This window comes from Mercenaria mercenaria, chromosome 8 (genome assembly GCF_021730395.1).
Source record: "Mercenaria mercenaria strain notata chromosome 8, MADL_Memer_1, whole genome shotgun sequence".
Classification (NCBI taxonomy): Eukaryota; Metazoa; Mollusca; class Bivalvia; order Venerida; family Veneridae; genus Mercenaria; species Mercenaria mercenaria.
This window is the reverse complement of record NC_069368.1, coordinates 79502422-79574510: the sequence shown is the minus strand read 5'-3', so window position 1 is coordinate 79574510 and position 72089 is coordinate 79502422.

Sequence of the window (72089 nt, the reverse complement as noted above, 5' to 3'; positions counted from 1 at the left end):
TACAGAAGTTTGAGTTGGATTTTGTTGAGCAGTCACTGAATCTGTTTGAGTACAGGCATCAATGCACTGTGTTGATTTGCTAGAGACAGATTTAGTTACTGATGAATAAGTTTGCGCGAGTGTTGGAGATGTAAATTTGGCATTGGCAATTGGTCTTGCTTCTGGAAATCCAATGCCCTGTGTGAATTTGACATGAAGAACCTCCTTTTCAATTTTCCATGTCTTGCAATCACGAGACTTGGCTGAATGTGGCTCGTTGCAGTTCACACAACGCAATCGACGACTACAAGTGTCGTGGTCATGAGAATGTCCATCCTGTCCGCATTTTGGTCAAGTGTAATCGCCTTTGCAGTTTTTCTCATTGTGCCCAAACTCAAAGCAATAATAGCATTGAAGAGGATTAGGAATATATGTTGTAACTTTTGTAATGAGGTATCCAACTTTTACGACTGAAGGAAGAAACGGAGTGCCAAATGTAAGAATAATAGTATTTGTGTGAATTTCTTTTCCTAATCGCTTGATTTTTATACTCCAGCAGCAGTGACATGTTGATCTGAAAGGCCTTGCACAATCTCCGTCTCCGAAACCCCTGCAAGGTCAGGACAACGAATGCCCCCCTTGAGATGTTCAAAGTACGGTGTGCAATGCACTTACATGGCCGGTTGTAAAATGAAGTTAGGAAAGTAAATTTCGTGAATGTGAGGCTTTCTCAACTTCAACAAGCAGATCATCAGTTCGCAGTTTTTTGACTGATTTTGGTACACCAGCAATACCTTCGATGGTTTTTTCAATTATAAATGGCGAGAGGCTTGACATTTTGAATGTTTCGTCTATTGACTGGATTAAAAGAAATCGTGGAAGTGTATGGTCGGTGAGGATTCTCACCTTCCGTGCCGTCAGAATGTGTTTCGGTATGCGGTCGTTTTTTATTTTGGTTTTCCATATTAAATGTTTAAAATTCGTCACTCGCAGCCCCCACCCGCCGCGGAGTCCAACAAGGGAACATGAAAACAGAGCGGATATCCAGCTCATACATGTTAGGGATACTGAAGTGATATACTCGGCCAGGTATTTTTCAATCTTGTTCATATCACCAGTTGTAATGCAGAAAAGCAAACATGGGAATCAAGGGATTATTACTCTACCCAACCGATTGGCCCTAAGCCGCCGCCTTCTAGGAAACATAGATTGAAGTACATATGAAAATATATTGTTAAATACATTTGTGTGAACGTAATATGAAGTTTATTGAGCGCAGTAAAATGTGACAATACAGCAGAGTAAAGACCGGTTTTGTGTAACGTATTTTGTTCCAAAGTTGTGTTTGTGAAAATATAAAAATTATCACATAAAGATGCAGTTTGAAATAAGCAATAGAAAATGTAAACGTAAAGGTGAGATTTCCTAGGTCTTGACATGACTAGCCGATTGATCGTATCGTGCCAATACGACCGCCAGAACGTCTACACCGAATTAGAGGCCAAAGATGTGTATTGGCACCCACATCCCGGGAAGAAGATGCGCACATGTAAACAAGTACGCATCATCTCCCCGGGATGCCATGGGGCACCTCAACATCCAGGACCCTCCTCTCCGGCTTACAGGCCGCCACCCACGGCAAACAGGTGACTCCATTTTCGGGGGTGTCGTACCCCTCTGCATGGAGATACAGCCAGCATTTTCTATCCCCAAGCCGGCAAGGGGCCCACATGTTGTATGGAACAACATAGTAACGACATTCAGAATTTTCTGACGATCTCAAACCTTGACTACTAGGAACATATTGTGTAAGCAATTCTGTAAAATACATAGGTGCTCTGCCAATTTGACAGCTATACACGAAACGCAATCCTTACTTTCTCCGGCAACCAATGTAAGTCATACAATGCTTGTTTGGAACTGTCAGATTTCCTCCTGTTAAGGACAAGTTTTGCACACATGTTTTGAAAATCCAGATGTGAAAGAACTAGAGACAAAACTAAAAAAGTTCTGTGGCTGCTTTTGTTAAATATTTTCGGATGTTCTTAATTCATAGGCAATTCAACATGGCAGTAAGACATTTCCAGTTTACTTGTAGCATGTGTAAATGTTGAGTTCTGCTCAATCCGGGGCTAGAGGTGTGGACGGTAGCATCAATTTTCACTACCGTCCATGAACAGGCTCAATCTAACCGAGCCTGCGAAATTTTCGTCTTGTTCGTGTTAGGCGACCTGTTGAGTTTCCACTTTTTCTATTTTACATGATCATAAAAGTTCAAGGTTTCGTCAAGACATGCACCAAGATATCTTATTGTGCTTTCACGTTTGATATCATCACCAGCAATGTTAATCGAATTTGTAAAACATTTATTCAATTGACTGCGCACCGTTCGAGGTCTCCGACCGCTTGTGACCCTACGGAAGCAGACTAATTATAAGTAGCTAGTAAGCAGACTAATTTACGATATGGCTTTATTACAGCTATGTTGTCTCATTTAGGGAGCACTGATAAAGGGCGAATAGGGAATGTCTTCGAAATATCTTCTTGTTGAAGTTTAGCATCTGTTCTGTCAAAGACATTGTGACTGTCGCCACCACGTCTTCATTATGAAATTGCATAGCTAACTAGCTTTGCTGATGTCGAAGTATGCCACCGCACGATCAAATACAATGATTTAAATATCGTTCGAAAAGTATATGAAATTTGTATATTAAGTGACCGGTGATTACTTTAATCAATAAAAAATACAGTTTGCAGAGAAGGAAGTTTGAAAACTTTTCTATGACTGACAGAGACATGTAAAATGATTACGTAATATAAATGATTTTTTAATTTTCAAACATAGTTATAAGAAAAACAAGAACATGAAAAGAAAGCATATTTTTTTTTAAAAACTATGGAAAGAATAAAGTGTCATAGGATCAATTGGTTTCTAAATGTATCTCTAACAATTAAATCTATAAAAAAAGATCAGAATGCAACCAAGCAAAATAATAGCAGACTCTGTTTGACTGAGTCTGATCATAATGGAGAGTACAACACCTTCACCTCACGCCCCCTAGCAATTCTATTAGAGATTAGTAATACTACAATGATATTTTTCACTTGAATATATGAAGGAATTTCAACTTAAGAGTTGCACAAGTTTTAAACTTACATAAATATATAAATTTGTAAGTTCAATTATCTGTATATTGTTAGCACATGTTCCATTTTAGATTAGTTTAAGTTATAAATAAACATTCTGCAATGCTTAAACTAAAATTGCAAAGTCGTCTTTTCGGATTATTATCCAAGCTTCTTCTGTTTGACTTTGAGTCTTTATATATCACTTCTGCAGCCGATCCTGTTTACCACATACATCACAGGCTATTGTGTCTGCGTACACATACTCAGGAATCAATTTTTCAAGAGTTGCGAGATTTTATTCTCTTGGTTTTAAAATGTACAAAGTCTATATGGCTGTATTGATGGAATACTAAATATTTATCTGGAAATTTTCTGAGAACAAATAATGAATATTTTGTTCACAAATTGTCCAAAACAAAATGGTTCACATTAAACGACTTTCTGAGTCTCACTATTATCGTTATCTTTTTATATAGCAAAACCGTATTTGTCAATACGTTTGCTCTGAACACAATACGGCCACCTCAGGTGTAAAACGAAGCTTGTCAAATTCTGATTGCACAACATTCCTTTTTTTTGTTGAGGTGCGCAGTTCTGAGTTGATAAATTTTACTTTTTTCGGTTATTTTCCTTACTATTTTAATGAGAAAAAAAAGCGAGTAAAACTTCTAAGAGAAATCCTGAACATGATTGACATCTGTATATATGTTTGTAGATAAACGTTTGAGATCATACGAGCGATGAATTTAACCGCTGTAAAGTGTGTCACTGCAGATCGGTTTTGAACATTCTCAAACCCTTATCAGTATTATTTGACGCTTACATATCAGTTTAACACTGCTTGTTCAATGGTTACTGCACTACGTTTTCTAATTTGATACGTAGTTCAATTAAAGTTGAACACCCCTCTCGTAACAGTATATATGTATACCGGTATTTGTGTGCGTAAACAGTACTCCATTGTCTATCCAAAATGTTACACATGTATAAGTTAACACAGAATGAATATTCTAACACACGGTCATTTATAGATATCATTTAATTGTGATATACAGCTCTACATAAAAAGATATTTTAAACATACAATCAAATCTATTTGATGAGGGTTTACTAGATTTATATCACTTTCTGATAATAAAATACTTATTTTAGAAAAAAAAATGGACATAGTATATTTTAAGTTTGGATTAATATCTTCGCACTAATTAATTTGAAAAAGGAAAAAAGGACATTAATTTTCAAAATCCCTCAATATACGACAAATAACTTTAAAAAACAACTTACACAAAATTTATTTTGGCTTATAAAAATGGACTAAATTTGATTTTATAGAAAGGAATTCCTACAAAAATGTTTTTACAACAATTCTTTTTCGTATATTTATATAATTACATTTTGTATAATGTACAGAATTGCGTTGATGTGACGTTTAACCCAAGTGTTTCCATTATGGTTTAATGTGAAAGTAATACCAAAACCTAAGACAATGTGATTTATTATTTGTTTATAAATCAAAGTTATCATAAACTTTTTTCATAAGTTAAACACGAATAGAAAAATAATATGAAATGAACAGTTTATTGTCTCAGACTGGTGGTTGACGAAAACTCAGAGTAATGTATAAGGATCATTTGCCACTTGGGGAGAACAAATCAGATTTGAAATATTTACCCTAAATTTAAGATACGATTAATTCTACTCTATAGCCAATGGAATTTTAAAGGTTCTTGGGAGACTCCTTTAGATGTCTGCAAACCTAAAATGATTTAACTACAAGATTTTATCGATTCTGGTTACATGACCCAGTGTTTCGTGTAGTACTACTATGATAAGTGAATAAAGGAATTTGAGAGAAAAATACGCATTCGATAAGACCTCGTTCTTTCACTAGGGACAAATAAACAAGTCTGAATATCTAAATTACTGGATTTCGTCCTTTTGAACTTTCGAATATCAATTTTTTTGCGTAGGTTTGATGATTTTTTTTTTCATTTGTTACGTTTGATCTTGCATCTCTACGGTTTGAGATTTGGAGAAAAAATGAAAATCGACATATCAAAAACTGTCTTTCTAAGTATAACAACCAAATATGATTTTAGATTTCTAAACCGTCGGTAACTTTTTAAACTGCCACTATTAATTACCGTTATGAAACTTCCAGGTTGTCTTCCATTATTTTATTACATTTAACAATTATATTAAAGGACGATTAACTGACCGCCGGAAAGTATTGCTTTTCATATAAATAAAGCACTATCAAAATGGTGAGAATAATAAAATCCGGAATTATAGCTCTAAAATTAATGTAAATCGTTTAAGGTATCCGATCCACAAATAGATAACATTTTGATGCCTGGTGACCTATATTTTTTGTATCATTTGAAAGAGTTGCGTCTGCTGAACAATAATTAGTAAATAAGATGACCATAAATAATATGCATGAATCACTACAGTCATTTTTTTACTGCAAGATGCTTAATCTTGCACTGTAATAACTGGATTTCTGTTGAAGTATCATCGAAAACTATAAAGTAACAAAATAAAAATTCTATATCATATTTGATCACGTAATTTATATTTTCGTTTTCAGCAGACAATACAATTTCAAATGATACCAAAATTATATGAGCTTTTACCATGCATCAATATTTGATATATTTTAATAGCATTGCTATATATAACTTGCTTATTTGTGGATCGGATACCTAGAGCTTAATTACAATAAAAGTTGAAGTAAGAAGCTAAACATAACTGTCCACGTCTTGCAGCTTAATCCGTTTAACACACTGTCTGTGAACCGACTTCCTTTCCCGAGGGCAGATGTATTTATTGTGCGTTTATTTGAAATATTTAACCCTTTGAACCCACAAGAATATATTTTTCAAATATTATTTCATATTTAAAAGAAATAATTTATTAATCACATTGGATATCATTTACTTTTTAATAAATGAGTTTGTGTTAAAACTACCGTAACATTTTACGGGGCCTCCGTGGCCGAGTGGTTAAAGGTAAAGGTAAATTTTATTCACCGTCGCTTTGTGAAACAATTAACATAAGCTCTGTACAGCTTTTTAGCGACCCTATTTTAAGAACAGTTAAAACCAGTTATACCTTACCCCAAGCAATTTGCTGGTACCCATTTACGGCTAGGTCGACTGAGGCAATCGCGATAAAAGTGCCTTGCCCAAGGACACACCGCAATGGGAGTAGCCAGGATTTGATCCAGGGTCCTTCACCTCCGTAGGAAAGCGTCTTAGCCCTCTCGACCACTGCGTCCACTAAGGTCGCTGACTTTAAATAACTTGCCCCTTATCGATGTGGGTTCGAGCTTCACTCGAAGCGTTAAATTTTTCATGTGAGGAAGCCATCTAGCTGGCTTACGGAAGGTCGATGGTTCTACCTAGGTGCCCGCTCGTGATAAAATAGTGCACGGAGGGGCACCTGAGGTCTTCCTCCATCATCACAGTTGGAAAGTCGCCATATGACCTATACTTGTGTCGGTGCGACGTTAAAAACAAAGTATTCAAGTTTGTATACGCTTTATAATTGAATTCATCCTATATCAATTTCAATATAAAACTTCAACTCAATTTGCTGTTTTTTTTTTCTTCATTTTTTACTGAAGTATATGTTCGACTGTAGCGTTTCGACTGGCAGGAATAACTTTTATTTACTCTGTCCCGTGACTTTGCAACATGTTGGGGTTGGGTGTGTGGGGTTGTAAGAGTAAGGATAGGCGCGCCATAACCGGTTTAAGCTCCCCAGTGGTGGTTTTGCCGCTGACCGTTCCAAGGCGGTGCCCCACTGTGTTCCTTTATCTGTTCGTTTTGTCCTAGTGTGTTTGCTTTGTGTGAGTGTTTTGGTCATGTGCACGTCCGCGTGCCGGGTTAATGTTTTGGAGGCTGCGGTTTTGTAACGTGGCTTTCCCTGTTGGATATTTATACTTGATTTTTTACCTTTTGGTGTGTTTTAAAATGTTGCACACTTGTACGAATTTCAGCCATCCCATGCTTTCGAAGTAAGATTAGAGCAGAATGTTAGTCGCTTATACATTGAAAATGTGTTTATCAAATACCATGTTGGTCTGTTATTTTTTAATAGTTTTTACTGGTGAAAAGTAGATATTAACCCAAATATCTTTTTAAGCGTTTAGATGTAGTACCTATATTTTTTTTGAAATTTCTGTAATATAATGTTATTAATCAAGCAATTTCATATTGGCCTTGTTATTTGTCCAAGGGTAGTCGTATTGGCCCGAGGCCGTAGGCCGAGGGCCAATAAAACTGCCCGAGGACAAATAACTAGGCCAATATGAAATCGCTTGATTAATGATAATATTATTATTCAACTTTCAACTGTTGGCGGTAACAGTATAAGAACTCTGTGAGTTACCTTATGACAGCTATGCACGTTCAGGTGAAAAATCGTGTCATTCTTTGACAAGTTGTTTACAGTTTAGACGTATTTTAGAAATCATGCTCATTTTCGCCAGTAAAACAGAATGAGTTGTATGTAGGTACTTGAGAATAATTTTGAAAGATACTTTTAATGCGACAAAATCAAGAGTAACTAGAACATACCTTATTTTTTGGAATTCCTATTTATTTTCTTTAGCGAGTACCATACCATTTGAACTGTGATAAAAGCTGCTTTAAAAGTCGTTTCCTTTTAGGCTGCAAGCAACGAGACACAAAATTATACACATATGTGTTGATCAAGATAATACAACCAATCAAGCACATATTATATAGTCCCATGCCTCGTTTAATTCTTATCCGAAATTGTTTGCAGTTCACAACTGACACTCTTGTTCGCCAATTTATTCATCCACTTTCCAGCACTTGAATCGCTATTTATCATTGCACAAATAGTCCACACTATCAAAATGTCTGTTAAAGATAAGTCTCATCCTTCTAATTAATCTGAGTTTCCATATTTTCTTATTATTTTCCTTGACAACTGCTAGAATTTCTGACAGGAAACACTTGCATTTTACACAATACCGAATAAGCGAAAGTACCGTTGTAATCTCCGAAGACGTACATCCCGCTCAGTCATACTTGGTTATTAAATGAACATGTTGGATGACTTTTTTTATCAAAATGTGAAAAAAAATGTAATCTATAACTCTGATGTAAAACAAAATGGCGTCATTTAAAAATCAAACGGAAGTGGCTTCTCCGTATTGGCCCTCTCTTTTGAACCAATCAAAATGCTTGAATTCCGTATTGGCCCTGTTTTTTCGTATTGGCCCTGTTTTTCTCATATTGGCTCAGTTATGTTTTGTATTAGCTCTGTCTGTTTCATATGATGTTTGCAATTGATCTAATACAGTGTGTAATATTGTAAAGTTGAATAATAATATTCTAGTCAACCTCGCTGTTACTTCGGTATACTTTATTTAATAAAATGTCCTGCCATACGATCCGGCACAATTTTCCAAACCGGATGGATATAATTCTTACATTTAGATGCTTTGACGAAGCGCGTGACTTAATTTACTGCTGTAAATTAACATGTATCCTAAAGTATTGAACTAAATGTTGACCTTAACAGGAATTGTTTTTAAAGAATGATATACACATTAGAATTGTAAATAATTTAATACAGTTTTAGCTTAACCATTTGTTCTGTTTCGTTTGATTTCAGTTTTATAGGATGATGCTGCGCTACCTAGCTATATTGCTAAAAAATTGATGGCCCTGTGGATTTTGCATTGTGAAACCCGTACCTGAAGTCGAGTCGGTTTCAGAATGCAATCCAAGTGTTTGTTTCGAACTGTGACTTCATTTAATTCAAGAATGGAATAAAATTTTAGACATGTCTGTGTAGTGGCAGGGGTGTTGTTAATTTGACCCTTTTATTGTGTAGGTTGTTACTATTTGTCGCAATGCAAGTTTTGTCTTTACCCAAATTGACGATTAATTAATATACCAAAATTATTTACAATGTCGCGCTATGTACATCCTGACACAAAACCCAATATATCAGTATATATATATGTATAAAATTGTTAAGTCGCATATGAGCAGCTGCGAATGTGAGACAGTCACTTAAACATTACACTTTTCCTTATCTAATGTGAAAGTGTAAAATTTTACGCGCGTTACAGTAACTTATTACCTATTTGCGTTTTAACATGGACGGTTTATGTTTATGGTTACTTCCATGCGTATCTAACAGGCTTTATTAATTATTTCAATTGTAAACACACGTTAAGGCAGGTGGTAAATAAATTTAAAATTATTGACTCACAGATTTTCCCTGTGAAACACAAATCTACAAATAGCAGCCGCTTTAATTATCAGAACACCATTGAATGTAGTGACTTAGTTTTTAAAACAATATTTTCTATTATATTCATAGTGATGACAAAGAAGTAACTATTCCTAACAGTACACCATTTGCTGCAAAATCCATGCTAATATGGCTGCGACGAAAAACTAAAACGCTTATTGACCACAATCATTTAAGACTTCGAAACTAAAAGTCCATGAAACTGGTAAAATTAGAAGGATACGCAACATATGTCTAGTTTTATTTGTTACATTATGTTACGTTTGTTTGTCCTATTGTTGTAAGACTTGTAGTCATAACGACACAATGTTGCACATAAAACAGCTTTCGTACACTAACGTACAGACACCTAAGTAGGAGTGCGCCGACCTCTCTTTAACCAGCTAGATGACATACATATAAATTGTGGGGTTTGTAACTCAAAATGAAGCCAGCAAACTAAAGTATCTTGCAACGGAGGACCATAGTGAATACAGCGTGTTAAGGTTATTATGTATCTTTTTCTGAAATATTTTTGATTGCCTTTATTTGTATTTAATGATTTTCATACTATGTATTTTGTAGTATTTGATAATTGCCACACAGGTTTGTGATTTCAAATTTAGCGAAATAACGGCTGAATGGAAATGCTATTTTATCACTTTGTATAATCATTGTTTTTTGTCATTCGTTTAATTGTTTAAGTGGTGAAACTATAGCTTTAAAAAAGTGCCGTGAATCTATCTTTATTGAACTTAAAACTCAAAATTAGATTACTCGTAACATGCAACAAGATCACATTGAATCAGTCTCATCACTGTTGTAGGCACATTTCGTGCCAGACATTCACTCATTTTATATTTGTAAGGTTACAGAACCTTAGGACGGTATCTTCTCATTCATCTCTATCCGCTGTGAAGAAATGTTCAAATGAAGCATGCATGATTTATTGGTCGCTTTCTAATTCAGTTCATTTTTCATTCATTTTTCAGCATTAGGCATCTTAGCCGAACAATGGCTCTCTCAAGATAAAGCGGTGTGATTCACACGCGTAGATTGTTACACGCGTTTGTTTGTTACACACTGTTGGTTTCTAGGATGATATATTACACGATGTGTAGTTTTAAGAGGATAACGGAAATAAACGTGAAAAACGTTCTAATTTATTGAACAACAAAATAATGTTTGCACCATGAACTATAAGACGTATTGGTCTGTAGATAATTGCTTTCTTTATAAATACTTTCCATTGGCCTTAAATAAAAGAAAGCTTACTTAATATAAAAGTACAATAATTGACTTTCTTTACGAACATATTTACATGTCTTTAAGTTTTACAAAATATGTTATACATAAATACCGAAAATTTGATAATCTATTCGCTTTTCATCGATTTACACATAATTTTGGGGAAAAAAACGAGGTATCATAAATCACGTTTTCTGTAAAATATTAATTGCTTTCAGCTATGTTCATATAGTGGGACATCGAGAAAGTCGTATACACAAGCAAATATAGTCTGTTTATAGATTGAAATTGTTGAGTGAACACCGTTAGTCAATCATAATCCTGTTCATGTTATATCAGTGAAATGGAAAAGTAAGCTATCTATGTTACCTACTATACATGATAATTCAGTAATGCATCTAACAGTCCTGAAATTGTTTTCTTTGATTTTCACGTATTTCTAGATATTTTCCCCATACTTTCCCCCATACTTCGATGAAAATATATTGGTACCAATGATTGTTCTCTTTCTAGCAATAGCTTTCTCATTTGTTATCTTGGGAAATTCTGTGGGTTTTAACTTTAAAAAAAACTCGTCTGTTTGTTGACAAAGTCGACTACAAAAAAAGGTCACACTTTCCCTAGGGCATAAAAAGGTTTGATCTTTACATATTTTCTTTACAAAGTGCTGACCCTTGCAGTAAATATGCATAATTTGTTTCATGCTAGAGGTAAAAAGTGCATGGTTTGCATGAGATACTATGACTGGTCAGCCCGGTGTCAGTTTAATGGGGATGGGTGGGGTATCATGTCGCGTGTCTACGGCGTGATATTCCAGTGAGGCAGCATTATAAAGTTGGGCATTGCACTTGACACCGTCGTTTATATGACCGAAAAATTGTTGAAAACCAGAACACACACACACACGCACGCGCGCGCACACACACAAAATAAATTCAGGTACGATTAAATAAATATTTTGAAATCTATCTGCTTAAAACAAGTTACTTTTTGCTTAAATAAATTGAATCTTTGTTCTGAATACTTTTTAGAAATATGTAAGCTTCTCACGAAAAATGTGATAAAATACTTGTCGTGTCGTTTTTTGTTACATTAACGTGTTAGTGCTTCCTAAATGCACAAACACGTCAAATTCACAGTTATCGTTTTGGCACCCACGTCTGAACGATACCGTCGGCGCACTGAATTATCTTTACCTTCAGACGCGCCGACATTGCAAAGAGTTTTGTCTTTCTCGCTACACGCTAACATGTCAGAATGACAAATATTCGTGAACTAGGCTACTTGCCTTTCTTCAAACTCGCAAACATGTTAGAAGAACAATTTCAAAACGCGCCAACAAACCAACTTGTCAAAACCAAAAGTACAGTTGTGGTACGACAAATAAGCACGCCGATACGATAAATAAAAGATAAAATGTAAGGGTAATATTGTCGCGCTAATTTGTTGAACAATAACTGTGCATTTGGCGTGTTGGCGCGTTTGAAAGAACGAAGTGTCTACAGGATGGTGTATTTTGTCATAGTATAATGTCGGTCACCAATTGTAACCCAAATACATAAATTTGCTGTAAAAATGCAGTACTCCTAACTATATAATGACTGACATTAAAAGTAAAGTTTACTCGCAAGTTCACATGCCGAGAAATGAAACGTTTAAGAAAACAGAATTCTCGGCAATAAAATACATGTTTATTGTCTTCGTGTAGATTGATCTGCTGTCTTGTAAACCAGCCTAATTACTGTAGTCATGCCAGGAGGGATAATTTCAAAACATGCTCTGTATTACAAACTTACATTGTTTTTAAAGCTGCATGGTACAGAGATTCTCTAAGCTCACTCATTAAGTTATTTAATTACGATATTATCATTTGATTGCTTGAATAATTGGCAACATTTACCGCTATCTTTTATATGTATGGATTTTATTGAAGACTAAAACTGGAACTTTATTGATTAATGTTTAAATATTTTGCTAGACAAATTATCATTTTTGTTAGTAAAGTACCTTCAGCAAGATCGTAAACACACATGCACCTACACACACGTATTTGGAATAATACTGTGGAGTTCTTAGTAGGAGAAGATATAAATGACAAGGTTCCTTGACCTTTGGTTAGAAAATGCTACCAAAAGTAATATCGCTTGTATTAGAGAAATCAAGCGCAGTGTTCAATAACATTATGTCTTGCAAAGTATTATGTGCATGCCCGTGGGGTGTTGCTTGCAATAATAAAGACACCAGGAAAGTCTAACCTAAGTACATCTTGGCTGACCATGATATATTTGTGGCTATGTACCGAGTTTTTTACATCTGTTCAGCGAAGTTTTGTTTTGCAATTTACTAATTATCGTTCACCTGGAGCTTTACAAAATGTCTCCCGTACATGGACTCAGTGTTATTATATTTTCTGGTCCTTTAAGATCATGGAATACATTGATGTTTACAATGATAGAATTCCGCTTAAGGTGGTGCAAGGGGGCGCGAGGGATGTTGCACATTTCATTATAATCTCTCATGAACAGACTCAGTCAAACCAAGTCTGCTATTATGTTACTTGGTTTTATTCTATGCTTCCAAAGAATCTTTACACAGATTTATTTAACGGTCTTTGATTTGCTTTTTACATACCGGATAACCCGACAGGAAATGTCAAAGTATACCCCTTATTAATAGGACAATATTAAATAGTATTTTTATTCTATGCCTAATATTCTCAGTGAAAAAGAAACAATTTGACGGCTTTTAAACATATACAAAGCAACGTCATTTCTCTTCAAAAGATCCTTTCTTGCATCGTAATTGTTGACCTAGATATTAAGTTATCATTTCAAGTAATAAGTAGCATATAAGCACAGAAAATTATTATCAGACTCGCACAAAAACCGGAATTTATATTCAATTGTAAACGACAAAAACTTAGCATATTGTCAGTCAAAAATGTGTTTTGTGCGAATTTTAGAGCAATAATTTTAATTTGACGGAGTTAAGCAATGGCGGAGAAGACGATACTTTCGCAAAAAATTAAATCAGTCTACGCTACAGTTTCGTCGGATTGAAAATAAAATCTGTGGGAAGTTTATTTTGAATCATAGAACGCAACCAAAGAACATGTCAGCAATTTGGGTTCGATTGAGCCTGATACTGATATGTAATGAAATTTACAACGCCCCACACGCATCCCCACCCCTCCCCTGAAAGGGAATTAGGAATTCATGCCAAGCGTTATAGAAATAGTTTGTATATTTGTATATCAACCATTTAATTCAGTTTATTTATTAGCGTTTCGTTTTCATTACTGTTATTATCAATATCTCCAATACCTGAAGTTCTGCTATTACAATCTTGTCAAGAAATGTTGTTTCTTTTTTAAAATAATTTATAAATCATTCTTTGGTATATCAGCCAGTGTAGTATGTGCTTCAAACCTATTTAATATTTATTGTTAATTATTGAAAGCAGAATCAAATATCATATTTTGTTTATACTTCGTACCTCATTACATGAATAATAGATGCATGAAATGATTTTTGCAACTATTGTTTAATAACCGATTATACAAGTATATTGAAAAATATACATGTCTGCGAAATGAAATGTACCTTAATTTAAGCACAGATACTAATATTGGTGTGGACGAGACTATTTATATACCAATTAACTAGATATTCCAATCATATCTGATAATATACGGGGGTTGTCCCAGAAAACCAAGATAGTGGCTTTGCGACCAGCATGGATCCAGACCAGCTTGCGCATCCGCGCAGTCTGGTCAGGATCCATGCTGTTCGCTTTCAAAGCCTATTGCAATTTGAGAAACCGTTAGCGAACAGCATGGATCCTGGCCAGACTGCACTATGTTGGTTTTCTCATGGCGCGGCTCACTTATTAAATGCGAAAAGATTAATTATTAATTTATGTAATATTTTTCACTGCAGCATCAACTTGAAAATGTTGATAAATCAGCACATTCTCTCTTCTTTTCATAACTGAAGTTAATACATGCATGCAGGTCACGATATATTACACCTGCTTCCTTTTATTTTCAATTGATTATGAAAAAGTTCTACAATTTATATTAATTCAATCACATATCGATACCTCATTCTTTGTGGTAGTCTTCTCCACGAGAGGAGAGGTCGAAGACATTTTCCTATTTTAATGTTGAGCGCCATTGGTATAATGTTTCATAGCCTTCCGTTACCAAAGCGGATATGGAGCTCTACCATTAAGCTACCAAGATGTCATTTATTCTGTCACCGATGTTGTATTGTATATTAACCAGTAAGAAACGTTATCATTTGTTAATCTCCCCATGCATATTTACCTGATCGCATGATTGCTTCCATATCAATCAACTGTGTTCACCTATTAAAATACGCTTGAAATTAGTAATGTCTCACAAAACATACTGTTTTTGGTTTACTCTTACGACATAGATGTAGTTCAGGGCACGATGTTATAAACCAGAGTGTTAAGAAATCAGTTCTAAAGCATAAATATTTTACTACAGTTTCTGGGTTCATCCTAAACAGGACAGCATTCGAATGTACCAATGGGGCAGGCATCGCTTTGGAACTGTCAGTGGCAAAACAAACACTGGGGAGCTTAAACCGGTTTACGAAGCAAACAAAATCTGCTATCATTTACTTTGTTGCACTCTATGCTTCCAAAGAGTATTTTAACAGATTTTATTAACTATCAAAACAGCAGTCACCATGTATTTCAGATTGTGACAAAACATAATTATCTCTTAAAAATGTCTTCGTGGTTTCATGTATCGATTACATTGTTGAATTAATTATTGAGGAGGAAAGAAAATTAATGAATAAACGATGTGAATAGTAGAAACCATCCGCTAATGTGCTGATTCACCATGCCAAGTATATAATTGATTAATGTATATTAAATGTCCTTTCATGTCATTATACTTAACGGATCAAAAACTACGTGGTAATAAGCACAATTTTACAGTTCATATTGTCAACGATTCGGCGCTTTGCCTTTTCCAAAATAAGAATGCATACCGGAAGTTACGTTACGTCAAAAAGACGTAACGTAAATTTGTGGAATCATCGATATGGTAAATACATATATTGTATTGTGAACAAAATAACTAAACGAAGATAAACAAAACCATAATGCCTGAACAGAAGTGATATAAAACCAGAATAATATAACTGGTAGGTAGTCATCAAAATTTATATTGTTATTATGATTATTCCCAAATGAAGATAATAAGGATATACTGTGAAAGCTATTCCTATAGATAACTGAAATGTTCTGCATTGCTAAACGTAATCGTGTGGTACTTGTGTATATTGTTTGGTTGATTTAGAAATATGCTTAAAAGCAATTTACTGAGTCTTTTCTTAAAACAAAACTGAACTATAAATGTACCATCCAAATCTGGTGACATAACGAATTCTGCTAAACTGCCATAGTATATGCTTACTCGGCTGACAATTTATGTTTTATAAGCTCGATGACCTCCTGGCTAATTATTCAAATGTGTTTTATATTTTCTGGCACTTTTTGGATTACAAAGTGTTTCAATCTATTAAAGTAATATAATTCTGAATTAGCTGGTGCCACAGGGCTAGAAGGATAAGGCTTTTATCATTACATTCAAGAAGTCATAATCAAGCAGAGATTGCTAATAATTTGCTTGGTTATGTGCTTATAGTTCTGAAAGATCTTCATGTAAATGTTGAGAATGATTGGGATGGTAGAATGATAATTACGGAACAAAATACTCCCCTACAGTGTGTACAATATGCATAATCTGTTAATACCGCCTGCTGTCTAAATATCAAGTTGTAATTACGCAAAATTTGAAATACGTTTCCAAAAACGACTGAACATCCAAATATCTTATTTACATCAAAACAATAAAATCTTTAGATAAAAAGTTAAAGCTCGCGACCTGAAATCAGGCGATCACAGGTTCAAACCACGGGAAATATATAAAAAGACTGACGACAAAACGTCTTAGGTCATCTTAGGACATTCTTCTCCAGCTCAATAGAGAGTGCGCAGATTTACATATCGTGCGGTCTCGAGCTCGATCCCAGGACTCGGCGTATGTTCTCCGTGACGATTTGATAAAAGACATTGTGTCTGAAATCATTCGTCCTCCACCACTCATTCAAACATGTGGGGAAGTTGGCAGTTATTTGCGGAGAACAGGTTTGGACTTGTACAGAATCCAGGAACACTGGTTAGGTTAACACTGCTGCCGTTATATAACTGCAATACTGTTGAGAAACGACGTTAAACCCAACTTCAGCCACTTCTAACAGTTACTTGCGGGAACAGAATAATACTCCTCTGGTTTAGAAATTTATGGACACTGGTAAACTTTTCACCATTTATCAGAATATCCAAATATCCTCAAACAATTTGCTGCGTTGTGCTAAGGGAATAGCCAGACTATAATTTATACGGTATACAAAAATTAATGTATTATCGCTTGGAAAAGCAATTTGATTTAGGATGTAATAATAATTATTTCGTTCATTTATGGCGTTTGAGTGCAATTGAAATCAGTGCCATAAAAGAAACACAATACAATATGTACGTAAGTCGGGAAAGGACTTCTTATTTCTTACTTCTTATTTGATGCTCTTTATTTCTTACTTTTCATTTCTATGTTGTCCCTGAATTTAAAATAAAAACAAAACAAAAACCAACCATTTGTGTATTTATTCAACGTGTTATTGACTACGATTTAGTCCTAATTATAGAGCTACAAAGCAATATGTATCATTGACAATTTTTTCTGACTTTACAAATAGAGAGATCCTTAAACTTAGTTGCAGGTTGGGTCTCAAAAAGTATAATAGACAGACAGTTAAAAAGAAGACATATTATTCAACAGAATCCATTCTTTCGCGTTTGCTGAAAGAATGAGTTTTCTGAAATAGCCAAAATCGATCCCTTGTAGAACTAACGCTAAACTAGGGCTCTGCTTATTACGGACTTATTGTGAACAGCATTGTTGACGTTAATTTTCTGTTATCCGGTAACACATCCGCTTGTGTGCTTATAAGAAGACCACAATGGTGGTTCATTCAAAACAAATATTAAAGAATTGAAAAGTAATCGCTTTCAAAAGCTTTAACTTAAATTGTTAGAACTTGCAAAATAAGCATGGATTTAAGATACGGGATAAAAAATTGTCACTGTTTAATTCAATATAAAATATAATCCTTATTATGCTATCGTTAGTTTGCAAGGTCAGAGCTCGCCCGGTAAGCACAGATCGTGGGGTTGTGATTTCGATCCACAGGCGGGACGTATGTTCTCCGTGACGATTTGATAAAAGATATTGTGTCTGATATCATTCGTCCTCCACCTCTGATTCATGTAGAGAAATTGGCAGTTTCTTGCGTAGAACAGTTTTGTACTGGTACAAAATCCAGGAACACTAGTCGGGTTTACTACCCGCCGTTACATAACTGAAATACTGTTGAAAAAACGAAGTTAAACCCAAAAACAAACAAACAAAGAAATGAGGTCAGAAAAGGCGATTCCCATTTCTTTTCCGTTCTTCTCTGATGAAACATGCATGTTTTATGAGTCCCGTTCTATTCCATTAAATTTTACATTCATATTCATGAGGCATTATAACCCCTTCACTGGCTCTCAAAAGATTAAGTGTCACGCAATGCCGGAAAACAATTAATTGGTTTGACACACGAAGATTGTCACGACTTGGTTTATTACACACAATTGGTTTTTAAGATGAAATATTACATGATGTGTAATTGTCAAAGAGAATAATGTAAAAATGTTCTAATTGATGAAGGACTATAAAACCAATATTTTCATGATTTATTTGTCCACAGAAAATTATGATTTTGTAATCAATTTCCAACGACACAAAGCTCACTTAACAACGAATCGACTATTATGTTTTTAGAAAAACAAAACAGATTCTTGAAATTTAGCAATATTGAATACATATTATTGCCTGTTTTCTCTTTCAAAAAATGGCATTTTCTTAAATGCTTTGTGGTCATATTCGTACTACAATATGTTCCGAATATATCTTTGGTACTGAATATTTCTAATAGAATTCAAATGTCTCTAATGCTTCTTCTGCTTTTTATCAACGCTTATTTGATAACTGTAGCATCAAACAAAAAATAAACTTAAAAAAATAACAAATCATAGTCTTATTGTACACATTTTTGTCACAATTCCTGTAAATATTACTGCAATTTCTACAATATCATAATTATGAGGACAAACTTTTGCAAAGGTGTTGGTAGCAATATCTTTAAGATTACAATATATATGACGTATTGCAGTCATACACCTACTATTCCAGTATGTGCGTTATTTGACAGAGGCAGTTACATTTATTTCTAACGAAATATAACGTTTTCGGAACACTTAAAACTGTTGCTAACAGAACAATTACTCACTTTTGCCTCTACTTAACGGACATAATGTTTTTTTACTATTATAGTTAAAAGAGCGGTTGGGCGAGGTTCCATTAGTTTCAAAATGGCGGAGAACGGTTAGGAATATTCATGGGCCTGTGGGGCTGTGGAATTATTTTGTTCAGTTTATTGGGTGTGCATGGATGTGACATGTTGATCGTCAAAAATTGTACATTCTGGTCCTTTGTGATAATAACATCAATTCAATTGTCTATTAAAATTTGTCTAAAGCCGATGAGGAGCATTGGACATTTCATAAAAGAAACTTTTTTGCATGATATGCTTTTTCAAAAACTCTTAACACAGATTATATTTTCAATCATCCGAACAGTGTTATTTTGTTTCGAAGGGACTTTCCGTTTTAATCTAAATTTTACTATGGCCAGAGGCTTGATTGGGCTTAGATAATTATTGTTTTATATGCGATAAGTTCTCGAAAGAACTTGTCATTAGCGAATTGAAAGATGACATAAAATAACTAAAATAAGTAAAAAAATCAATAATTTTCCAGTAAATGAATTATGCCTATATCATAAATCCCTCCTTTTGACAACTGTCATCATAACCTTTGTATTTCGCTTCATCATTCTGTATATCAAAGTTTGAAAAAAAAAACTATAAAAAGAAAGACATGTGGTTTAACCTGACCAATAATAAATATCCTGTAAATTGTTAGCAAGAACAGTCAATATTGTGTTATTTCTCAGCTAAAATAAACAGAAAATCTGACTTGTGGTTACTCGGTTGTAGTAAATCATATGAACCTTGACTAGAAGTAATTTATCATATTACTTAAGTGTTGCTCTGAATGCTCTGAGAGGCTAAAGCAGTTGTTTAGTGTAAATAACTTCCTTCTTTGAATGGGAAATTATACGACTCAATCTCAGTCAAGTAAAATCCACAGAAAGGTAAATGAGTGTAAAAACTTACTAGATTCAGAGGGTGAAGGACTTTACCCGTACATTATATCGGTCAACAAGATTAAATTTTATTGATTGGCGTATACCAATCACTCGCAACTTAGGAATGTTTGACATACAAACATGTGACACATAAAATGTAGTGTGAGATCACATGCCGAGAAATAAATACCTGTTAGAGATAGGAATCCTAGCAATAAAACATTTTATTGTATCCGTGTAGATTTACATCATCTGTTTGATTGACTATCGTAATTCCTGCTTTGTCATGCCGGAAACTTTAATAGCAAGAATCACAGTAATACTTTTGCAAACAAATATTGTAGACACGAGTATAGTACTACAGATCAACCAATGACACAAATGCCAATCCTACCTGGTATTTATGCACCTGTATGACAAAAGTTAGGAGGAACAGTGAATTAGTGTACGGTTGGAAACTTGGTGATAAGTGAAAAAATTATATCTAAATTTCAGCTTGAAAAGTGGATCTGAATTGATTTAACCATTTTCTGAAGTCATACAATATGCATGTATTTTACAGCTCTTTCAGTCAGTTAAGTATTTCCAGCTAAAATCAAGTTATAATTGGGAATAAAATATTTATCAGTGACTCCATACGTAACACTACTTGCAGGAGGGGCTACATGGAAATTTAAAAAAAAATATCGGACGGTCACAGTCACACATATCCTTTTTCATTCTTTGTTATTTATGATATATACTTAATGAGTGCGTCATGCTTTTGGTAACTAGTATGTGATAATTGTTTGTTTAATAATTATACTTCTCTGCGAAATATTATTATGAATTAACATATATGTATTATTTAGAGCTGTATTTAGTTTTCGATCAAAAAAGCCCGCAGTACCCTAACCCCTTTACTTTTGTCGTTGTTTGTGTAACTTAAGATCTTAGAGCTATTGATGTTAAAAGGTAATACAAACAGTATGTTCTGTCTTAACTGGTACAAAACATATATAACAGATAGAATTAATTAATGGCAGTATTAAGACAGATCCTTATATTGTGCGATACCTTGGTATTGTGATGACGTACGTTTAAAATCTGTAACACTGCTGGTACTCAGTATTGAACAAGGAATGTTTGCATTGCCCTCATCACCATCTGTAGATACCCGGAACATCTAAAAGATATGCTAATGATTTTGAGATGACCAAGTACAAGTTATTAGATATTATCATTAAAACATAAACTTCAGCAATGAGTACACGGTTCTGTACACATTTGTAAACAGCGAATGCATTAAAGACAACATTTTAAAACTATTCATTGACCACAAGTCAATCTGGTTGTGACGAAAAAACAAGGAAGGAAGAATTAACAAGTATATCATCAGAAAGGTAAATAATGATACAGTTTGTCTACTACCAGCTGTGTCGATTCGCCATAAAATCCAACTCATTCACTCACTTACTCACTACTACCAACTGATACCCGAGGATGGGAGTTGTGAACTGTTTGAGATGTTTTATTATTTAACATTAGTTGTTTCTGTTTTTAGTTTGTATTATTTCGCGTTTTTTCCCCGTTCTTTTTTTAGCCAACTGGCTATTATTACATACGATATATGAATTTTCAAGAGAAAACAGATGCCCGTCAGTTAATTAAAATACCTTATCGTCAGAATAAGTTCTTAATTGAAATATATAGCATTAATTATGCTCGTCACTCCTCTATACCTTCAACATCAAACATCATTAGAGAATATCTTGATAATGTTTTATCAGGCGTAACAGTAAGTGGTTTCAATAGAAACAAACAAAGATAAAGATTATTAGACGCACAGACATTGACTAATATCTGCGATTATAACAGACATGTACAAAGCATACGCGAGCCTAAATATTATTTTTCATATATGCGTTAACGTTTACAGTTTACCCATAGGCTAAACATGAAGACAGAAATCTAGAAAACAAAATTCAATTGAGTAAACTGATATAATGCAACTGACTTTGTAAAAGGCCTCAATGTTAATTACAGTTAATACCGTCACTGGATAATTTCAGAGAAGAACAAGTTGCTGTTTTTTTTTATTTTTTGTTTTTATTTTTTGTTTGTTTTGTTTTTCTAAAATTCTAATACATGCACTGTTTATATAAGCATAAAACAATAAGGATACTAGCGGAGCTTTCAATTTAAATTCTATACCACTTCCTCCTCAAAGCAATTAGTAGACAAGTGTTGTTATATTTTCTGGACCTTTGGGGTCATGGAGTTCATTCAATAGATGTGTAACAGAGTTCCGCTTAAGCCGGTGCTTGGGGACATGAGAGGTGTTGAACATTTCATTACCTCTCATGAACAGACTCGGTCAAACCGAGTCTGCTATTATTCTTCTTGGTTGCATTCTTTGCTTCTAATGGATCTTTTTACAGATTTTATTAACTATCACAACAGCAATCTTTAAGTCTCCCCGTACTTTGATTCAGTGTTGTTATATTTTCTGGTCCTTTGGGATGATGGAGTTCATTCAACAGATGTGTAATAGAGTTCCGCTTAAGCCGGTGCTAGCGGGGCGTGAGAGGTGTTGCACATTTCATTACCTCTCATGAACAGACTCAATCAAACCGAGTCTGCTATTATTCTTCTTGGTTGCATTCTTTGCTTCCAATGGATCTTTTTACAGATTTTATTAATTACATGCAATCATCTATGGATGTATTTCAGCAAAAACAAGTATACCGTTTACCTCCTTTACAAAAGTATTTGACTCAGTGTGAGACTTAAATGACATTAGATTTTCTATGTTGAACTTACCCTGAAATTAGTAAAGAGGCATACACTTTTATGGTTCTTCTAAATTACAGGTTTGAATCGAATTACTGCACAGTCAATCTGACTTTTAAAACTTATATCCGTACATGATATATTCATTTTGACAATACGTATTCTTAACAATGAACGTATTTTAGAAAGATTACTATTTACTAAGTTACCGTTATTACATAAAATCAATTTGTGTTTATAAAAGACATATGTTCACGCCATCATCAAATGATAACTTACTTTATTTCATAAAATGCTTTCTTCCATAAATATATAAATTATTGATTTACAAATACGAATGCTTGGCTATCTATTATGTAGACCATTTGAAAATTAAAAAAAATAATAAGTCGTTCTCTGTTATATTATTCAAAACGGTCTCCAATACGTAACACAGGCAATATTTTCATGGAAGGTAGACCGATGGCAAAATCTAGTATTTCTCAACAGTTTTCAATCTCCCACGAAAACAAGAAAAAAGCTAAAAGGGATGTCCTCACTCAAAGAACACAGGCCCCTTCGTGCAACACCCAACATTAGTGTATATATTGATCTACATAACTGTATATATGGATGTGAATATAACGAATATGTACCCGAAGTAAAAGAGCAAAACAAACACATGGAAGATGGCCTTGGACAGCGTAATGACAAACACATCACTTATGAGCTAAAATTGTTAATTTTTCTCTAAACCTCAATCTTATTCCCAAATATGGTGCCACAATTCTGATGAAAGTGTAAGTAAACATTGTCCCCGCCAGGTGAACCCCTGCATCAAAATTATGTTAAATCATAATTTGGAAGCACAGCACGTGGCCAACCAAACAAACACCCTTCAAGTCTCAAATAATGAGAAGCGTGTAATGAAATGCTGTTGAAGAAACATGTATACAGATGCATTTGTCGCTCGGAATTTTATATCTAAATAAGTGTCTGTAAATCTTTGTAGAAGCTGCGTAAAGACCCATGACATTAATATCGTTTCTTCTAATTCCCGTGAAGTTTTCAACAATCTTCTGAATTGCCATGTAAAGTAATTATTTTGAATGTTTTAAAGTTTTTGTAACGTTGAATTTTTGTTGACATTTTATTTTATTTTTATTACCATCATATTGTTCGTTTCTTTTTATTACCTTTTTCGTGATCGAACCGCTGGAGCAATGTCCTTTATGTATTCTTGGAAACTTCAAAGGAAATCGATACTTGAGAATGTATTAACATTCCTTATCGCTGTAGTAAATTCATTCATAATAAAAAAGGGAATAGTAACTCATCAATTTTTCATTAAATTATCCAATCATCATTTAGATGTCATCTGGTTTCGATGTTAACAGACATAACAGCAAATCCCCTAGGTACTAGACCTCTAGAATTAGAAACAGATATAAAAAAATCATCTGGAAGCATAGGCATTACAGCAACATACGAGTAGACCCAATAAAGCTTCGTATGTTGTCGTATATGTATGATGGATTAACTGATTAAAGTAGATATTTACATGTACATTTAAAATTACACTAATAATTGTGTAGATATTCATTTTTATCATAAAGCGGTACAAAGAAAAGAATATACGGTTTACGTACAGATCAATATAATCATATTGACAAACTCCATTTGCAATTAAAAGTAATTTCACACTGTCTTGCTTTTAGCCTCAGTTGTATAAAACGCTAGCAATAAAACCTCACAATTCACAAGTGTGTATGTACATATCTGTAAATGAAAGACACAAAGTCTAAGGCAAAGTAAAACAAATAGACAACAAATTACAGGACAGAAGAGGGCATCGGCTCGGACCTGACAGTGGTATAAGCAACTATAAAAAAACTAAAACCGGTAAATGGCACGTTAACTTTCACTCTTTATCCCCATCACGTTCCAACGTTACAAAACAATCTGTATACAATCTATCACTGTCAGTTGTATCCCCTACATACGGTAGGAAATAAATATATGTAACGTACTATTCTGTAAAACACAAAACTGCTCGCGTGAAGAATCTATTCCAGAAAACATATATAACCACATACGACATATACTTATGGCCTTTAAAACAAAACCCGATTCGAAATCAAATGCAAATGCGATAATATAGTTACACGTAATATTATACAAAACGTATAAATACAACCTATCATTCGATTGCACGTTTGTTTCATGTTATAATTGACAAAACGTGAAGTTTATTTCGCCTTTTTAATTTTAAAGGCATACACTGTTTGGTTAGGGCAGGCAGAGATACACTATGTACTTATTTAGCCTTAGAAAAAAGGAAATGAGTTTGTGTAGAAACAGCATTACAAATTCCCCTTTCTTATAAATCAGTCCATATTGTACGTAAAACCGATTGTCCGCAGGAAATTATTAGATACATGATTAGCACGTAACTACAAGTCAATCAAGTGTATGACTAGGCATCCATGGATTTGCCTCCGGGAAGAAATTTCGAATGCCAATAGCATTACTAGTGTGTAATGACATATATTTTTATCCAGCACTATGTATGTTTAGGATTCGAACGCTGATAAATCAAAGTTACTCGAAGAAAAAGGCCTATCTAGATAACCACAACAAAACTTCGACTTATTTTTAAAAATAGTTATTATCAATAACACTGATGCGGGTGATTCATTTATTAATAACTTAAACCATTCTTTTAAATGTTAACCAGTAAACAAATATAAACTTTACATCTGTGTAATATCATGTGATTTGGATCAGAAAACAGTATTAGCCAATATTTATGGTTAATAAAGATTATTTATGTGATAGTAATCACTTTTCAATTAGTGATGATTAAAACTTTAGCTAACATGGTCAGCTGCGTTAAACAATACATGGTTTGCACATGAGCTGTCTGACTTTTCGATCAGACCCAGACCTTTAAAGCAGATTGGTGCAAATTACAAAGTGAACATACTGATTTTGGTTAACCAGCTTAATATATGATTACGATATATTAAGGCAAGTTTTAGGCAATAATGTTGTCGTCCTTCGCTTGAATTTTATAAGTGAAAAATAAGATAAATATTTAATGTAAACCTAAACCCTCTATACAATTAAAATAAGCATGCGTTATCGCTTAAGACAACTATTGATCTGAAAATATACGAATGGTACGGCATTTATTATTCATGATCGACAATTTACTCAATGTAAAATAAACTCACACCATTGTATGGGAATGTCATGTAGTTTAAACAAAATTAGAAATCCCCTGAAACTGTATTCCGATCTCATTTGTACTAACCCACTCTACAATTACATTAAACGATAGCCCAGATATTTATGTTGCTTTAGACAGTTACAAACTAAATATACATAATATTGTATAAATTTACACAACGACTATAGCAATTACAGGTAAGCCTATCCGATCTCATAGCTTATAGTACCGCAATAAAAATATTCGTGCTTGTTATATTGTGATGATGTCAAATTCCTTTATTTCACTTAAGTCTCATTCTAAGACCAAACATCTTGCTATACCCGTAGTCTTGATTTGATTTTGCAGACTTTCAAAGGTTGTACTCCCAGATGATATGTCTTGCTTGTATGAGCTGTGACGTGTGATGTTTGTAAATATTCATTGTTCTGTATCTAATTGTTTGCTGGGTTTAGTGTTTGTTGGTCTGATTTGTGCTTTTCCTTTGAATCTTTATTCCGTTCTGTTAACAATTTAATTTCGATCTGATCATCGTGATATTTCGCTGGTGACAAATATTTTATTGTCAAAGATATGAAATGTTTGATAAAGTAAATGAAACATATTGCGATGACTTATGAAATCGCGGACTACGGGTTCGTGCACCAACGATTCTGCAAATATTGTCACCTACAATCTGCCCGGATTTAGGTGTTCATACTAAGTATTATCTCCAGTTTATCCGAAATACTGGAAAGATTGTTTCTGTCATTTTAGCTTTAGTCCTATAATTACATAGTATTACGTAATATATCAATTCCATGTGGGACTGATATTTGTATCGTTTTTTTCGTTTAAAAGCCTACGATTTCCTAGACTCCAAAAATATATATTTACTCTCGTTCGATTTCTACAATTGTACAATCAAGAGTCGTCATCCCAAACACTCCAAGAAGGACTTCATCGAAGACTGTCCTTATTTCATATAGTATTTCTCCTATCAAATCTGCGGACTGATTGTATTATTATACTTATTTGTCGAAGAAATAATGAACAAAAGGAAATCTGGGTTGCAATATTAACCAGACGAAACAGGACACTCTATAATGGCACATCTGCTGTAGGAAATAGCCTCTCATCAATCAATGCATCCAAGCAGATACAAGCTAGTTTGTCTATTGCTTTCGTATGCTCTATTATACATACATTAAATCCATACGTGATAAAAGTTTCGTGTTTTACATTAGATGTGTTATACTTAATTATTTTTAGCTCACCTGAGCACGAAATGCTCATGGTGAGCTATTTTGACGACGCTGTGTCCGTCGTCCGTCATCCGTCGTGCGTGCGTGCGTCCGTTGTCAACAATTTCTTTAAACGATATCTTCTCTAAACCCATTGGATGGATTTTGATGAAACTATACTTGGATGTTTCTTGGGTAGTCTACTAACAAAGTTTTTCAAACAGTTCCGCTTGGTTGCACATAGGGGCTGTCAGATCTAAAAAAGAAAAATCTACAAACGACAACATCTGCTAAACAGCTGGTCCTATATTTTGAATTAATTTCATACAAGTGGTCCTTATTTAATCTTCTACCTAGATTATTAAAATAATTAAGATTCGTCAAAAATATGGCCGCCATGGGTCGTGGTCACTTTTCACTTTATGTATATAATGGCAACTGTCAAAATCATCTTGACTGTGTGAAACTGCCGGCCCAATTCTGAAATAATTTCATACAAATTGTCTATGTGTGACATTCTACAAAGATTGTTCAGATTATTTTAATTCCTCAAAACCATGGCTGACAGAGATCCTGGTCACTTTTCACTATATGTATATAGTGGAAACTTTAAAAAAGTCTTCTAGTATAAAACTGCTGGCCCGATTTTTAGCTCACCTGAGCACGAGGTGAGCTATTGTGATCCCGCAAAGTAGAAAATAAGAATCTTTCACTGGTTGAAAGTGCGGATGTAAATACCTGGCTCGAGGGTAACTGTTTATGCGGTAACGAGGTTCTTCCGATTTACCGAAAAACAGTTTCCCGAGAGCCAGGTATTCTCATCCGAACCTTCAGGTTCTTTTTCTTGTATGCCTTGTTCTTTAAGTATTAGAATAAATGAATAAATCGAATGCTTTTCTTTTGAGCATCATTTTATTATAGTAGCGTATGAATTTTCGCATTCATTCAACAATTGCAGCACGTGAGTCATCAAGATGCATCAACATTCAACTAGTGATATATTCCGTATTCTTTAATTAACAAAAGAAATAAAATAAAACAATTTTTTTTCTTTTAAGCACTATTATATTATAGTAGCGTATGAACTTACGAATTCATTTATAAATTTCAGGACGTGAGTCAAAGATGAGTTTTTCCAGAACCGGCAAAACACGAGAAAATTTTATCTGGCATGCAAGAAGTATCTGCAGTACACTGTTTCTCATTAAATGAAATGCAGATAAAAAATTTATTCAGATAAAAATATTTTAAATGAATTTTATGAAACTGAAGGCTGTTTGCGAGGGTTCTTTGGAATACAGTATTTTAGCATATGCTATATTGTTAGTCTTCTTTTCAGATACACAATAATTTGCTTTTCAATTCTATTATGATGACAAAGTCGCTTTGTGTAGATTCAAGTTGTCTTTTAAATGGGTCTTAAACGTTAATGCAAAATGGAACACCAGTTACCATATTTTCATCTGTATGCTTCGTTTTAATAAAACATTGATAAAATTAATCTTTTTAAACATAAACATTAGCTTTGTAAAATAGCACGTTATGTGTGTTTCGATGGTTTTAAATTTTGTTACGAATTCTTCGTACAACGATAAGTATATGATGTCTTTAACATGACAATAATGACGTACTCGTATGACACAATACATTTTTGTATATCATGATGCAGCAACGACTGTTCTCTTATCTGAATGGAATTTATCATCTGGAAAAAAAAGCACTGATATTTACAAAGCAGACATTAATCTGTTTCCTCAGTTGAATTGTGAAGGTAATCTTCTGTACGTTACGTAAGTGACATACTATTAGCAGTAGATATAACCTATGAGAATAGAGAATATCAAACACTTCGGAGATATATTGTTTGAATATATTAGAATTAGATTCTCAGAAACAGGAATTGTAACTCGCGCAATTTTGTTTCGCATTTACTTGAAGCAATCACTGTGTAGTTTGTTTTTTGTTTTTATTTGGTTTAACGTCGCACCGACACAATTATAGGTCAAATGGCGACTTTCCAGCTTTGGTGGTAGATGAAGACCCCAGGAGCCCCTCTGTGCATTATTTCATCACGAGCGAGTACCTCGGAAGAACCACTGATCTTCCGTAAACCAGATGGATGGCTTCCTCATGTGAAGAATTCAACGCCCCGAGTGAGGCTCGAACCCACATCGATGAGGGGAAAGTGATTTGAAGTCAACGACCTTAACCACTCGACAACGGAGGCCCCTCCAGTTACTGTAATTATGTTGAACTTTCTTGTGTATTTTCTAATAGATCTATCAAATATTGTAAGACATTGTTTATTTTTACGTAGAATATTCTAAATTTGTACCATTCATATGTATATTTTACGTCTATAAACATTTTATAGTAATGCAATGTTGATTAAATAAAAATAATACTACTTAAATATGGTGTGTTTAACTGCATGCAAAGAATTTTCCACAAGGTGAAGTATTTGCAAAATATAAAATAGAAAAAGTTGAATCTCCACAGGTCGCTCAACAGGACAAACACGAAAATGTTGCAGGCTCGGTTTGATTGTGCCTGTTCATGGACGGTAGTGGAACTGGATTCTACCGTCCACGCCCTCTAGTCCAGGGTTGAGCAGAACATTTATACATGCTACAAGTACAAAAAAATACAATTAAGAGACATCCGCAGATGTGTTCATACGGCGGTGCTCAAGGAACCTTCAATGATACACTAGCTTGTAACTCCATGAAAAGCCGCGTATGGTCCCCAGTTAAAATAATGGGTTGCCCTAAACGAGAAAACAATGGGCAGAACTAAAGCTTGAATTTAGAAAAGGGATCTGAGGTTATGGAGCCTGCATGTAATTCCATGAAAAGCGGCATATGGTCCCCAGTTAAAAAAAATGGGTTTGCCCTAAACGAGTAAACAATGGGCAAAACTAAACAAACTTGAATTTAGAAAAGGGATCTGAGGTTATGGAGCCTGCATAACACAGGAAAATAAGAACAGAACATTTTACAGCTTTAAATTTACTTTGGCCAATGAGAAGTAGCAAGCAAAAGAATAGTCTAAAATATGATGCAGAAATAATATAAGTTATGGGTTCAGTTATTGTGACGTTCACGTAGATCTTATATATTATAGTCTGAATCTTTGACTACGCCTTTTGGGAAATTAACTTATCTTCAAGAAGTTTTTAAGAAGCCTTTAAGACATCGCTGTCTGTAAATCAAGCAGATGGAGATGAAATAACAAACTCTAAAGACATCACAGTGTCAAAGGAATGTCTCGCCAGTGGGTTATTGAAAATGTGCGTGTGTGTTTTTTTACTGACGCTGTAACGACAGGACAAAACAATCAATATTCCATCATATTGTTATATCTAACTCATTATGTACCAAAAGGTAGCTTATTAATAAAACGTATTTTCCTTATTTCAATCGGTTGTATCTAAGAAAAACCTCCTATTATAAATGTTATGTATTAGTATCTTTTTATCATGTATTACATATTTCAAATGTTTCCGATTTATCACAATGACATAACTCCCTGTCACTAGACACCTTGTGGGAACTCTTGATAATATTTAATAACATTTCTTCGGCAGCGTTTAAAAATATTAGATAGTTCATATTCAGTTTGTAAAGGTATGGCATATAGTTTTGAAAAAAAAAATCAGGTTATATCATCATTCGTTACCATGTCAACGGACTTACAGGTAAGAAAACGTGTGGTATTTTTACTTTTGAAAATAAATCAAAATGTAGTATATTTTGCAATTGCTGCGTAAATGAACTTTTTCTGGTTGAGTTTGATGGAGATCATCCGTATAAATAGCCATGTTTAGCCTTCAAAACCATTTTGTCAAAATGTTTTCTATGCTGAGTAAAAATATGCTTTAAAAACTTCTTTTGTACACCATTTTTACTTTTAATCCAGTTACACTCATGCAAACATGTGTATTCCAAAGTACAAACAACTTTTCGGTCCATTTTTCAATTTTTGTTATTAAAAGGCCGTGACAGTACTTTTACATGCTTATGTTTAAGTTTTGAGAACATTTATTCTTTAATAGAAGAACACAGATCTTCAAATGCATTGTCAATATCTACTTCGAAGACCTGTTCATGTAATGAACTAAAAATGCGCAACTTATTTAAAGTCAGGGCAATGTAAAATGAGTTAGAATGCTAAGAGACATTCACAATCGGAGCATTTTAGATAGGGATTAGGAAGGAGATTCATGTTGTTTTCTTCCGGTAAAACGATCCATGAGGTTCCTGTATCATGAAGCTGGAGAGAGGCTGAGTAGACTGATGTTTTCATTTTTGACGTGACAAAATCGTAAAGGATTACCGGTAATATCCAAGATGTCTGCTGAGAAACGAAGACAGCGTCGTTTTTAATACAATGCCCATTAATTGGTATTCGACATAACTATTCCTCAACCGCTGCAGTTGCAACGTCGGATATGATATTGTTCTGCTTCTATTGATTGAGTAATGCATTTATGAAAGATGATAGCTAGTCCGTCATTTAATTTATTTCTTACATGTGTTGTACTACGTCCAAGAAAACTTATACACATTTTACTATATAATTATCATACTGTTTCTCAACAAGAAAAATGATCGACACATAAACCCGTCTTTTACACATATTCCTCAAGCTAAAAAATAACAAGATGAATCATCAATGAAAAAAGCAATTATGATTGTGGTCGTGGGTCACGGTCTGGATAAGTGTTGAGTGGCTTCCATCGCTTTATAGGTACATGAAATAGTTTATTTTTTTGTTGAAAAAAATGTTAAAAATCAGTCGAGATAATTAAACGCACACTATTGTTTACGGTGTCAATGACATGTAAGCAACAGAATTTTTTCCAAACTATTTCCGAAGGAACAGAGTAACACTTCTCCTTACGATGTCAGAAGAAAATTGAAATCATTGGTGAACATGCGATTCTTTAAGTTATTGAATTGCTTTTATCAATAGCAATTAACCGTTTTTAGAAATTCGTAAGACACGAAAATAAATAATCTTAGACAATGCAGCCTTCGGAATCAAACATTTTTCGACTTTTGTAGCGGAAGTAAATATATTTTAGATAGATTATTGTTTCATTTCAGACACATCTTCTGGTTAAAATATCAAAAACATGAGACATATCATTTCCTCTCACGCATCAACTCTATACAGCTTAGATAAGCCTGATTGGAGGACTGAATAATATTCCGTTATTCCAGACAGAAGAAAATAGATATTATTGTCAACTGTCACTTTTTCGCATCTCTCCTTCACAATAATTTTCACAAGCTTGAACGTTTGTGTAATAATATTTCTCAATATAAAAAAAAAAACAAAAACAAAAACAATGTGCATATAATTATGTGGAAACTATGCATTTGTCTGCTCCATTGTGAAAATGTCTGGACACGTTACTCTAAGCCACTAGTACTTCTTTGTAAAATAAATATTATGCTGAATCAGAATCTATGTTTTCCCATTGACTTGTACAATAAATTCCAGCCAGATAAGATAGAAATGCAACATTTAGTATCATTTACATCAAGGCCTGCCAAAATAGCCATCCAATTAAAAGGCAAAGTGATATCATTTAAAAATCCAAACTTCAAGACTTTTGGCTTTCTTAAATACGCTTATACAAGAATCTACGGACGATCATTGAATAGTGTGCTCACAATCTTAAAGGCACTGGCATCCAGATCGTACGACAACAAAATGAATAATATTTCTTGCTTGTATAAACTACAAGAATCATAAAGCAGTTTGATGCCTTCTGTGGAAGGGATTTAATGCATTCTGATTAGGTCAAACAGGGAGTATTACTAGTAAATAAAAGTAAAAACTATCGTTTTCTTTAATTCTAGACTTGACGACTTGACAGCTCTATTTTAAAGTGTCAAGGAAATTCTGAAGACAATCGATAATTCATCGACAAGGAAACTTATCTTTAACAAGAAATATCTTTAAAAAAGATGGTCGGCGAATTGTGAAAAGGAAAGAAGTTTATGAAATTTTCATCTAACATTCATCTTTCATCTAACATTTTTCAAATTGCAAAACTAAACACCGCACTGTAACAATTTAAATGGTTCTTTTTTAATTTTTCATAAAGGTTTCGTAGGGTTGCAATTTTGTTTTGTTGATCCTTAGACGAATAATTACAGTAGTAGTTTGATTAAGATTCATCGAGCGGTTCATGAGAAGAGGTCATAAAAAAATATATTTTTAGCTAAATTGGTCCCTATCCCCATTTGTATTGTTACACACCAAGTTTGATAAAAATCCATTACATTTTAGTGGCAATGCAAGGAAAGGCATATCTGCTTTTAGCTATAGTGGTCCCTAATAGGGCCCAAGTTCCTATATAGGACCTTATAATGACGCTCCAGACCAAGTATGACAAAGATCTGTCAAGCTGTTCATGAGACGCTGTCTAAAGGCATTTCTAGCTCTAGCAGCCCCTAAAAGGGGTCAAATGTCCCAACTGAACAAAGTTGGTTGCTGGCCTAATAAAGATGTTACAAATCAAGTTTGATGAGAATACATGAGAAAAAATCAATTAAAGGATTTTTTATTTTTAGCTTTAGCGACCCCTAAAATAGACCAACTGACTCCGCTTTACTCACACCTATAAAAAGGTGAAGGTCAAGGGACACATACAACTGTAATTATTTCAATGTTTCTGTTTCATAAGCAAAGTTTGACCGTAGTCATATCATGTAGATAAACTGTATGCAGCGTACCTTCATTTCAGTGTAACGAGATTCAGTCATTATATAGCATATACATAATAAAACAGATTTCAACTGAGTTCAATATTTGCATAAAGAAAAAATTTCATATATAATAAATCAGTTAAATAATTTAAAACAAATATATCAAAGCAAACAAGTACTCATTCTAATATGCAATCTGAATAAGTCACAAAAGCAAGAAACCTTTACATATACAGACGACAATTGTAACAAGAAAAATCACTTCTCTACCTAGAAGACTCTTATCACACCCTTATTCGTGTGATACGCAGACCGTATTCAGCTATTTCTTTAATTTGATATATGTTAGTATTTGAACAGGTTTTTATCATATTTATTAAACTTACTTATCATTTTGAGATATATCAATATTCTTGCTAAATATACTGAGCGAAAGTTAGCTTTAAAACTGTGAACAGCGTCGTTTAGGATAAACGCTTTGTCTACATTTCACTCAGCGTAGCACAATCAGCAGAGTGAAACAAATTGACACTCTCGTCCAATCAGGCAGTGTTGCATAAATAATTCATTTTGATAAATTATCTATGATGCGTTATCAAGTAGTTTAATTTGCAAACTGAAGTCACGTGACACGGGTCAGTCAAGGTCACGAATTCGTTCTTATAACGGCATTCGCCGAAAAATGACAAAAGATACATTGTCAAATGATTGCTCTAACAGTGTATGGTTTTAAAAAGGAATAACAATGTTTATTCATTTGAATTGACATGCTAAGACAAAAAATGTATTAGCAACCAATATGTAATATACTGTATGTCTTGATACTAAGCGCTTGACATGATCCTGGAAAAGGAAAGAACCTTAGATTTATTGAATGCATCTAAATTACCTCATGTTATACAATTTTGGAAGTTGTGAATTAACACAACTACAATCATATAACGTCTTTAAATATTTGTATTTTTTGTAATATTTGAAACGGAATTCTGGGAAATCAGCGCAATCAAAAGTATTGAATCGCGTACATGAATGAACATCCCAACAAGTAGAAGTAATTCTGTTCATTATGTTATTTTTCATCAGTTGCAAATATGGGCTTTGCTAACGAATTGCGTATTTCATTCAGTTTAACACCAACATGTCTAAGGAAATATTTGACTAACTGTTTTAAAGCTATGTAATGACCTATTTGCACATTATAAGTATAATCAAGTTAAACTGTGGATCCGAAGCAGTTTCATGTTGACAAACGGAATCAGCTGAACACTGTGCAGAGATGTTATTTGTTAAAAGAGAAAACAATCGACACTGCTGATCATTGAATTTATATTAAAGAAAATAGACATGCATATTTTCACGTAAATTTACTGCTTTGTTCATATTTCAACAAGGCCGTAAAGTTTGAGCATTCGTTTTTATTTTAGGTTATTACAAGCATTTTGAGCCGCTTCAATGCAAAATCATAATTATGTTATTACAAAAAGATGACAAATGTCCTTGCATTGTATCACTTCTGAGGAAGTAAATATGTCGGTTTTTGTCAGACTTCTTAAGTTCTTATTGTTATGTTATCAGTCTTAGATATCCAATTTCTTTCGAAATTTTACAGGTTATAACAAAACGTTAAGGTAGTTTTAGATGAATTATGCATCTCTCCTGTCGGCTAAAAGTTACTTCGAAACGTGATCGGTACATACTTGGTTTATTATGTGGTCTATTTGTCTGCACATGCATTTAACCTTGTATACCAGACGTATATTCACTGACAGACAGTAATAAACGATTAACGACCAATACATTATAGCTCAGCTTTTAAGCATTTGGTTATCAAATTACCTTTGTTGCACATTAATGACATTTCCATTTGTGGACATGTTGTACAGAAACAACATAAAAGTAGATCAATTTTCCAAGAAATTGTCATTCGATCAGGAGAAGCTTAGGTTCCATATTATACTAGTATTGAAAATAAAGAATGTAACTTCGCATGTACTTCTTATCTTCTAATACACGACATCTGGCGGAAAGTGTGTCCTTACATACTTCAATTTCATTTTGCATTCTGGTTGCAAAAGGCAAAAGTCATGACAATTATCGTGTGACAGTAAATGTTTAATATAAAGCATTTAGCAAATGACAACTATTTTGTATCAAGCATTTGCCATTTAGCATTTTGCAACGGCATTCCATACTTAGTCTAATGCCACGTGACCAATATTAATCTGTCTATAATATAATTATGTCAGACGAATTCAATTTTCATTTTCTAAAATTGTCTGCAGGAAATTAACTGGACAAAACAGGAATAGATAATGACGATTTGGCTAGCACCTCTAATTGTAGTTCACAAGCTTAATAGTTACACATATAAATTTTCATTACAACAGAGCGACAAACATTTTAAATCCATGGCCCGATATTACTTAGTGTGCGGTTGTTACTTTTTCCTGTGTTAAATGTCAATTCAGTGTGCGGAGGAGCTGTACACTGAACAAAATCAGTTCACGAAATCTTAAGCCAATTAGATATCATTATTCGATTTGTAGTTGTTTTCTCGTGGAAGTATATGGTTAAGAAGCGTGACACAAGTCTGAAACAATATTACACAAAATAATATGTGGGATATTTGAATGTCATGAAAGATATTTCAGATGAACAGAATAAATAACAAGATATGCTACACTCATTACATTGATATCAAACTGTTACAATCGTGTTTAGTCGGTCAAGAAAATTTCATTGTAAACCTAAACAATTGTTAGAGGAGGTAAATGGGTTTGACCAAGTACTCATTAAAGTAGAAAAGCGTATGTGCATCATAGGTAATTATAACCGTTACGTTACGTATGCATAATACGGGAGAGCGGGCATACTACAAGTTTGATATAACTTATGACTTGACGTTACATTGTATTAGTTTTGACGGCATGTAGCTAAAGTTTCACATGACAGTTCAGTATTCCGGGAAGGATCAAGGATTTTGGTTGGGAGTTATGGGTTGGGGCCTTAACATTTGATACTTTTATACTTTAGTTTTGTATGATATATAAGGAAACGTTACCCGTGACTGTTTGCCTTGTCCACTTCCGATGGTACTTATAAAAAGTAATGAAAACATGTGATCGAATCAAACTGAAAAGTTCATGCTTTTAGCTTTCATTTGCATAGAAATATGAGGGTTGATCAAAAAGTAATGTCACTGCGTCCGTGGTGCGCTTATTCATCTAATTAGAATAATAAAAATACATAAAAATGTACAAAAATTCAAGTCTGATACTATGGTAAAATATTTATTTCCGGCGTGTTTTCGTTTAAAATGTACATGAATTCAAAATTACCACTGACGATATGTCGCCGCACGCTGAAATATTATTGGTTTCATTAACAAAACTGTCAAAGGCAGCCAATGATCTTTATCAAAATAACTCGCAAAATCATATGAAATTTTATTGACGTCATTGCTCGTTGAACATATCTATGCGGTGTTAACGCTTGTTTATGCGACAGCAAATATGTCGATTTCGAACAAAACACCGCAGTGCGCTGTTCTGCATTTTTGTTTCAAATTAGGAAAAACACCGTTAGAGGCCATGCAGACGATAAATAACACAATCAGTCATTTGACAAAAAAAAACTACAACAAACAGTGAACAGGTGGTATGAGCGTTTTAGAGACAGTGATGAGTCACTAGAGGATTGCCAGAGAACCGGAAGACCTTCCGTATATGTCGATATCTATACAACTATGCAACATTCATTATACACGATTTTATAGCTACAGTGACATTACTTTTCGTATCTATCTCCAGAAAAATGATTATTAAACGAGAGCAGAAAGGTTTAGTTTGTTGCCTTGGTCATTATCTACTGCGGTTGGGATGTTATTAAAATCTGAAAGGAGATCTAGCACACAAAAAAAAACTTGCTCTTTTAAGCTTTCAATTTGATAGGAGTATAGCCACTGTGCTGTGAGTCAGAATGACTGATGAAATGCGAGGGAAGCTAGAAAAACATGTGTTGTGCTGTTAATTTTCTCCCTTTGACCTACTAGTATAATCATAATATTATGCTAGATCTTCCACTATGCATAAGAATATCGCACCCTATGGAATTTATTTAGTTATGAATGATGTGCAATCAAAACTATTAACTCTTTTATGCTTTTAGCTTTTAATTTTGTAGAAAAACATAAAACGCATTGGGGTATTGGATTGGGGAAGGGGGTGTTGGGAGAGCGCCGAGTGCGCCGTGACACCCCCACCCCAACCCGAATCCGATAACGGTATTTTTGTTTGAATTAAATACATAATTATCTACATTTCAAATACATTGAATAGTATGTTGGTGAGATATAAACACATATTGCATTGCATTTCCCGTATTTTGTGCCTAACTGTTATGGTACATACTAAGTAATTATGCAACACTTGAGCACATCAAACAACATGACAATGTGACAAAAATCGAAAAGGATTTGAATCACTTTCTGATTAATTTTTATCTGGATACGAAAACCAAGACTATACAATTACACTAACAACAGAACACCATGCACAACATATTATACAATGCTTATTACAAATGTAAAATAGGCAAACGACATGCATTGTACAGGATATCAATATAATTTACATCAGTTACTTTGGTCTCTAAACAAATTGTACAATTTAGTTTGAATTCTTCTTATCATTATTCTGGATAATTTGGACAAATCAGAATTTTTTAATTTTTGCACTTTTGTCCACGTTTAATTCTGTTATATGTCTGAGCAGTATTTTGGACATAGGAGAAGACAATGGAAATCAGTTTCAATCATGCCTATATTAACATTATACAACTATTTAAATACACCCATGTATAACATTACGAGCATCAAATGACACAACGTGTAACATTGTCTAAGTACGTGCATTTTAACAATGAATACGCTTAATAAACAATTGTGTTATACTAACAGAATTTACTTATACTTCCAGATATAATCATCGACATAAAACATGAAAGAAAGATAACATAAATTGCAGACGTCTAATTGTATGGTTATAGTTTGGTTCTATTTTTCGGCGCTAGCTGTATAACATGGATTTTGACCTAGATTCTTTAGACATCGGGACACGGGACAGGTGCGCACTGTAAAGATAAACCAATTATTAAGTCTTAAATGACATTGAATATATGAAGGCACATAGTAAATGGAAGATATTTGTTATCCAAAACTAAATGATTTATTCTAATTTTAAAGATTTTATAATTTATCATCGCAAAAGAAATTGAAAGTAAACTTTTCCCTCGTTGCGTACATCGCATACAGATGAATGAGTGGTGGCAGGTTGAAACTGTAAAGTCACTGTACCCAGTTTCGGACCGAGTTTTTTGCTACATAAATTGACACCAGGGGTCGTTCCCCACAGGAGCCTCGCTCTGGTAAGTGCAGACGAAATACCAATGGAGGCTAGTAGGTCAACTGAAAAATCTCAACTTTCATGAATATAATGACTATACAAACAACAACTGTGTACAAATTAAATTTAAAATCACTATCCCATCAGATATTATGTAATTATTTACCTATTACTTTACCCAAAAGATTTGAACATTTATTGAAGGTCTCCCAATCTGCAAATGTTTGATGTTTTGCTTTATTTTTATTTTTTTTAACTGAGAACCTAATCAAGTAATTAAAGTTATCGGGGTCATTAATGATTTAAATACTAGGGTTTGTTTTTTATTTGAGGTATTCAACTGCTTTAGCCTTTTCTAGACCAACTAATTGTATGCTGGTCGACATATTGCGCTAGTGGGTTACTTATGGGGTATTCTGACCCAACACGAATTTATTTCAGAATCAGCACAGGACGTCAAATCATTTCGAACTTCTATTACTGAAAAGGTACCTATTGATCATTTAAATTTGCTGCTTAGTTGGAATATTTGCAAATGAGTCATCTGTTCATATATTAATATGCATATCCAAATTTTTTCTGTCTGTACATCCTGTTTGATTCTGCATTTTTCATGCGCCAAACATTATTACCCCATTTGTCATTTTTAAAGACATTTCTCATTTGCGATCAGGGAGTGTCTGCATTTCTAGTTGTTATGACAGTATTACATCCTGTTCTAACGACAATGTATGTAAGATTGTTTATTAGCATAAAAACTTTTTCCTTTTGATTTTAATGAATACAGTGCCGTATTTGCTGCATCAAAAGAATCAGAATACTGCATTTCATAGCGCTAGTAAAACAGTAATCAGGCGATCTTTCGATTATTGAAAAAAAATGTAAAGGAGTGCCCATTCAAGACTTTGTTTAATGCAGGATGTACATGCTGTTCATAAAAATAAGGAACGGTCTCAAAAGGAGCTCGAGGAACAAGTTTAATACCGAAATCAGTACTAGTTTTAAACTTGAGTTTTCATGTAATATTGTTTTCGCAGTGACGTCATTTTCATTTATCCAAGGCCATGTTTTGCTATTTCAAGAATAATGGTAAAATGTATTTTTATTTCTTTTCAAATGTAAAAATTGCTTCAAAATTAATTTGAAAATAATTTTAGCATTTTTAAAGGTTATATAACCTTACTGATCAGTCAAATAATGGTACGTTATCTGTTTGGCCGAAACGGCGTCTGCGTGGGATGGAAGTGAGAGTAGGAGGGGGCAAATTCCAGCGAAAGTAAACGAAACCTTAATGTCTGGAACTAAACTGGCGTTAGGGAAAGACTCGCTACCTTTGTATCATATCTTCGAGCTCGCAGTACAAACTGTTTGCAGTTTAAAACATAGCTTTTAAAAATGAAGGGGACAATGTACATTTGCCGTTATAATTTCGAGCTACAATTAAAATCTAGTCTAGTATATATTATTGTAAAAACTGACAAAGTTATTAAAGTTATTTCTGTTGTCATATATTATGGATCACCCTGCATACACATGTAAGTTTTTTTACACATAAACATCATTTTGATATGTCACTTTCTTTAGTTACAATAGATGTTCAAAATGTCCCCCTCGATTTTGCAAAACGAGCTGTAAACGACGTCGAAAGTTCCTGATGGTGTCTTTGCAAGTTTCACAGCTGATATTGCGCATTTCACGGCAAAAAGAATCCTTCAAATCCAGTAATGTGTCTGGTTTTAGGAGAATAGACTCTTTTTTTAGACATCCCCATCAAAAGAAATCTAATGGATTTAAGTCTGATGAGTGAGAAGGCCATTATTATGGATCATCTATTCTGATATTGTACATAGATATTGGTGGTCTTTAAAATTATTTCTTTTTTTTTTTTGGCTTGATAAAAGATGTTGGAAATATTGAAACTAAATCAGTCAATAAAACTTGGTTGATTTTTAAATCACCTGATAATGTCTCGTTGTGAATGGGAGTTTGTCTTCTTTGTCAGATTAATTATGTTTTATTTAAGAAATAATAAACATGTCCCTATATTTTATCATTAATAAAATATGGACAGAAGTTCGGATGCGTAATAATTAAATTATGATTTAATCATTCGCATACGAACGACTGTCTATATGTAATTATCTGATAAGATTACAGGAACATATTTGTTATTTCGATTCTAACCACGCAAATTCTTTGCATTTTACAGTACTTTATTTTAGGTCGATATCGTATGCTGTTATAAACACCTCCCTACGATTTGAATGCGTTGCATAACGGAATTTTCTCTTCATCTACGTGTCACTCCCATGACTTTTAGCTTACAAAATATATAGTAAAATACTTATATTTCTGTCGTTTCCATGAGACATTCTACTTGCATTTTGGCATATAGGTCAAGTATATCTACTGGGATGAAAGAAAATGCCATCATGATTTTTTATGCTATTCTTACATAAAGGCAAACACCAGATCAACTTCCAATTCACGAAGACGAATTATTTGGATGACTTCTGTAGTCATCCGCTCAGAAGAAATAAGACCTGAAAAAGAGTAAAAAGAAATTAATTGATCAAATTAAAAAGTCTAAGACTAAATAAGCAAGCACAAACTATAGCAAAAATACAGTTTTTTCTATTAGAAGTGTACAAAACAATTTATAAGCTGTAGATTCTGCTAGGTACACTTGCACCCTACGACCCGGTGGAGTGACTCCATATTACATCCAATACGGACATATGATAGAAGTTTACCTGCCAGGGTGCAAATGCGCATCGCTGATTTGAAGAGAAAAATAGGTCCTGGAGTAGAATGATAAAATGTATGTATTTAATGTTATGCACTGTAAATTAACCAGTTTTATGTCACTGATGTAATTCAGAAATCAGTAAAAACATGTAATATCTTTTAAAACTGCAGGTGTTGAACCTATCCTCAATTATCTGCAGTTCTCCATAACATATAGATATTATCTATGATAATTGTCAGCCTTTTGTTCCCAAATATCAGTTTGTATTACAGGAGAATTTACAGTAATTCCAAGAATTTCACATTAAAGCAAGTGTTATTACATCCACAGATAAGCATGCCATTTAAAAGTAAAATGTTTTTAATTCTAACACGATTAGCAGCAGTTACTATATAAACATATAGCCAGCAGCCTATACATGAATCTTCGATAAAATAAAGCTGTTCCATTTCACCCCACGATTGTAACATAGGAGATATTCTACTTTGCTCTCATTATTTTGCCGTTTACATACTATTATGAAATACACACTTTTTTTCTGACAATTCCTTTATCTTGTGGTAAGATTGTGTTTCACCGTCTATTGTTATATTACGTACAAAGAATCCATCCACGGACAGATATTGCGCGATATTGAAAGTCAATTTCCTGTCTGAAAGTGGTATCAAATATGGTAGGTTAGGCAGTGCATTCCGAAATTTCACAAAGGCAGCCGGCTACGATCTCCTATTATTACAGCTGCTCCAGTCTAACACAGTTCCTTTTCTATGGCCATTGCTGTAATATACTTCTCTACTTAGTGTTTTGTAATGGCCATAACAAAAACCTAGGATGATCTCTGACCATGCCTGTATGCTGATTTCATGCGTGTCACAGATTTGTATCAACGTCCTTTGCAGCTTATGGTGATGGCTTTCAGCAGGGAATAGTAATTCTAATTAAGTGACCAAACACTCCGCCCGAGAATTGACCCTTATCTATGATAGTCATGAAAGGTTGGTATTGGTGGTTGCCCTTTATGTGTTTTTTACCTCAATATATGTTTTAAGGTTGTGGGAGATTAAGTTACAATTTTCGCACTTGTTTAGAAGCTGGCTCCAAAGCCCAAATGCAACTTCTTTTGTGAAGTTTGAATGGTCCGCACGGAGTAGTACAATTACCAGCATTTTCTACACATTTATAATACACACTGTTGCCCTAAAAGTCACTATTCTCTGTTTTCAGTTCTCGCGGCCTCAAATTGTAGTCCCTATCCTTTAATCCAGCGTTATATCATGTTAAGGTACTGCGAATATGAAGTGTCAGGCTCCAATACTGGTAATAAAGTTCTGTGGTCATCTGTGTCTGCTTGAGAGTGTAAGTTTGTTGAGAGTTACCTGCTTTCCGTTTCCTATCGTCTCTCGGCATTGCTAATTTTTCTACTTAAACGTTTTGTTATAAATCTAAATGCATTGAATGAAGAAATGACTTTCTAAAGATACAGGCACCATATAAAATGTCACAATCTAAGATGATACCTGCATACCATTAAAAGCGATAATACCCCAGTAATAAACAGACTGAACAACAGAAAACTTCGTAGCTTATTTAGTGACAGGGACCAATTCGTATTGTGGCCTAAGTACGTTTTCTGATTGTAGATGATAGCTGTATTTTGAAGGCGTTTATATTTTTATGATGTGTATAGAAGGACGAGTATCTATTTTGTGAAACAAATGAATGCTTGAATCGATTTTTCTAGCTCCATGTGGACGGTCGGGTCTAAATAATTAATTCAAGTATCGAAATGGAAACTGTAATCCATCCATCTAAATTTAGCTCATGTTTGCCAAACGAAAACGGTTATGTGTAACGTAATCGTTTTTACCATAAAAACAAAGGAATTGACAGACTGAAACGTGCTCAGTATGTGCAGTAGATATACTATTTTCTTCCCCGTCATGACTCATAACTTTATTTTTATTATTTTTTACGCAAATATTTGAAATTTTCGAATTTAAATTCCACTGCTCCCATAAGCGTCGGGCCAGACCGTATCCTCTTCTGCAGCAAGGGGATAATGTGTAAACTATCTTGCTACTCACCTCTAGCACTGACCATTATCTTTAATTGCTTGATCAGTACTATCAACATATGGACAGCAAAACTTGATTTTCATAAAAAGAAGTATCAATACCTTTCTGTAAAAGTAAGGAAATGTACATTAAATGTACTATCTTTAAAATTTAATTGCTTTCTGTAAGTGTTTCCCCTGTTTGGTTAGCATAATGGTTTAAGAGGAGATGTTGTACGGCTGACATCAAACGGTCCAATGAGCTGTACATAAGCATTTCGTTCTCAGTTTAGCTTAATATCGTTTAAATCCATCATATTAATCCTCGGGTTAAATCGCAAGCTCAAAGTGTAGCAAAATATACATGTTTTCCTATTAGAAATGTGCCTGTTTATTCTAAATGGGTACTATTTGAGCACCCCACGGCCAATTAGTGATTTTACTGTAGAGTAAACACTGTATGTAGCCTTTTACAGAGATTGTATTGAATAATTTGATGGTTGCGGACTTCTGACCGTCATACAGACTCCTCTACAGAAAGAAAATGACAATATAACAACTTTCCTTCTGTAAAGTGGCAAACTTCTCAGGATTGTTCCTTGGGAAGTCTCCTTTCAGATTCTGTTAAGTCTGACTCATCTATGTCCAATTCTGGTTGACATGGGAACTGAATTGAAAAACTTCTTCCAAGAAACCGCTGGCTCGATTATAAAAATGTTGCACAGAAATATTCGTTTAGTAAACCTCTACCAAGCTCCTTCAAAACATGTTTCATTAAGAAATATTTACGCAAGTGGGTGGGGTTAATTTCCCCTCAATGTCCGTATGAGCATAATCATATTAGATTTCTAAATCAAACAGATACGCAGTTGATATAATAATAAGTTTCGGATCGAAACATTAAGTAACATCTACTGTACAGCTTGACTGGTAATTGTACATAAAGTGAAAAGGTAAGTCTAGATACGAAACAAACATTTGAAGGTTTTCAGTTGTTACAGAAGACATCAGAATCGACACACATATAAACTGTTATGTCAGAATGATTATACAATATGCATCACTGCTTATGTGTAAATAACTTCCTATATAATGAATAATATATATTTAATGGCAGTCTAGACGGAATGAAATATAAACTCTGTTGCTCTGCAGTGGTTGAAGTGTTACATTAAGCTACAATTTAGGTCGTTTTCAGCGAGTAAACATTAAAAGTTCTTGTTCAAAACCGCCAGTTAAGTCGAAATTTGGCGTTGATCAGAACGTAGCTACCCATGTATATACCGATTTATTATTTTTTTTTAAAACATAAAGACTATAAATTCAGGTCAGTGGAATGACATTTAGATGGGCAACATACTGAAGTACCGTAAAATGCATCGACAGCTCAATTCTTCAATGAAAAATGTTTATTCAACTAGATCAATTTCTTTCGGGTGTTTTTAAATGTTTTTTTTTCTGTGACGTCATATATATATTTTACCTACGCTTGTTAAAATGTTAAACAAAAGAAAAATAAACCTACCGCTGTATCTGTTTTTATTTTCCAGTGGGCCATTCTGACAAAGTATGGTCTCATTTGTTAACCATCGACAAGGTCAATGATGAGTCACGCCTGCATGACTCACGTTCATAGATGACTCTGCTGCATGACTAACTTTCAGAAATGAGGCATGCCTGGGCGACATCCATGAATTGATGTCCTATATGTTGAATGATGAGCCATGCATGTATGTCTCAATTAAAGCACGTCAATGTACAATGAGAGAACACCCGACCACACGGGCCTATAATCACATTATTAACCTTAACTTTAAACGCAATTATAGTGAGAGGAATATTATTCGTTCCTGTACATTTTTTTTGTGGAAGGCCAACTACTTTTACCATTCATTTACCAGTAAAATTGTATCCTTTGTCAGTTAAGAACACGCAAATATGAAACAAATACTTTTTATTATTGTTATTGAATAGCTTCAATAAATGTATAGATGTTGATTTTGTAGATTGTTTGGTGTCTAACTCTGCCTCTAGAGTACCCTGCCTCCTTTAACATGCTATTGTTAGTACTCTTGTCGACATCAAGGCTTGAAGTAATCCGTTTTATTATACAGTTCCCAAACCGTTTTCGCCGATCAAGTATTGGTGTAACTTAATTACGGCAGGGTGAATTGATGACTTTGGCTACTCGGGAGATTTAATAGTTTATATCAAACAATTCACATATCAGATCTAAAATGTCTCTCAAAAATATTTTACAATTGTACATAAGGGACACTTAGTGAGTAGAGTTATCAGATTGGAGTGTTATATGTCATCAGATGTAATTCTGGGAATTTAAAAAAGGAGTTCGCTAAATGACAAATATTAATAATGCAAACAATAGTTGTTGATATCAGATTAATTGTTTCATTTCATTATCTTGCCGATACAAACATTTCGTTTAAAAGGTTCTATGTTGTGCCTAAATCCATCATACTCATATGAAATGAAACACATGAACTTCCTTTTTATTTAATTGTGTTTTGTTTTCAATTATAACATTTGAATATTGTCATTAAAATATATTCAGCTTAACCTTCTCATCACGAAATATGACATAATGCCATTAGCTGTTCAGTTAACAGATATTCTGCAACACATGAAAGTCATTTCTAAAATCGTTTAATCATCGTTCTTAAAGACTGTAAATTTGAGATAATTTGATTTATCAAAATGCCTGACAACTTTCGCATTGTCGCTCTGAGGTCTTGCTTGTACCTAGTATAACATAAAAACTGGTAATACTGTTACAGTACTAATGAACAATAAGCGTGATACTTACATATTATTAAAACATACTGTACAGTTTGATTAACGTTCAAAACCGTTTTAAGTTCTTTATTTAAAACAATTAAGTGATACATAGTTTTGCGGTACATTGTAAATCAATGTAGACAGTATGGGTTCCTTTATTTACTTGGCCATTTTTCTATTACCTTTGGCTCGATTTCAAGCAAGTAGATGTCACAATGCTGTACGTAGGAAAACACGGACATGTTATTTGAGAAAGAGGCAAACTCCCTCTCAGTAAAGTAAAAGATAATGAGAAGCTTTGTCAAGGGAGGAAATAACACAACTCTCTTACTCCTCTTAAATCGTCTAGAAATGTTATGACTACACAAACATGACGCAGATGACGTAGTGTGATAAAACTGGTGTGTTTGAAGTCTAACTGTCCACAAAGTTAATCTCACTTGTTACACGTTAAGCCGTTTTTATATTGGTGTTGTAAAGTTAAATCACTTGTCACTGTGTAGCTAGAGGCTTCTTTCAAAAGATAAATTCGGCGTATATATTAATGTCCGTGATCACCTCGTTAGAATTTAAAATATATCTTAAAGCAAACAATATGCTTTTCTCTCGCCCGAGAACATTTCCCAGGTAGGTGTGTTGCCAACACTCAATGCTATGTTCTTCTGAGGACATACTAAAATATACTTGTTCCTGAGATCCAGCCAGTCTAACCTATTGTATTTCAATAAATACAAGCAGATAAACAGCTCATATCCAGTATATAAATAATATTAGTTGGCTGCATATATTTTAAATATTTGTTACCATTAATTTCAATTCTACACGTGTTGAATTTTAAGACAAAACTCCATTTCATAATTTACAAACCTAAGTGTGAAGATGTTGTTACAAGTTCAATTATGAGTTGTTGCTAAACCTTCACCAAAACCCTATTTTTTCTATTTCTGTATCTGAAGTATCAGATGTAATTTATGTTACCGGTATTAACGAAACGTTCTTTTCTGTATGATGCCTAACACGTGACATCAAGTGTAGTATGCGTTATCAGTACTTGCACTCAATATTGTTATATTTTCTGGACTTTAAATCTAAACTTTGAAAATTGTTTTTATTTTGTTGAACTACTAATGTAAATAGTCTTTATCTTTCTGCTTCCTCTTAACCACTTCATTGTTTAAAAGGACGTGTTATCAGAGAAGGAAATGTATCGAATAATTTCTCAGAAACATACTACAATCATTTCAAAACGTACCTAACCTTTTTATGACGGAAAAAAAATATTGGTCCTCATCTAAACACGTTTGCGGTAAACAAAATAATTACAAATTCAATAATTGATAGCCGTTTACCCGTTCCCCTGCACTAAATACATACAATGATAATTTTTATTGAAACATTTGTCAGTTATCTTGATTATAAATTAACGACCAGAGAAATACATATGAGCCGCGCCATGGGAAAACCAACATTGTGGGTTTGCGACCAGCATGGATCCAGACCAGCCTGCGCATCCGTGCAGTCTTTGCATGATCCATGCTGTTCGCTTTCAAAGACTATTATTATTAGAGAAACCATTAGCGAACAGCATGGATCCTGACCAGACTGCGCGGATGCGCAGGCTGGTCTGGATCCATGCTGGTTGCAAAGCCACTATGTTGGTTTTCTCATGACACGGCTCAATTATGAGCAGGATTCTAACTGAACTGGCAAAGCAAGGCAATGTCTGGTAATTATTGGAATAAAAATTCTCTTTGAACCGGTCATTAGTTTCAACTATTCAATACAGTCTGTCATTTCGCTAATGCTTACTCATGAATCAATGATATCAAAGCCATTATATTAAAAGGTATACAGACACTAAATAACAAAATGGCGCGAAAAATAGTAATGCATAATGGTGGAATAAAATATTTCTCAGTGTATTTGCTCTGAAGAGCTATTTTTTTTTTATTGCATTGTTTTTGCTAAAATCACACAACAGATCTAGATTTGACATTAAGGTAGCATGTTCTTAATGACATGTCTGCATTTCAGAATTCTCTAAACTCTAAAATTTGAGGTCTCATTTTCAGCTGGTTTTACAAGGTGTTTGTTTTACACACATCAAACATGACCCCTGATATTCCTTTGATTTTCGTTAAATACTATCAATAGTCGTCAATACAATGTAATACTATATTAAAGACATTTAAAGCGGGTCTTGGTGTTTGCTGCAGCTACATTTTTCAATATAATATAGAATGCAGAAGACCAGTTATTTAGTGTTTGATACCTAACAATTGATGGTCCGTGACAAAGTATTACTTCACATTTTCAGCTCAATTGTTTAAAGTCATATTATTGCTTTATATCTACTACTGCAGTGTTGAAATGCAATATTACAAAAATAGTGTAAATAAATACTAAGTATCCCTTTATGATCTTACAGAGGTTTTTTGACTTTCCTAAATATTGAGTCAAATAAATAAAATCTGGAAAGTAGATCCCTCGGAAGCACCGAAAACAATGCAAACAGTGAAAATTGCAGACTCGGTTTGATTGAGTCTGTTCATGAGCAGTAATGGAAAATGCAACACTGCCCACGCCCCCTGGCACCGGCTTAAGCAGTATTCAATCTGCAAACCTAAATGAGTTGAAATCAATGATCCCGAAGGACCAGTAAATATAACAACACCTGGTATATGCAATATTTTACACTATTATAATCATAGCAATTCATTATTTCAACATTCAACATCTTGTGTCAATAACACGGTCAAAGCAGAAATTATACAAGTTTACTATCGAAAACTTATAACATAACTTTTCTGTATGTATTACATACAAGTAGATAATGCAATCCGTAAAAAAATGCTTTTAGAAGCATCATGAAATGTTTAGAAGATTAACTTTATTTTCTTTATTATTTCTTTTAACATCCGACACAAGTCATTAAAGTAAAATGGTTGTTTTGTTTGTTTGTTTGTTTGTTTGTTGTTTTGGCTGATCTTGTTTCTTTCAATAAGAGCTCTGTCTCCTCACTTTCTGCGTGAATGATTTGTAGACAATTTACACAGTTTTGAACAGACCTACATTACATTATGTAAATGGTAAACATTTCAAATCTATAACAGATATTAGAAACAAGTTTAAACAGTCACTTTTCTCTTCATTTGAAACACCCGGTATGTTTCATTAGGATACTGAGTAGAAGGAAGTAAGAGGAAGTTCAAGCAAAAACAAAAGACAACAATATTTTCTGATGCATCTCCTTTTACAAAATAGTTGGTTGGTTGGTTGTAAATTCCTTGTATATTTCCTTCTATTCCTATCACATTTTACTTTTATTGCTACAAACATATTTGCATTTAGATTATCCATATTTACTTGAATTTGTTTTCGAATTGCACTTAAGTGCAAGTTATGTAACACACAAAGCTGGAAGACTGATAGGTTAGTAATTACATCGTCTTTTCTTTCGTTGTGGGACAGCCTGTCAGACTGCAGTAGCTTACGTTTGCAGAATAGAAAGAAAAATTGCGATTTGATAAAACAAAGACAGGAAACCTATTCAACATTGTCTTTTGTAGAATGAATGATTGTAATTTGTCTTTTTTCTGGGTCATTTAACTTTATCACTCATTTATTACATCTCAAAATCTCCAGTTAAGAACAAATATACCTTTCACAACATGACTGCGATATATTAGTATAAAATCTTGCAGTTACTGTATTGCTTTATTTTCCACAGCCAGATTGTTTCTTAGATAAAACTTGGACCATAACCAGTGTCATGTTAGCCCTTGCGGAGTATTCGAGGCACGTATGCAAGCCAGTATATCTTTTTTCTAGAGATACAACTGCACAACCCATCGCCAGTTGCGGTATCGAACATAAACAAGAACGTGTGGAGTTTTGTTTCAACATTACGATTTCAAATAAATTTAGAAAGCGAGCCTATTTTCTCATTCGGAGGCATTTTATGTTGTTTTATCCGTCCAGTGCAGGGAAAGGCGTCAAAAGTTACAGATAATATCATTGTTGTAACATTAAAACAATCGCTGTTATTGTAAATGTTCCCATTCTCAAGTTATAAATATTTGGTGTTCACAGTTTACTATATTGGCGTATTGTCATAATTTATTACTTGTTACGCTGAACCTTTTGACATTTTACTGCAGTTCTAAGCCTGAAAATTTTGTAACTATTTGATATAAATTTATAAAAATAATGTGTGCCCACAAATGTTTTTACGACGCAAAGCCATATTTTTGTAATTGAAATATATATATTTCTTTAAATGAAATTTGCTATGTGTATGACTAAGGATGTAGGAGCGAATTTTTTCTAACGTTAAGAATGTTTTCATACTCTGTGAGCTTGAAGAACATTAGTTTCCAAGGCAAACAAGAGAAGAAAAAACACAGGTCACCGAACTCGTTTTAATTTTATAGGGCATTTTCTTCACCCACTGTTTAAGCATTTCTGAAATTTTGTAAAATTGAAAAAATTGTGGTACTTTATAAAACATATAATATCCAATTTAATTTTATAGAGATTTGAAGTCTTTCATGTTAATATGAATACAAGGTGATGTCAGTTTTATATAAGCATAAATGTCACTAACAAATCTCTTTCATTTTTACATGTTGACATTATTACCCCACCCACTTTATTTTCAATGGAAAAAAATGTATTTAGATCTAAAAAAAAAATCTGACGTTAAGATTTTCAAAATATTTTGCAGCTTTAATGACACACAAACATGGTTCAAAATGGAATGAAAAAAAGATGGGATCGCCTTGCATCTAAGAGATTTATTCAGAAAAAAAACTGTTAAAAACTGGTGAATTTTGATATTTTTTGTTCTTTATTATTTAATTTATATTTTTTAGAAAATATAAAGTAATATCTTGAAAACTTTTATTTTAGTTATAACTTATCATTATATGTATCAGTGAGGAAAATATCAAAACCAAACCTGATCAACTTTAATAGATATTTGATATTACCTACCCCTACCCCATTGTAAATCTTACGCCAATTTCAGGCAAATGCCAGCCAAACATAAGGGTGAAAAATGTTTTTTTCGCAAAAAGTAGAATCCATTTGGTTAAATGGTCTATTATGAGCCATATTTTAATTATTTAGCAATATGTTTTGGCAAAACTTTTGTTAGAAAGCAATATTTGAAAAAGCATTTTTCAAAATGGCGGATATCCAGAAAAAAACGCTCGTTCATCCTTAAGGTATCCTATACTTTGACTAATGTTATATTGTCGGGTCTTTATGCATCATGGAATCCATTTGATATTTGATATTTCTGTATAACTGAAATGCACTTACACCGGTTGTATTGGAACCCGTAAAAAGTCTTTCTGTTCTTGGACTCAGTGGTGTTAAATTTCATGATTCGTTCATTCAATGTTTCTGTATATTAATACCTTTCCACTTAAGTCGGTGATAAGGGGCGTCTGAAGTTCATTACCTCTATCAAACCGAGTTTATTATTAATTTACCTGGTTCCAATAGTACACGGAAGGGCACCTTAGGTCTTACCCCGCCACCAAAAGCTTGAAAGGTGTCATATAATTGTGCCGGTGTGACGTTAAATGCAACGCAAACAAAAAAGGATCTCTCTCTAGATTTCTTTACAATAAGTTTATCCATGTTTGTTGAAATACAATGAAAGTATCAATTGTTCAGACACTGAAAATCCTTTCATAAACAGGAGTCTTAGTTTGAAATTACATTACACAGATTCAATTCAACATCTAGGCAAGGCTTAGAGCCTGTTCAACATTAACATGTAAAATTTCCTGACCGAATGGTAGTTTCACGACGAAACTTAATCAAAGTTATCAGATTTTGTAAAAAGGCGTCTGGAGCACTTAACCGTCGATTGCAATCATAGCATATTGATTCATCATCAGATCACTTGTACATTTACATGCCTGCAGTATACAAGCAAACCAGGAACATCTATTTGTACAATGTTCTCAATGTCTAGGCGCCTGTTAGCCATTCGATCTTATAACACTTCATCAAGTTGAGTAGTATCAAAACATATGCATCATATACGTGCGGTCACGCACAAAAATAAAAGTTGCATGCTTAAATAGCTACCACGAAAGTAGAAAAACATCGATTTTCATTACAGATAGTGACAACAGCAAGTTTTTGCTTTAAAAACGTAATATATTTTTCGGAATCTAGACGATTCAACTCGCATTTAAAACTCAAAACCGTTTCATTGGGTCTATAATGGTGTTTCCATTTTGAAAATTACTTCTATGTTTTTTACGAAGGCATTATATGTGGCTTCCACTCTGTCCCGTTTTACCATTGTTTGCGTACGGAAGTCACCTGGAATGGGGCAGAACTTTTACATACCCTGTCTTGTAGGGGGTGGGGAGGGTGCTCCGTGGCCGAATGGTTAAGGTTGCTGACTTCAAATCACTTGCCCCTCATCGATGTGGGTTCGCGCCTCATTCAGGGCGTTGAATTTTTCATGTAAAGAGCTGGCTTACGGAAGGTCGGTGGTTCTACCCAGGTGCCCGCTTGTGTTGAAATAATGCACGGAGGGTCTTCCTCCAACATCAAAGCTGGAAAGTCGCCATATGACCTATGATTGTGCCGGTGCGACGATAAATCCAACAACATAAAAAATAAATGTCCTTTAGGGTTTGGATCATTGGTAAAGGTTCTGTACGCACCATTAACCAGTGTGACTCCCTGTTCCATTGATCGTTTTAATGTTGTACTAGGTTGTATTCCGTTATATGTTTGCCTTTTCCTTGTTGTATGATTATTTTGTCTGATATACCTTTTGCACATCTATACATACACTCTTGCAGGATTTCATTTCGGGCAGAATTGGCATTCAGAACGCCGCTGTTCGTATTTAATATTTGTCCTTGATTAAAAAAGAAAGATCGAATGTATCAATCGAATTAAAAAATCTGTAAAATGAAAGGATTAGTTCACGCACTAGTTTTTCTGCAAATATTTTTGACTTGTCAAGTACTAAAATAATATTGATAAATTTTATCTAACTGAAAGTAATTTTGTTTCTTGTACATTTGAATATCAAAATGTTATATTTTGATAAATGTATTAAGACTGAAACGTTTGACCAAAACTACGTCGATAGTCCTAGTAATGATGATATCGAAAGTGCACTTTACCAGAATCATACGACATTGTATAATCAGCTTGCATTGAACATAAGTTGAATAATCATTGTTTGAAACATACATCTGTTATGCTAAACTTTACTAAAACATGCATAAAGAATCAGGCAAAAAATGTTCAAGATTTATAATTGCAACAAGACGACAATATAAAAGTATTTAATACTTCAGGATTACAGTACACTAATAAACAATTCTCTCAAAAAAACATTGCAATATATTTGCAACATCATGACATTTTTGCAATTTTATTATCATAACCTTCTATACAAGTTGAAAGGTGATATCCGACCGGTAAAGTTCATTGACATTGCCTCTTTTCGCTGTGCGTTCGCAACCACAAGCTATACAGCAGACTTAAGGAAAGTCGGAGGTTCTTTCAGGGTGTCCACCTGTGATGAAATAATGCCGTTAGGGACACCTGTGGTGTTTTTTCACCATTAAAAGCTCAAGAAATCGCCATATGACCTTTATTGTGCCGATGTGACTCTAAACCAAACAAAACAATTAAAGTCGCTGTGCAGTTTAATTAGATATTTGTCGCGACATAGGAAAGGGGATAAGTTTTCAGTTTAAAATGCAATGCACGTTTTATTTACGATTTAAAATATATAAACTGCATCGTTCTCGGTTCTTGACAATTATTTGCAAGACTGACATAATTCAATACAAAATAATACCGTTTTAGAACTATATGCACGATGTAAAAATGATTTCTCTTATGAAAGTTACCTTGACATACTACCAAAAAATTTAAGAAGTTTTGTATCACGAATTAGACTGTCTGCCCATTCTCATAAAATACATACAGGTAGATGTGGTAGAAACAGAACACCAAGAAATGAACGTTACTGTGACTGTTGTAATTTACGTGATATTGAGGACGAATACCATTTCATATTGATTTGCCCTTGTTACTCACAAATAAGAAAACAATATATTAAAAAGTACTTCTTCAACCGACCATCAATTTTTCAAATTTATAGAATTGCTGAAGTCAGAAAATAAGACCATTCTTATTAGATTAGCCAGATATATTAAGGAAGCATTAACAATAAGAAAAGAAAAAATGTATAATAGTTCATCCTCATAATAGTCGGATATAAAATTATGCAGGTTTGAGCTTTTGTGATAAGTTATCCCTGAATTAGCTGTTACCATATTTATCTAAAATGATTTATCTAGAACGATACCTATGTCAAAAATTTCGTTATTGTTTATTAGAAATTCGTGACTATATATGTGTATTATATTTTCTTTATCTAATGGCAATGTATGTACATACAAGTCATAAATAAAATATATGTTCTGTTCTGTTCTCGGTAAAAGCAGATGAGATGTGCTTAAGCGTTAACGAAAGTTAATGTTATTCAAGAGCTGCAATTACAGTGCTCGCATTGATGTTTTCTAATGATTCCTTGGTATAAATAATGACTTTCATGCTTCTATGCTTCCAAAGAATTTTCTCATAGATTTCATTTTCTATTCAGTTCAATATAGTTATAAAGCGCGTATCAGCTCTGTAATGAAAAGTATAAAGGAAATTCGAAAGAAAAGGGGAAGTTACGCACAGTACTTCTCTCAACAGTAAGTCGTTAAATATGGCAAACATAGAGCTACAATAATCATTATTCTCTCAGTCTGTGCTCGTGTTTCCTTCACTGTAAATGAGCATACTTTCAAAGTAGCCGTAGCGGACAACAAAATTGTTCGTTTTCTCAAGTACATGGCATGATATTTATCCCCGGGAGCTCCAGTTAAATAAAACTATCAATTCGGATACTGCTGCTTCATTCTGAGATTTGCGTCTGTCTTTTTGGGACAATGTTATATATACCAAAATTTATGACAAGTGAGAGATGATTTTAATTTTAGTATAATTGTCAAAGTCCCCCATTTGGATTGGGATGTACCTCGGGCTATATCTTATAAGGTATATGTTTCTCAATCAATTCGGTTTGCCAGAGCGTGTAGTCATGTTGAGGATTTCAATGAACGTAATCGATATATTACATATAAACTTCTTCGTTATTACAAATTGCGTAAATATTTTGCTAAATTTTACTACCGTAATACTGATTTGATTTCAAAATTCAGTAGTTATTTAAAGACACTTATGCGAGGAGGTATTTCAAAACCCGATTTTTATGGGGATGTGGTTTATGAACTTCGTAAGATTTTGGGTCATGGTAATTTTTCAACTGTATTTGGTAACATTATAAAACGTCTTATTAAAAGAGGTTCTGGCCAAACTGTTTTGAGACACACCGCATGCTTAGTGTTCATCCCGTTTACAGTTGGACACTACGCTTTTCTCTTTGATTGTGTCTGACGGAAGAGGGGGATGACTCTGTGATAAGCACTTTTTACATCCAACCAGGACTGAACTGGTTTGTTTTTTGTCTTCTGACCTGTTTCGTCGGGCCCTTCAGGGTGATTCTCTGTTTTTCTGCAAAGGCATTTAGTACATGCGTTTTTGGTTCTTAAGGTTTGCTTTTTATATATAATTTTATACGAGCATTTTTGTGTTTTACATGCCATTCCTTTTGTGTTAGAGATTCACCTGACGGAGATTACATTTATTTACACTGTCGAAGAACGGCAATATGGGTAACGGTAAATTTATACTCGCATAAAGTAGAAACGAACAGGTACATAGTTAAGAACTGAAACGAATGCCAAAATAACATAAAAGTAACGAATAGACACACACATACACGAAGACGAGACATAGAACAGTGGCATAACACAAGCTAGGAGTTAAAACTAGTTTGCTGTCACAAAAGCTCAAACATTAACCCCTGCCGTGTTTGCAAGACAGTGTAAATAGAATACTCCCTGTCAAATGAAGCCCTTACCACATGCACATATCGTGAAACAAAAGTACGCTCATGTTAAGACCAGTGGAACCGTAAAGTGTATATATTCGATGAGTTTGCAGATGTTAGAGCACAAAAGAAAGGACACAGTGAAGCAGGACATGGGCTACATATCAAACAAGACCGTCCCTAGAGAGTTGGGGAGGGGGGGGGGCGGTTAAGAACTTATTGCAACGGCTCTTCCCACAATCAAAGAGGACAGTGTAGCGGCATTGCCCTCTGCCAATTCAACAGTTTTCATGAAAATATTACTTCATCACAGCATAAGCGTATTAATGTGCGTTTTACTGTATACAATGCCATAGCAAATAAAATGCTTTCTGATCAAAAAAATAAGATAAATCTTATCTCCATATTGCATTTTAGCTGCACACAATATTTTTGGAGACATGGCGAGTATTTTGTTGCTGTCCTAAGATCCAGGTTTTCTGGACAGATAAAAGCAAACACTGCTAAATTAGAATTAGAAATTAAATAAGTGAACCGACTTTGAAACCCTTGCTCTCACTGTATCATAAAAACATTATGAATTATTGAGTGACTATAATTCAATAACATTTGTTATGCTAACTGAAGCTATATATTGCAAAGTCAGTTATTGATACATCGTCATAGCAATATAAAATGAGTTGGGGCAGTAAATTTTATAATGCACTCAACTATGAACTAAAGTCGCGAACTTTCACCATTTCAAGACATGCACAGGGAGTATCGATCTTTAAAAAATACTCATATGGTATTAAAGTGAAGTCGGTTAAATAATTTGCGAATCCTGGATCGTTAAATAACTTAGATAGACACTTTGATGCAATACAAAACATTTCTGACCGAATCCTAAAACTGTATATAATCTATACAAGATAATTTATACGTAGTTATTAATAACTAATTACCTATAGCTATTTATGTATCATAACTTACACTATAATACATCTAAAAGTAAAAGTGGGTATACATACACTGTAAACCCAGTTCAGATATATTGATTTTGATTGTGTTTATATTGCTGACGGTTTTTACAAAACGAACAGTTTTGTTCCAATTAAAGCAATGGGAAACTTGCGAAATCTGGAATATATCATGTGCTGATTCCTCATTGACGCGTTATCCGATTGAAAGAGGATATCTAAAAGCATTACTCGCTCTGATTTATGTGTATATTTTTCTGACAAATTTAGGTCATTGGTGTAATAATAGTTTAGCTTTCAGACGAAATCGATTAAATATTTTTATGTCTTAGAATAAACCGGAGGGAACAAACCGATATGAAACATATATTTCAGGCAAATCAAAAAATCGTATGTGATGTTATGTACAGTTTGTTCTCCATATATTTAAAAAGTTAAGAATAGTTTTGAAACAATATACCCTATCAATGCTCTACCCACATAAATAGAAAATGACAGCTAAAAAAACGTGTGCATTGCCTGAAAACATCAGCTGGCATTTTATGTTTGAAACAAGTTTGTACTACTTACGGTTAGTAACTTTGAAAATGGCGTTGTTATTCCAAACCGATTTACTAGTACGTGACTTTTTGAAGATTTTCATCCTGCTGTACGCTGACGATACTGTTATATTATCTGAGTCCAAATCAGGCTTATAAAATGCTTTAGATATTTATTCTCAATATTGTGATCAGTGGAAATTAACAGTAAATACTTCCAAGTCAAAGGTTATTGTTTTTTGTAAAGGAAGTCAGACAAATTATGATTTTACCTTTAAAAATGAGAAAATGGAGACAGTTAATGAATACAAATATCCAGGCATCCTGTTTAGCAGAAGTGTTCCTTTTTAAAATGTAAATCCCATATTACATCTCAGGCGACACGAGTTATGTATAGTCTAATCCGGAAATCATCAAAACCTACCAATAGATATTGTGAGTGACCTTTTCAATCAAACTATTAAGCCAATATTATTATACGGCGCTGAGATATGGAGAACAGGAAACAATGACATTATTGAAAGACTCCAATTAAAATTTATTAAGTACATTTTAAAACTTAAACGGTCAACCCCAAGTTACATGGTCTATGGTGAGACAGGTTGTATGCAGATATTGAAGGACATATTATATCTTTTTGTCAAGAATATGCCAACGGGACAATGATCACTCAACAAAAAAACTTCTACTGTATATAATATATAAAAATATGTATATTGCTTATAGAAATTATGAACAAAAATCATTTAAGAAAAAAAATGTCCTTGGCTTTTTGCAGTCAAATCAATTTTAACTTAATGTGGGTTAAACAATATATGGGACCAGCAAACTGTAATTAGTAGTGAATGGCTTAAAATGGCAGTTAGACATAAACTTAAAGATTTATTCATAACTGATTGGTACTCTCTTATTGAAAAACCCAGCGAGCACCTTTTATAGAGTATTTAAAACTTCTTTTGGCTTAGAAAAGTACTTAAGCAACACCCCGAAGGCATTATTGAGATTTATGGTAAGATTCTGCACGCGAAATCATCGATTACCTGTCGAAACTGGAAATTGGACAAGGATACCAATAAACCTTAGAACATGTAACACCTGAGAACCTGAGAAAATAAGATAGGTGTGTGTGTGCGGGGGGGGGGGGGGGGGGGGGGGGGGGGGGGGGCGAGTATCATTATCTGTTTGAATGTAAGTTGAAAAAAAAAAAAATCATAAAACTATACTACTTAAAACATCCAAATGTATATAAATTAGAGCAACTTTTGAATACCAGTAACAGAAAAGAATATTTGAATTTGTAAAAGTTCGTTAAGATAATACTGTTACAATTAAGATAGCTTATATTCTATAATTAGCCTATAAATAATGTCTATTGTGACTCTCCGATGCCCTTATTGGGAATCAAACGAGTAGTAGATACCAGAATTACACTTATACATATACATATATATTGGTTTTGCTAACTAGAAATAATAATTTTACATTTTGTCATGTTAGCTTTGTTAAAACATTGTTGATAAATTAGTCTCGAACATAGTGTTAATATATTACCTCTTTCAGTGTGCCCATACCACGTGACTTTGACGTCATTTTATGGCTAAGACGGCAAGCCAAATTCCGTCGATTCGATTCTTCAAAGTGGCGTAAGTTCTTTATTTCTTGATCAAATATGACCAAATAAAGCGCAGGCTAAGGAAAAAAGTGAGTACTTCACTCACAAGTAAACGGTTTTATCAACAGATAAACAGTTTTGGCCTGAAAACGGGAAAACTGTTTTGTTTAGAGAAAATGAGCATGGTAAGACGGCAAGCAAGGGCCCTTTTAGACAGAAAAACGGATGATTGTGCACATCAGAGGTGTCGCACGTATTACCGATTCACAGGAATTTAATGCCGGCTCTGTTGGAGGCCTTAATTGACAAAAATGTAGCAGGATTATTTAAAAACTTTTTAAAAATCCAAAATACGCTAAGACGGCAAGTCCGCTAAGACGGCAAGTCATTTTTATAGTAATATCGTCTATGGAGTCGCACTTCTCTACAAGCGCTCATTGGATGTTTACCAATAGTAGATCATTCTACTTCTTGTCAAAACTATAGGAAAACATCAAAGAACCGTTATATAAGTGAAGTCATATGATGTTTTGAACTACATTGTGCTAAATTGTTAAGGCTTAATAGATAAATTAAACGAGAATTATGTTTTGCTCCAGCAGGATTGGCATATAAGTGACCTCTGCGTGTCGGTCTTTGGATTAAAGTATGTTATAGCGTTTCGAAAACTAAAGAACAGATATACAGTTAGCAGCAGGCAACAACAAATAATACACATTTTTGACCTAATCAATACTACTTTATATATTCACAAGTCTGTTGTACATATAATGTTTGAGTGAATGTTTTCTTGTCAAATCGTTATGTATTAAAAATAAGGCTACTTATTAAGAAGAGTCATTTTGTCGACTTCCACAAATCAAAAACACAATTTTCAGATATATAGAATAATGTTTTGACAAATAAGAATCTTATTCTTAACTCAGTCTATAAGCAAGAAGACATGCTTTAAAAAGTATTTCTATGTAGCTGTGTTCAAAGTATTGAGTAGAATAGAAAAATCTTTTTTTTTTCCAAAATTTAACACGATATCACATATTAAAAAAGAAATAGTGGAAACTCCACAGGTCGCTCAACACAACAAAAACGAAAATGTTGCAGGCTCGGTTTGATTGAACCTGTTCATGGATGGTAGTAGAATGCATGCTACCGTCCACGCCCTCTAGCCCCGGGTTGAGCAGAACTCAACATTTACACATGCTAAAAGTACAAAAAGCAATTTAGAGACACCCGCAGATGTATTCAAACTATGATAAACATGGAACCTTCAATGATACACGTGTTGAGGCGTGTAATTCCATGAAGAGCGGCGTTTGGTCCCCAGATAAAATAAAGGGTTTGCCCCAAACGAGAAAACAATGGGCAGAACTAAACAAACTGGAATTTAGGAAGGGGATCTGAGGTTATGGAGCCTGCGTATCACAGGAACAGTCAAAAGACAAAATTAAAAGCAGGCACCATATCCAAGGGGTGATTAAACAATACCCAAGGCTATGAAAGCGGGAGTATTGGAACCACCCACAAATACACCAACTTTCACAATTCTTGGAGAAAGGGTTGTATAATTCTACACATTTCTGCAAAATCAACTTCTTGTTTAGCCGAGCCTAATAAAATAAAATGTACTGATGTCACGACTTAAGTAATCGTGACACCAAAACATTAAAATGTTGCAATCCTACTTCTTTAATTCATGGGTTATTGTCTTTAAACTCCACTGCCTTGTTAAAAATGTTTGTACAAACGACCGACCCTGCTACAACAACAGTAGAAGTCAGTTGGGTCCGCCAAACTGGAAACTCGACCTGTATCTACCCCAAGATCCTGCTGTTTCGACTTCCGTGCAGTTTTGAGATAAGAAAAAGAACTATACACATGAAATTCATCGGGAGAAGACGCAAATGCCCCGTTGATATGCTTTGATTCAATTTTTTGCTTAAAAGAAATCAAACAGTTTCATTTATCGGGCACACATACTTAGAAACTTCACATCAGGCAAACACCAACATTTGATATACTATAAAATACGCTACAAAAGTAAAAAAAGAAGAGGAAAAAAGGAAAAAGAATTACAGTTAAAAATACAAGACATAGAAAAACAAATTTCACATGATAAAAACAATATTGAGAACCTAACGGAGGAATATGATAAGTATACAACAGAATTAAATGAATTAAATCAGAAAAAGATACAAGGAATAATTATGTGGTCAAAAGCTCAGCAAGTTGAATATAATGACAAAAATAGTAAGTTTTTCTCAAACTTAGAAAAACAAAACTATGAGAAAAAATCTATGAAACAGATACATGTAAACGGAACTATTATAACTAATCAAAAGCAAATTTTGAAAGAGCAAAAACGTTTTTATCAAAATCTATACAAAAAAGAAGAGCAAAAAAACATCACAATTCAATTTTATGGATCCACAAATAAACACCCTAAGTGAAATAGAAAATAAAACAATAAGTGAAGAATTAACAGAACATGAATTCAGCATTGCCTTGAGAAGCATGAAAAATAATAAAAGTCCAGGATCTGATGGGTTAACAACAGAGTTTTACAAAATATTTTGGAATGATTTAAAACAACATTATATAAAATCCGTTAAGTTCTCCTTTGAAACTAACTCTTTAACAGAGCTGCAAACACAAAGTATAATAACGCTTTTACCGAAACCAAACAAGGATACAACATATATTGAAAACTGGCGACCCATTAGCCTGCTGAATACAGATTATAAAATAATGGCTAAAGTAATAGCTAATAGAATTAAGAATGTTTTACCATCGATAATAAATAATTGTCAATCAGGCTTTATGAAAGGGCGACACATAGGAGACAACATTCGTGTTATTTTTGAAGTTCTTGAACAAATGGAAAATTCAGAACAGGAAGCAGTCTTATTTTTCTCTGATTTCGAGAAGGCCTTTGACAGCCTTAATCATAATTTCATGTTTCAAACAATTGAATTCTTCAATTTTGGTAATTACATAACAAAATGGATAAAACTGTTTTACAAAGAAGCAAAAAGTTGCACTATAAATAACGGTCATATGTCAGAATTTTTTGAAGTCGAAAGCGGTGTACGACAAGGATGTCCCCTTTCCCCTTACTTGTTTATTGTTTGTATAGAGTTATTATCAAACTGTATTCTAAAAAACAATGATGTAAAAGGAATACATATCAATGATATTGAAGTTAAAAATGTGTTATTTGCTGACGATGCCACTTTTATAACTGATGGATCAAGAAAGTCTTTTGAAACGTAAATAAGTATATTAGACAATTTTAGAAATATTTCCGGTCTAAAACTAAATGAAAAAAAAGTGTCAAGTATTAAAAGCTGGTTCAACACGTAATACAAATTTTAAATACTGTACAAATAAAAAATTTAGATGGACATCAGATTCTGCGCAATCTCTAGGAATTAGCTTTTACACAGATAAACAAAAGTCACAATCAAAAAATTTAGAAACAAAAATTGAATCCTTTAAGAACTGCCTCAAACAGTGGCAGCATAGGAAACTGACGCTACTGGGAAAAGTCACAGTTATAAAAAGTTTTGCTTTACCAAAATTGATTTACTATTTATCTGTTTTACAAACCCCACCAAAACAAACAATAAACCAATTAGAAAAAAAACATGTTTGAATTCATATGGGATAAGAAACCAGATAAAATTAAAAGGGAAACAATAAAGAAAAACTATTTAAATGGAGGTATAAAAATGATAGATCTTTCCAAGTTTAATAGAGCATTAAAGGCCTGTTGGGTTAAAAAGTTACTGGATAAAAATAACAAATCAATAATAAAAGCTATTTACATAAATAAACTAGAAAAAATAGGAGCAAACTTGATTTTTGAATGTAACTTAAATGAAAGAGAAATATTTAAAAGATATAAGACAGATCCATTTTTAAAAGATATCATTACAGCGTGGATTGAAATCGGTATTCTGTCCGAATGCACAAATGTAAACAAAGAGATAATATGGAACAACAGGAAAATAAAAGTAAACGATAAAACATTTTTCTATAGAACATGGTTTGACAAAGGTGTGTTATATCTCGAACATTTATATGATTTCCGAAAAAATCAATTCTATACATATGAAGACGTTAAAAATCTGTATAGTCTTCCTAAACATGACTACCTCAAATACATGTCTTTAATAAAAAGTATACCTACAGAACTAAAACAAAAAATCAAGACAGAAAATGTACCTTTAACTTCAAAAAGAAAAGCAATTTTGAAAAGGTTTACGGACACAAAAAGGGCAAATAAATTCCTATATGAGCATCAAATAAAAAAAGAAGCACTGAAAAATAAAGCTGAAACGAAATGGGAGAATATTACTTCAAAAGTCAATTTAATATGGAAATCAATATATAGAAATATCTTTACAGCAACGATAGATAGTACATTTAGAAACTTCCAGTATAAATTTATACACAGAATAATAGCGACAAATAAACTTTTACTAAAACAAGGTCTTATCGAATCAAACCTGTGTGATTTCTGTCAGATGCATGTTGAATCCATTGAACATCTTTTCTGGGAATGCCCACATATACAAACTTTTTGGAGAGATTTGAGAAAATTTCTTCAACAAAATAACGTACATTAGAACTCACATATGAGACAGTGGCTTTTTTAATTACGGAACCAGTTCTACAAAGTAAAGCTAAAAATGGTATCATTTTAACAGCAAAATATTTTATTTATAAAAATAAAATAAATAAAACTATGCCAACTTTGGAACATTTCTTAAATTACTTGAAGACAAGATTGGAAACGGAAAAGTTAATAGCGCTACAACATGACAAAATAAATGAATATTACCATAAATGGAATGGATTCCCTCTACAAATAACTACATAATCAAAAAAAAAAAAAAAAAAACTCTCTAAGCATACTTTTAGATTGGAATATGGCAGTTGGATACAAAACGTAGATATACAACACTATATCTGCTGATATCACATATGTATATAAGGATATGTGTGAGTGTGTGTATGATTTGCGTGGGAGGTTGTTTTGTATGAAAATGTGTATGTTTGAGGGTGGGTGTTAGATGGATGTGAGATTTCAAGAAATTTCCTGATGTATATTAAACAAATGATAATATATGAGCATCATGGTATAAAAATAAAAAAAAATAGAAGCAGACATGTACTCGATATATAAAACTAGTTGGTAAAATGTATATGTATTATGTAATGTTATTATTATTGTCTGTATGATGTACATGAAGGGAAAACAATAAATAATAAAAAAAAAACATTTGATATACTAAGATAAGATTTATTAATTGAGTCGGAAAGTCAGATTACAAGCAACATTAGCTCTGATGATATTTTTAACCGACTATAAATTCTCGTTATGTACTGTTTTGATTCTATTTTGCTTCATAATCTATTTTAAAAACTCTGCAGCTTTTACTCTGTTTTATTAACGTTTATCAAAATGACAACTTTTATGTAAATTTTTCAATTCAATAACAATTATAATAATGCGGAACTGATGTAATGTTATTTAAAGTCATAGTAAAGTACCCCTAACATCTAAATGTATTGAGGATTTGCAAGGAATGTCAATTATTTATCTTTTAAGTATTAATATAGGTTATTACATTAAATATCGAGACAAACAGGTAAGTTAACCAGACGTGTACTTGCAGCACGACCATTTTCCTTTAAGACCTGCTCCCGTCCTACCTTTTAACCTTGAGTTGTCACTGAAAAAGGATGAAAATCCTGACTATGAACAGTGACGTCTGTCAAAATAGAGTCTATTGTATATGAAATTCTATATGAAATACCTGTGTTTTGCGTGCTAAAGGTTGGCACGTGGCCGTTAACTGTTACCTATTATAATCATGGGTTGCATACACATGAAAGAGTTTGAATAGCCGCGGAGCAGGGCTTTAACCTGTAACGTGTAGCTTTCCATGTAAAAGTGGAACACTGTAGCAATTAATATACTACAGATATAATTATTTATAAAAAAGAATTTTAAACAAATATTTTGACTCAGTTTTGCATCAGCCTTACAGAGATATTAAAACGATAAAGTAAAATGTTAGAAAATAAATTATATGAATCGGTCGTTATAAAAGCTGTACAAAAATAAGGATAAAGTAAGAATAAAGGGAAGTAATTCAGAAAGAAAATCTATTTTTAAATTAAATAAAGCAGTTTATCATTTAGCTTACTCCTACACAGTGATCTCCCTTGTCATTCGAAGCAGGACAGGTAGAAAGAATCGCATGCAGATCTATATCCTATACAACTAGAAAAAATCATATGCTGTTTTATTACTGACGAGTGCATTATGTATTAAGGTTAAACTAGAGAAATCTTTCTTATACGTTTTGAACTATTTTTTTCACGGCATATTTTCATGCGTTTCGGTCACGTCTGTGGTTTTTCTGAATTGTTTTAAAGGAATACACCTTCTCTTTTCAACTTAGTCATGCTCGATGGATCAACAGACTTAAAAACATAATTTTAATACGAAATGACGCACTCTAATCTTATTGTATTTACAAATGTATGAAAATATCAACCGACTGTAGAACAATGTTCAGAGAACATCAATAAGAATATCTGTCGATTAGCCCGAAAAAAACGGGCAAAAAACCTTACTGCGGATTAAAAATCTGTCTTTTAGTGAAAATGGTTAGTCTGATATTTTTGCAAGCTCTGGAATACGGTAATTATAGCTCTCAACCACTTCGTGGTTTCAACCTAAAAATCAATTTAGCAACATCCGATGATGTATTCATTCGGTGATGCATATGGTAGCTTCAATGATAGTGTGTAATTCCACCAAAAACGGTGTATGGTCCAAAGTTAAAATAATTGTTTTGCCTTAATGAGAAAACAGTGAGGATAAACGGTTCATATCTCTTTTGCCCAGCACTAGTGATTCAAGAGAAGATGAAAGATGATCAATGAATGTCACTGAACTTTTATGTAAGTGTTCATTGAAGGTTCCATGTTCACCGCCGTTTGAATATATCTGCGGATGTCTCATAACTGCTTATTGTACTTTTAGCATGGGTAAATGTTGAGTTCTGCTCAACCCGGGGCTAGAGGGCGTGGACGGTAGCATGCATTTCCACTACCGTCCATGAACAGGCTCAATCAAACCGAGCCTGCAACATTTTCGTTTTTGTCGTGTTTGGCGATCTGTAAAGTTCCCACTTTTCTCTATTTTATTTCACAAGCATTGATGAAACATAGTAAAAATGTTACTGACGGACGTATTGATAGAAGGATGGACGGCCTGTAACCACAGAAGTGTTGAATTACGTAAGTTGGTGCAACCAGGTATATCTAATAAAAATGACTTGCCGTCTTAGCGGACTTGCCGTCTTAGCGTATTTTGGATTTTTTTAAAGTTTTTAAATAATTCTGCTACATTTTTGTCAATTAAGGCCTCCAACAGAGCCGGCATTAAATTCCTGTGAATCGGTAATACGTGCGACATCTCTGATGTGTACAATCATCCGTTTTTCTGTCAAAAAGGGCCCTTGCTTGCCGTCTTACCATGCTCATTTTCTCTAAACAAAACAGTTTTCCCGTTTTCAGGCCAAAACTGTTCATCTGTTGATAAAACCGTTTACTTGTGGGTGAAGTACTCAACTTTTTCGTTAGCCTGCGCTTTATTTGGTCATATTTGATCAAGAATTAAAGAACTTACGCCACTTTGAAGAATCGAATCGACGGAATTTGGCTTGCCGTCTTAGCCATAAAATGACGTCAAAGTCACGTGGTATGGGCACACTGTCTTTGATTCATGTATACATGAAATGAGTGAAAGAAAGGATTTTGACTTGACTTTGACTTGAATTGAAAACGATGTGATTGATTTGAAGGTCGCGAAATATTTTTAGATTTGGTTGCAGAGACAATTTACAATGACAACAACAAATATCTATTTCAAACAAATCCACCCTCTATCGTTTAATCATTAAATGTCGATGTAGAATAATATGTGTTCTGCTGTGTAGTACGCACATGTACGTATTGTTATCTAAGTTTCTAGTTTTCTGAATAAATTGTTTTTATGAACAGGTGGGTAGAAATATTTTTGCATGGCTATAGCGACAGAAATATTAACCTTAGTTTTCGTTAAAGTATGTCTCAAAATATCCCAACTAGAATGCAGCTTCGTTGATAAAGAATTTCAAAGTTTTTCGAGGTAGTATGAAAACAAGGAAGAATATCCAACAGAGAAAGCCACGTTCTAAAAACGCAGCCTCCCAAAACGCAAACCCGCACACGGACGCGCACACGATCAACACACACCACACACACACACACGCACACACACACACACAAAGCAAACACTCAAGGGCAAAACAAACAAATAATGGAACCCTGGATACCCTAGAAAATTACTGAATTCTTATTGAGTTTCGTTAAACTACGTCCCTCGGTTTACACCTATTATAAAAGCAAATACGATGACATCGCCAACAGTTTCTTTGAACCGATTTAGTTTGCGCATTCACGTTACACGTCTGTCAAAACGATAATCGTACTTCAAACAAAAGACTTCTCAGTTCTTTACTGCATGTGTATTTTCGTTACTGTGTAGTCACTTTTATCACGTTTAATGTCCATTTAACAAATGACATTCAGTTATTCAAAAATGCCGAATTGCTGAATTGCATCGCTGAATTCCACAATCAACCGTGTTTGCTGGAGTCGTGAAGTTCTAGCGGAAAATTAATGAATTATTCATTGATGTTGAGCAAACTAGACATTTCAGACAGCAAAACTAAACAAATGTTAACCTTCAAGAGAATAAAACGATCTCCAGACAATCACAAAAGATGCACAGATATCTTATATCGTTGGTACCCTAGTTGGATTTTGCTAGTTGGAATATGCTAGTTGTACTAGATTAGTATTTAATCTAAAGGTACAAAAATTATTGAACGTTATTCAACCATAGCTGTAAGAGTTGTTATGTTATATTTGTATAACTGAACATGTCCATATAATGCGCACTGTCTGTCTAAAAAAAAAAACTCTCAATTACATGTTCCCCTTATCTGACTTTTTTGCATAAAAGTAAAAATATTAAGATACCTATTGAAAACTACTTTTATGACCATCCAGTTGTTTAATTACAAAACTTCTAAAAATCATTGTCTTCATTTTCAATATATCGGTCTCAATGTTTGATTGGCGGTTCGAGTAAGAAAGGCCTATATCTTAATTAAATGTGTGATTAACGACCCTTTGTCCTGACCATCGCTGTCATGCAGTTTGGTTCTCATTAAGATGATAATTACGCAACACGTGTTTTATGTGTTTGAATCACGGCAAAGCAAATAGAAGTGAGTAATCAAAGAATAGTTAAATAGACGTGCAAACATCATGACAGTTTGCCGTGCTTAAGACTGGAGTACAAATGACTGTATACATCAGAGTAAAAATAGATTTAGTACTAATCTAAACAGCTAACTATTGTAACTTACTTCCTTCACCTTTTAAGCTGCTATTTAAAACGAATATAGTTGCAAATCAAAGCAGTACCGTCAATGTAAATTGAATGTGCTCAAGATAAGGTACGTTCATATTTACACAAAATTTAATTAGTAAAGTGATGGCCGTGTAAATGCCACTCTCAAGCATTATATTTCAAGTTTTCGCTAGTTGTGTGTATAATTCCGATAAGAAATTGACAAATTCTTTAGAAATATTGCATTAGAAATAAAATGCGTTCACGTAAGTTTTGGAAGACACATTTGTGTGTGTGGAAGATGCATAAGTCGCCCGTCCGCTCAGCTAGAGAGGGAGAGCGTAGATCTACTGATCGAGGGGTCAAGAGTTCGATCACCGGGCGCAGCGTATTTTCGTCGTGACGACTTGATAAAAGACAATGTGTCTAAACCATTCGTTCTTCACTTCCGAGTCATGTTTGGAAATTTGCAGTTACTTGTGGGGAATAGGTTTGTACTGGTAAAGAATCAAGGAACACTGCTTAGGTATATTCCTCGTCGTTACATAATTAATATACTTTTATAAACGGCGTTAATCTCCCATACACAGAACTCTTATTCCATTATCTTTTAGTTGGAGAAGCTGCTGCTCTAAAACGTACGTTATTTAATCAGATACTATAGCATCTCTTCTTCAGTGTTACTCACAACATACTTTCCGTCCAGACATTGCCTCTTAAGCTGACATGACAAACATTTTGTCTTAATTTTTTATGAGCAATGGTATTGTTTTCATCGATGTATTCAGTATATTTCAAGGTTAGTATGTTATTTATTCATATCCTAAGATGTTAAGAACATCTGCAGTTGCAATTATCTGTTACGAATACAAAGGAATTGAAGACTTTTATCTCTAGCTTTAGCATCATATTTACATCTAGAATCCACCTTTTAAGGGCGATTTCCATTCTAAATGTATTTGGATGCGCGAAACACTTGTCAAATCTATCTAAAATCTTTCTCCACAATAAGACAAAGAGCTACTTGCAAGACTTAGACGTATTCATATTTTCTTTTACCAATGTTTAGGATGGAAATTAACTACCTTTGCCAATTGCCGTCTACATACACTTGATGATTTTTAATAGCAATATTAATCTTACATGATGCCTTTTGTTTTGAAGGCTGTACGGAGAGAAATTAAGTAAACTTTTCTTGAACAGGCATCTTCAAACGGCTGCAAGTTGGCAATATTTTTAACATTTCAGAAAATTATAATTTTTAAAGACGCACTTCCTCTTCATTTTTGCATGTGCATTTTCTCCACTGAGTCACTTTTAATGTCAACAAAACCTGTTCCGTTATTAGGAAAAGCTAAACTGCGTCATTGAAATCCGGAAATAAAGTGTTTGCTACAGACGTCAAACGATAGAGGAAAATTAATGAATTATTCATCGATGTTGAACAAACTAGACAGTTCAGACAGCAAAACACTAAACAAATGTAAAATTTGCTGAACGTCCTCCAAAACTGAATGTTCTGGAAATTCATAATGAAATAAAAACTTTTTGCTTTGAATTTTCTGTCTCCTTTCCTGCATCGAGACTGGAGGATTTTCACAATTATGTTACATCCCTTTCATATAAACTGTTACAAGATATAAACACTTCCTGTTCAGAAACACAATCCTAAAATGAATTCCATTCTTCATAAAGGTCGTTGGACCAAAACTTCAAAGCAAGAATTTGTTAATTTATTTGAAATGTATACTTTCTTAGAATCAACCGATTCCAAATAATAAAAGTGATTTGTTTAAATACTTAATCACTTTGTATCGTTGTTGTCTTATATAATATTACTGAATTGTAATTGAGTAGAGACACTTTCCCTAAACCCTCTTTACTAACTGGAAACAACATGTTTGTGGATAACAATGGGTGACTCGATATCTTTTTTCAGTCTTAATCGTATCTATTTTGCTATTTCAATTAGATGGAACATTAATATATCTGTGTATCCTGTAATACAGGCGTCTAACATTCTTTGATTGTCTCCTATTTCTAGATATTTGTCTCATATTTTGAAGCATATTCGTTTGTATGTATGCAGCAACAACTGTTCCCTTTCCGTCAGTAGCTTCACCTTATGAAAATGGCTGGGTTTCAACTTTTTAACAAATTCTCTGTTTATTGGTAGATGTCACCTCAGACAATGTCATCATTGTAATTTATAACTATATGTTTCCTGTAAAATAACATTTAAAATCTGTGAATCGAACACTATTCTACATTTGTATCAGGAACAATGGGAAACTGTTCAAAAGTTTGATTTTACATGAAACATATACAATCAGTGCATGGCTCCTGACTTTTGACATTTTTCAGTTTAGAAGTTTATTTGTTTGATTTTGTAAAACAAAAATCAAAAACTGACTCAGTGATCTCTTGGCAGGTATTTGTTATAAAAGTCCTGATTTAGTCTACAATAGGTGCATCAAAAATGGCTTACGCATTCAAAATCTGATAAAATTTAATCAAAATCTGGTTGAACTTATTAATGAAAAAATACTGATGTGTGATTGTTAAGTCACATTAGGTTATCTG